The sequence below is a fragment of the Lactuca virosa genome, chromosome 3, assembly GCF_052849685.1.
Source record: "Lactuca virosa cultivar CGN04683 chromosome 3, Lactuca_virosa_CGN04683_v6, whole genome shotgun sequence".
Taxonomy (NCBI): Eukaryota; Viridiplantae; Streptophyta; class Magnoliopsida; order Asterales; family Asteraceae; genus Lactuca; species Lactuca virosa.
The window spans coordinates 24,215,479-24,287,567 of record NC_136428.1 but is presented as its reverse complement, the minus strand read 5'-3'; positions in this window follow the sequence as shown (position 1 = coordinate 24,287,567).

The window sequence follows — 72,089 nt, the reverse complement described above, 5'->3', positions numbered from 1 at the left end:
ATCTCGTGAGGTGTTTTGGCAACCTTCTTGGTAGGTACTAGATTAAGGATATGTGTGGCAATCTCTAAGGCATAACCCCAGAATGAGATTGGTAACGAAGCTCGACTCATCATGGAACGAACCATGTCTAACAAGGTTCGATTACGCCTGTCAGCCACACCATTAAGATGTGGTGTTCTGGGAGGTGTCAATTGTGAGACAATCCCACATTCCTTAAGATAGTCAAGGAACTCTGTACTAAGATACTCACCACCTCGATCGGATCGAAGCATCTTAATGTTCCTGCCCAAATGATTCTCCACTTCCTGTTTAAACTCTTTGAACTTTTCAAAGGTTTCTGAATTATGCTTGATTAAGTAGACATAACCATATCTACTGTAATCATCAGTAAAAGTCACATAGAAGCGGTTAGCATCCCTTGTGGCGGTTCTGAAGGGTCCACACACATCTGTATGTATGAGTTCCAACAAACCTTCACCCCTAGCACAAGTACCAGTGAAGGGTGACTTTGTCATTTTTCCAAGCAAACAAGACTCGCAACTATCGTCTGACTTTAAGTCAAATGACTCCAAGACTCCAGCCTTCTGGAGTTGGCCTATGCGCTTCTTGTTAACATGTCCAAGACGACAATGCCACAAGGATGCTTTATCCAAACTAGTGGAAGAATCGACGTGTAATACATTATTTCCTAAGTTGTCTACAACCGACACAGTTTCATATACACCATCAGAAGGTAATGCTTTAAAATAAAGAACATTATTATAAAAAACATTAATACCACCACATTCATTATCAAATGAAAAAGTAAACCCTTGTTTGTACAAACCGTGAAAGGAAATAATATTTCTCGCCATTTCAGACGAGTAACAACACTTATTCAAATCCAACACTAACCCACTACTTAGCAACAAATAATAAACTCCAATCTTGGTGACATGTGAAGCTTTACTATTACCCATGAACAAGTTTATCTTTCCGTGCTCCACATCCTCACTTCTTCTTAGGCCCTGCAAATCAGAACATATATGAATACCACAACCTGTATCAAGAACCCAAGAAGTAGAATGTGATGAGTTATTAGACAATATAGTGTAAATACCTGCATGGGTAGGTTTGACCTTCCTATCCTTAACATCTTGCATGTACTTGGGGCAGTGTTGTTTCCAGTGCCCCTTTTCCTGACAATAGAAGCATTGAGCTTCTTTTGGGTTGGAAGAAGGAGTGACAGAACCACCTTTGGTTCCACTTGAAAAGGAGCCATCAAGAGACTTTCCCTTGGTACCCTTCGAAGGGGTTTTCCTCTTCTTCCCTCTACTTTTCCTGATTGCCAGAACAGGGGCGGCGGTAGGAGTAGAAGTAGTAACAACCGATTTTCCCTTAAGACCAGTTTCAGCGGTCTTCAAGAGCCCTTGAAGTTTACTAAGTGTGACCTCCTCCTTGTTCATGTGATATGTCATTCAGAATTGATCATAACAAGTAGGTACGGAGTGCAATATGATATCAATAGCCAACTCCTCGGGGAAGTTCACATTCAACTTGAGCAAACGGTCCACATACCTTTGAATTTTCTGCATGTGGCCCATGATGGGTTCACCATCCTTCATTCGGGTTGTTTTCATGGAAGAGATGATTTCATACCTCTCATGACGAGCGCTTTGATGGTAGCGGTCCATCAGGTCAATGCGCATCTCAAAAGGGTAAAAGTCCTCATAGGACTTCTGGAGTTCAACTTTCATTGTGACCAACATGATACATGCCACCTTGGTAGCATCTCTCTCATGTGCCCTAAAGTCAGCGATCTCCTCTGGAGTAGCAGTAGACTCATCAATTTGATGGGTTTTGAGCATTCTAACACTCCTAAGTGTACATGCAACCCTAAATACCTTGGATCTATGTTTTCTCTATTATACATGCAAATATGATTATCCAAGGTATTATCCTAACTAGCATACCAAAACATTGATACTAGGATACTAAAATAGATAGAATACATACCTTGTTGTTGTTACTTGACTCCATGAAGCTTGAGAGCCTAGTGCCCCAAGTGTGAAACCTCAAATGGTTCACACAACATCATGAACTCTTGGAATAACCATGAGAAGAAGACATACATGTTCAAATCGGCTAGCCCTCAAAATATGTATCACTAGTACCAATTTCTTGAACTAAAGGGGTTCTTATATAGTGTGGCTATTAGGGTTACACCATGTAACTCATGACTTTTCCCATTCCTTATGCTCCATGGGTTTTAACCTCCATGGAGTATCCATGGATCACCACATGGGAACCCAACATAAAGGAATCTTGGATCATAAGCCCACATATATAAGAATGAATGATTTACACAATCAATCCCCATATATTTAATTAGTCTCTTTTTGATCACTAAATTAAGTCCAAATTAATTCTTGATCAATACTAATTAAATAACATGATTTCATATTAATATATTAGAACTTATAATATATTAATATGTCACAAAATGTCTTTTCCTCATAAACGGTCTATCCAAATGTTCCGATGCCATGCAACCCAAATGGACCATGCCGAGTCGGGTCAAGTACATACCAATTATAGTTATGGACTTAGACACTAATCCAACAGTCTCCCACTTGGATAAGTCTAAAACTATTATTGCGTATGACTTCAGGAACCAATTGGCAATCGTAGCTCTCAAAAGACGCTGTCGAACTCTGACCTTGTAGATGAACTCTGACCTTTGTCAATGACTTGTCCATTAGATAAGGGATCATATATTCCTCCATTCTAGATATCATATGGACTGAGACATGGATTATAATCATTCTCTCTGTCCATTTGTTGTTTCCCGATTTCCGATTTATGACGATTGACTAATTGAACAAATCAAATCAGTCCAGGCCCAGCCGAGCACTTACATTTGTCATCACCAAATCATCGAGGGGCCCACAGATATCGCTTTTATCCCGAAGGTAAAAGGAATGGATAAACTTTGACTCATATGGCTTGTTCTACTACTTGTTGAATCATACACAAAGGCACGTTTTATAACACCGAGTTACCGAATGCCTTTTCGTGCAATCAATGTACAACCAACTCATAGTAACAACTCATATCTCTAGGTTTGAAGAATATAAGATATTATCGTCTCATGATCACTCGTGATAAAATCCATGAAGTGATTCCAATGAGCGCGGGTTGAATCCAATACTCAGAACTTATGAGCACTCATGAGTGTTGTAGCCCCTTGTCCAACATCTTAGACCTCTACAAGCCAACCCATGACAGTCTTGATTCATATCTACTTCCAACATATGACCGACTGTGGATAGTTTGAATAGCTTAGTCAATCAGGAAGAACGACCTAGTTATTCTGGAAGTCAAAACATGCAAAATGAAACACAATAATAATAGAATCTAATATGGTATCAAAACCTATGAACATAAATAAAACATCTTTTATTTATCACCATATGATTACACATTATTCATTGTATACTGTTTCAGCTATCAACTTTATTCTTGAATTTAAAACAATAGTTGTCCCATGCTCCAAGCATGTACACTATGTTTTCTAAACACTAGTCATGCCATACACCAAGTATACATACTATGTTTGTCTATGATCTTCACTTTGTGAATTAGATCAATTGAACATAACTCCAATGATCCTCTTTCACAGTCCCAAATCCTTACTGCAAATGCAAGAATTCCAAATTCATGCCATTTACTGAAATCTGTTAGATTCTAAACTTATATGCATTGATCCTCCTGTAATGATTATGCACAGAGTCAGAAAGACTTGACAACAACCATTACAGAGCATTCCAAGGAGATCAACTCCTTGGAAACATCCTTCTTGCATTAAGTTTCCTAATCTTACACAGATTGAATAATTTCCAACTTCGAAACATTTCCATATTCCATATTCCATTTTGTCAAAACCATAATCACAAGACAAGGTTACTGACAAATCCACACTTATATGGATTAAACTTGTGCAATCTTAAATTCTTGCCATTTGGCAGCTCAAGGGCCTGTCATTGCTTCCAAATAGCTGTGCAACCAATTGAGAACTCTCAGAACTCCTATGCAAAGCCAACTTGAATAGGCACAGACATGTCGACACGATAGGTTATAAACCTCAAGTCGTGTGCTAGTGAAGAACTTCAGGTTTTATTCTTGATTAGTTCTTGAGACTTTCAAGACCTTTAAGACTCCCACTGTCCTCTTGACATATAAGACTTTCTTGTCAGATATTCAAGAGATAGTGTGGATTCTAATCAAGACAAACACTTCACACAATTGGCCTTAGTTGGTCTTTGTTTTATCCAAAACATCACAACTTACCAATTTCAAATGTACAAGAGTAGAAAACTTTTACTCTTACATTTGACAAGTGTTTTAAACCTTCTTTAAGACATGTCACTCAAGTTACAATCTTAGAGTATAACTCTAAGAATTGTTTTTGGAACGAAGTATAAATCATCTTCTTGATTTAACCACTTCAACAATTCATAGCTCCTCTTCTTAGCTACCAGAATGCACTTAGAGGATGAATTGTGATAAGGTCTCTTAATCATTAAGATGATTATATAACATGATACTAAAGTACTCTCCCATCTTTTCAGATTTGAGAAAATTTTATCTTTCTGCCTAAGTTGATTCTTCTTATTCGCTCTGCCATACATTGAAACCTTTTCCAATGTCTCAGAATTACACTTAAGCTTGTAAGTATAACCATATTTACTGAATTTTAGTAAATAATGACGAATAGTCTTAACGATTATTTGTGGTGGGCTTGATCAATGCACAAGAATGTGTACTCGATCATTTACTTGACTCACACATCCATGTGAACAAGTACTTAGTCTTAATTTTTCCAATGCTTGAAAGTTCTTATTCATCATGCTATACAACTTGCATGATTCCAAGTTTCTATCCAACTGAAACTTAGGTGATGAGAATCTTTCCTTATTTGGTAAATTTAGACACTACCACAAATGAAAGAATCAAATTCATATTTCCACTCTTGCTCTTAATGGAATCTTATAAGCAACAAAAGTTTTCACAAATGCCATTGTAAGGATATTTTAAAATAAATAAAATAAAAATAAAAAATTTCTTTTATTTTAAAACTTTGCGGAAAAACTATCCTTACAATGCAAAAGCACATGAAAACTTTGTTTTTATCTAATTCTATGCAATATATCATAACTCCTAAGATGTAGCTTAAGAATCCGATCTTCAAACTATGCGATAGAAATCCATCTACGCGATCAGATTCAGCATAATCTTTCTTTAAGTTTCTTCACTTTTTTCTTTGATTCTTAAAACATCAACATGTGACCCAGTCACATCATGTATCAAGAATCTCAGAATAGAAACTTAGTAGAGTTAGATAGTGGACTTTACCTGAAGTAGAGTCAAACTTATTGACTTTAACATCCTTAGGTAAATTTGGCAGCTTCGCAACTAATGCCCCTTTCTTTGGCAATGGACCCTTGATAATGGGACTATCTCAGACTTAGCCTTTCTCTTTACCATTTGGTCAACCGAGTTGACTATGGCCGATCCCTTTCCATTGGGAAGAGAGAGCTTTACTAGATATCCAATGTCATCATTGTCAATGTCCATAAAGTTTTAGGAAGTTGATCTTAGCAAATAGATAAGATCATTAAGGGTCTTGTCATAGTCTGTTTCATAGGAGTCCCAAAGGAACTCACTATGTGACTTAGAAAATAGTTGAGTCACCAACTTTCTCAAGACTTTGACACCCAACTCTCCCGGCTTGTCAATATCTGACTACATCTCCAAGATGTGATCACATATAGACCTTTGCTTGCCAATAGGGCTTGAGTGACCTTAAACTTTTCAGGAACTTGTGGGTTAGGGAGAATAATTGGAGGAGGTGAAAGAAGTATGATTTCCATGGGACATCATCTTCATTTAGGAAAGCTTGTTTCAAGAGATTTGGGAAGATCATCTTTTGGGAGATATTCAAGAGAGTTGATTTAAAGTCCTTAATATAACACCCAATATGAAATATTAAGGCTAGGACCCAACAACCTATTTATAACTGGAAGAGGGATGCCGTAATCCAAGTTATAAAATAGTTGAAGGTAGGTAAATGACGATTTACCAATTTCCACCATGAAAAACGAAATATAATTAAGTTTTAATTGGATTTGAAACTCCTAGATCTTTTGAGATACATTGAACTTTCAATGGCATGTTTGAATCTCGATTGTGCCCTCTCAAGTTTGTGACTGGGATGTCGAGGATCACAAACAAGGTGTGAATAACCATGCAAATTGACTTGGTACCCTTAACTTTATCACCTAATCGATGTGCCGGTTAACCACACACGCTCCACCGATCTATAATAGAGTCAAGTTACCCTTTGCCACTCTTACTAGTCCTTATTAGTGTGCCGGTTAACCACACACGCTCCACTAATGACTTGGTAAGGTACAAAGTGTAATTTCATAGGTTAGCACCTTTTTCACATTTTCCTAAGTAACTAAGATTGGGAATGTACAAGTGTTTAGTTACTTAGTATTTATCATTAATACTTTTAATGAAGGGAGAATTATAGTCCTTTCCTACCCGTTCGGCTAACGACCCTCCACCAGTCAAGGAAGCGGTGGGTGAGAGTGGACACCCATTAAACTGCCATTTTATAGGCAGTAACCTTATACCCCCCTTATAGACCGGCTTCGTGAATGAGGCCTACTAACGGTAAGATTGACTTTATCTTATACATATCTATATAATTAAAGTTATAATAATAGTATAAGGGTTTGAATTTTAACTTTTAAAATTCTAAGGGCTAACTTGGAATTAAAGTATTCATAAGAGAAAACTTTTCAAATTCCAAAACTTGAGGGCAAGTTTTGAAACTATTTAACCTTAATTAATTCCATAAGTTACAAAATAAAGAAAAGTTACATTCTTTTATTAGTTTAAAGTCTTCCATAACTTGTCCTCAAGTTATGGAACTTGAAGAGTTTTTTAATTAAAACTAATTTAAACACATAAGTTATGGAATTAATTAGTTTTGAATAGTTCTTTAAACTAATAAAAGAATGTAACTTTTCTTTATTTTGTAACTTATGGAAATAATTAAGGTTACACATTTTATTACTTACTGAAGTGACTCTTGAACCTCCATAACTTGAGGACAAGACTCTTCATTTTTGTAACCATTACCAACTTTTATGAGTTTTATGAAACTTAAATGTGACTTTTCATATAACTTGAGGACAAGTGACAAAAACACATTTTAGAATCAACTCTTAGATTAAAATGGATTGAAAACACATAATCAATTAACTTTTCTATTAATCTAAGCAACTCATAAGAACAAGATAATTTAATCAAACTTTTTCATGTAATTAGCCTAATCACTAAACTAATACAAAACATGAATCTATTGACAATTATCTTTGAAATTGGATTAGTATGAACATTACCACATCAAAAACAGGATTATAGGTTCAAAAACAGCTTATGGTAATGTTCCTAGTCCATTTCTAGCCAAAAAACTCGAAGATATGCTGTCAGGGGCTCCTACTCGTCGAGTGTATCAACCTACTCGTCGAGTAGGATGATTTTCTTCATGGACTCGGCGAGTTCATCAGTGGACTCGGCGAGTCCAGTGCCCAGAATGCCCGAAATTCGACTTTTTCAGCATTTTTCAGCAATTTGCATCAAGTATAATTGAAAACAAGCCTAGGCTCTGATACCACTGATGGGTTTTGAGCATTCTAACACTCCTAAGTGTACATGCAACCCTAAATACCTTGGATCTATGTTTTCTCTATTATACATGCAAATATGATTATCCAAGGTATTATCCTAACTAGCATACCAAAACATTGATACTAGGATACTAAAATACATAGAATACATACCTTGTTGTTGTTGCTTGACTCCATGAAGCTTGAGAGCCTAGTGCCCCAAGTGTGACACCTCAAATGGTTCACACAACATCATGAACTCTTGGAATAACCATGAGAAGAAGACATACATGTTCAAATCGGCTAGCCCTCAAAATATGTATCACTAGTACCAATTTCTTGAACTAAAGGGGTTCTTATATAGTGTGGCTATTAGGGTTACACCATGTAACTCATGAATTTTCCCATTCCTTATGCTCCATGGGTTTTAACCTCCATGGAGTATCCATGGATCACCACATGGGAACCCAACATAAAGGAATCTTGGATCATAAGCCCACATATATAAGAATGAATGATTTATACACTCAATCCCCATATATTTAATTAGTCTCTTTTTGATCACTAAATTAAGTCCAAATTAATTCTTGATCAATACTAATTAAATAACATGATTTCATATTAATATATTAGAACTTATAATATATTAATATGTCACAAAATGTCTTTTCCTCATAAACGGTCTATCCAAATGTTCCGATGCCATGCAACCCAAATGGACCATGCCGAGTCGGGTCAAGTACATACCAATTATAGTTATGGACTTAGACACTAATCCAACACAATTTCCTTCAGCTCCTTGTCGAAGACGTATTCCTCTTCCTCGTAACGGGTGACCGTCCTGATGTTCCTGATCCAATCATTAAATTTTGAACCATCAAAGATGACTCTCCCACAAAGGTTCATGAGAGAGAAGGAGCCGGTAGGGTTTGATCCAGAAGCAGCATTGTTGGAAGACATCTGAAAAGAAGAAAGACAAGTTTAGATTAGATATAGAATCCTTAATAAGACACCCAAATGTAATATTATGGCTAGGACCCAACACAATAGTTCATAACATGGAAGTGGGATGCCGTAATCCAAGCTATGAAATATTTGAAGGTAGGTGAATAATGATTCACCAATTTCCACCATGAAAAACGAAATGAATTATTAGGTTTTAATTGGATTGAAACTCCTAGATTCTTTTGAGATTCATTGAACTTCTCAATGACATGTTTAAATCTCGATTGTGCCCTCTCAAGTTTGTGACTGGGATGCCGAGGATCACAAACAAGGTGTGAATTGTTGGATTAGTGTCTAAGCCCGTAACTATATTTGGTAAGTACTTGACCCGGTTGTGCATGGTCCTTTTGGGTTGTCTTCACCATAACAACTTGACAGGTTGATTTATATAGAGAGAAGAGATATTATTATATTAATATGTTATAAGAATAATATATTAAAGGAATAATAATATTATTTAATTAATAGTAGTCATAAATTAATTAGGAATTAATTTGGTGACTAAAAGAGGTTAGTTGAATAAAGGGGCTTAAACTGTCAAATGTGTGATAGTTGTGTTTTTGGGCTATGAATCCTTATGGATATTAGGGTGGCCGAATTTTAGGGTTAGGATATCTTAAATTCGTCCAAGCCTCATATCTAGAAGGATCATTGGATTGCTTAGGGCCTAAGTTATTCAATTAGGGTTAAGGATGTAACCCTAGTAGCTCATAGTATAAATAGACCCTATGGGTGAGGGAAATCGGCCACTCTTGTAAGAACGAAACCCTAGAGCCGATTTTCTCATCTCTCCTCTCTCTCCAAATCATCCTCTTGCTAGTTGGTGTTTGTAAGCCATTAGAGGAGTGACAATTGTAACTCTATGCTCCAAGAACAAGAAGATTCAAGCAAGCAACTTAAGGTATTCTTCTAGATCTGATTTCATGTGTTATGTTTCAATTGTTATCTCTAGATCTAGCATTGTAAGCCTTGGAAACATTGCATGTTCAATTAGAGAAACCTAGATCCAAGCATTAGGGTTTGCATGTGCACATAGGAAAGTTCTTATGGCTCAAACCCATCATGAATAACCATGCAAATTAACTCGGTACCCTTAATCTTTATCACCTAATCGATGTTCCGGTTACCCACATGCGCTTCACCGATCTATGATAAATATTAAGTCACCCTTTGCCACTCTTACTAGTCCATGTTAGTGTGCCGGTTACCCACACACGCTCCACCAACGACTTGGTAAGGTACAAAGTGTAATTTCATGGGATAACACCAATTTCACATTTTCCTAAAGTAACTAAGATTGGGAATTTATAAAAGGTTTTAGTTACTTTATATATATTTCATTATACTTTTAATGAGAATTATAGTCCTTATCCTACCCGTTCGGCTAACGACCCTCCACTAGTCAATGAAGCGGTGGGTGAGAGCGGACACCCATTAAGCTGCCATTTTATAGGCAACAACCTTATACCCCCCTTATAGACCGACTTCGTGAATGAGGCCTACTAACGGTAAGACTGACTTGCTCTTATACATATATATATTATTAACTTATAATAGTATAAAGTATAAGGGTTGAATTTTAACTTTTAAAACTCTAGGGGTTTGGAATTAAAAGTTTTTCTAAAGTGACTTTACAAATTCCAAAACTTGAGGGCAAGTTTTGAAAATATTCAAAACCTTTCAACTTCATAACTTATGAGTTTAATGGTTTATTAAAATGAAGACTCTTCACTTTATGTAACCTATGGCTCTTTAATGACAATTTAAAGAAGTGACTTTTGGCAATCCATAACTTGAGGACAAATTATGGACTCCATCAATAGGCATTAAGATCAAGAATTACACTAACAAACAATTTGCAAATAATTCCTATGATCTACTAAAACTTATAAGTATGAACATTCATATCAACAATTTCAAGAATCATATAAACACATATAAAACTTAAAATTTTGATAATAACCATTGAAAATGGATTAGCATAGTCATTACACCATCAAAAACATGTTTTATAAATCCAAAACAGTTTAGGGTAATGATTCTAGTCCATTTCCAGCAGTAAAACTCGAAATTCTGCACACAGGGGCTTCTACTCGTCGAGTGCAAGAACCTACTCGACAAGTAGGATGCATTTTGTCATGGACTCGTCGAGTCACCCCATGGACTTGAATAGTTAACTGTTCAGATTGCAGAATTCTCGACTTTTTCAAGCAGTTTGCATCAAATACAAAGAAAACAAGCCTAGTCTCTGATACTACTGATGGGTTTTGAGAATTCTAACACTCCTAAGGTGTACATGCAACCCTAGAAACCTTGGATCTATGTTTTCTCTAATATTCATGCAAATAAGAATTTTCCAAGGTTTACATCCTAACTAGCATGGCATGGGGTACTTGTAATATAAAAACTAGTAGAATGACATACCTTTGTAGTTGCTTGGATTCCTTAAGACTTTGTGAGCCTAGCACCTCACATGTGATGCCTCAAATGTTTCACACAACACCACAACTCTTGGAATAACTTGAGAGAAGAACACTTTGATCACAAAATCGGCTAGCCCTCCTTGTCTTTTAATATTGGCCGATTTTGCTAGTTATGGAGCTCTGTATATAGTGTGCCACATGTAGGGTTACACCATGTAAACCCTAATGTGCATGACTTTTCATTTCCTCCATGATCCATGGGTTATAACCTCCATGTAAACACTAATCCAACACAATTTCCTTCAGCTCCTTGTCGAAGACGTATTCCTCTTCCTCGTATCGGGTGACCGTCCTGATGTTCCTGATCCAATCATTAAATTTTGAACCATCAAAGATGACTCTCCCAGAAAGGTTCATGAGAGAGAAGGAGACGGTAGGGTTTGATCCAGAAGCAGCATTGTTGGAAGACATCTGAAAAGAAGAAAGACAAGTTTAGATTAGATATAAAATCCTTAATAAGACACCCAAATGTAATATTATGGCTAGGACCCAACACAATAGTTCATAACATGGAAGTGGGATGCCGTAATCCAAGCTATGAAATATTTGAAGGTAGGTGAATAATGATTCACCAATTTCCACCATGAAAAACGAAATGAATTATTAGGTTTTAATTGGATTGAAACTCCTAGATTCTTTTGAGATTCATTGAACTTCTCAATGACATGTTTAAATCTCGATTGTGCCCTCTTAAGTTTGTGACTGGGATGCCGAGGATCACAAACAAGGTGTGAATTGTTGGATTAGTGTCTAAGCCCGTAACTATATTTGGTAAGTACTTGACCCGGTTGTGCATGGTCCTTTTGGGTTGTCTTCACCATAACAACTTGACAGGTTGATTTATATAGAGAGAAGAGATATTATTATATTAATATGTTATAAGAATAATATATTAAAGGAATAATAATATTATTTAATTAATAGTAGTCATAAATTAATTAGGAATTAATTTGGTGACTAAAAGAGGTTAGTTGAATAAAGGGGCTTAAAATGTCAAATGTGTGATAGTTGTGTTTTTGGGCTATGAATCCTTATGGATATTAGGGTGGCCGAATTTTAGGGTTAGGATATCTTAAATTCGTCCAAGCCTCATATCTAGAAGGATCATTGGATTGCTTAGGGCCTAAGTTATTCAATTAGGGTTAAGGATGTAACCCTAGTAGCTCATAGTATAAATAGACCCTATGGGTGAGGGAAATCGGCCACTCTTGTAAGAACGAAACCCTAGAGCCGATTTTCTCATCTCTCCTCTCTCTCCAAATCATCCTCTTGCTAGTTGGTGTTTGTAAGCCATTAGAGGAGTGACAATTGTGACTCTATGCTCCAAGAACAAGAAGATTCAAGCAAGCAACTTAAGGTATTCTTCTAGATCTGATTTCATGTGTTATGTTTCAATTGTTATCTCTAGATCTAGCATTGTAAGCCTTGGAAACATTGCATGTTCAATTAGAGAAACCTAGATCCAAGCATTAGGGTTTGCATGTGCACATAGGAAAGTTCTTATGGCTCAAACCCATCAGTGGTATCAGAGCCTTGATTGATTTCTATTGAATTGATGCTTTGGTTGATTGCTTTTTGCATGGAAAAATCATTTTTTGTGCCCCTAACTGATGAATTCGGCGAGTCCCATTGTGGACTCGGCGAGTAGCTCCAACTCGGCGAGTTCACAATGGAACTCGGCGAGTTCAAGCGTCAGTTAGAGTAGATTTCGGGATTTCTTGCTGTTTTGCTTGAGGATACTTGCCTTAATTGTTATGGGTCATTAAAATCCGAATTTTATCATATATTTGAGTATATCCTTGACCAAACAAAAGGATAATTACCATTTGATTGAATAATAATTTCCTTATATGATTATAATAAATTATTTGAATTAAATTGGTAAATTGTCTTGCAAGTAATATTAACTAGGTCAAATTTAGATAATCATTAAATTAATTAGTTGATTTATATTATTTGCTGTTTGATCCTTTATGTTTTGAAAAGTTCAAAACTTGCCCTCAAGTTTTGAAATTTAAGTTTTGTGATTATAAGTTTAATTTGAATAATTTAAATTTCAAACCCTAGAATTTTACAAGTTTTAAAATTCAACCCTATACTTATAATATTATAAGATTAATATATATATGTATAACTTAAATGCTAGTCTTACCGTTAGTAGGCCTCATTCACGAAGCCAATCTATAAGGGGGGTATAAGGTTATGGCCTATAAAATGGCCGTTTAATGGGTGTTCATTCTCACCCACCGCTTCCTTGATTGGTGGAGGGTCGTTAGCCGAACGGGTAGGATCGGGCAAACCTTTCGTCATTAAAAGTATAATGAATCTATATTAAGTAACTAAATGTTTTTACAAAATTCCCAATATTAGTTACTTTAGGCAAAAAGTGAATTGATGCAATTCCATGAAATTACACTTTGTACCCTTGCTAAGACGTTAATGGAGCGCGTGTGGTTAACCGGCACATTAATTGGGTTCTAAGCAAAGGTGACAAAGGGTGACTCATTGTTTGTTATAGTTCAATGGAGCGTGTGTGGTTTACCAGCACATTGAATAGGTAACTGTAACAATGAGGGCACCATGTATATTTGCATGGTTATTCACACCCACTTTGTGATCCTTGGCATCCCAGTCACAAACGAGAGGGGCATATCGAGATTTAAACATGCCATTGAAAAGTTCAATGTATATCAAAAGATCTAGGAGTTTTCAATACATTTAAAACCTAATTTCTTTTTCGTTTTTCATGGTGAAGAATTAGCGAATCGACATTCACTTGCCTTCAAATTATTTACTTATTAGATTACGGCATCCCTCTTCTAATTAGTAAATAATGTTGTTGGTTCCTAGCCCTAATTTTTCATTTGGGTGATTAATTTGGGAAATTCATTTCTAATCAAACTTTGTTCTTTTTCCATTTCAGATGTCGAACGCAAACAACAACACTTCTGGGTCAAACTCCTCTGGTTCATTCTCACTCATGAACTTGTGTGGGAAAGTGATCTTCGATGGGACCAATTTCAGTAATTGGATCCGCAACATTCGCATGGTCACTCGCTACGAGGACAAAGACTATGTCCTCGACGAGAAGCTTAAGGAGATTGACATTGAAACTGCTACTGCCGATGAGATCCCGGCCTACGAGGCCCACTAGCGTGATGCCACGAAAGTCCATTGCATCATGCTCGCGACTATTACTGTTGAACTTCAAAAGTCCTATGAGGACAAGTACCCCTACGAGATGCATCAGGATCAGCTGGAACGCTACCACCAGAGCGCCAGGCAAGAAAGGTATGAGATCATCACTTCGATGATCACTACCAAAATGAGAAATGGAGAGTCTCTTACTGCCCATCTGCAAAAGATGCAGAGATATGTTGATCGCCTGCTGAAGTTGAATGTGAACTTCGATGAAGAGCTAGCAATTGACATTATCCTTCACTCATTGCCTTCCTGCTATAGCCAGTTCCGCATGACCTATCACATGAATAAGGAAGAAGTATCTTTGAGCAAGCTTCAGGGCTTGTTGAGGACTGCTGAGAGCAACCTCAAGGATAAATCTGTTGCATCACCTCCCACTCCAGCTGCTGCCCCTGTCTTGGCAATAGGGCAAGGGAAGGGTAAGAAGAGGAAGGCCTCCTCAAGGAGCCACCACAAGGGAAAGTCTCAAGATGGCACCTCTTCTAGTGGAACCAAAGTTGGTTCTGCTAAACCCAACTCAAACCCCAAGGAGGCAGAGTGCCACCACTGCCACAAGATAGGGCATTGGAAGAGAAGCTGCCCAGAATATCTGCAGGCCATCAAGGATGGAAAGATCAAGCCATCTTTCGCAGGTATTTACACAATTAAATCTAATAGTTTGTCACATGCTACTTCTTGGGTTCTTGATACAGGATGTGGTTTTCATATATGTTCTGATTTGCAGGGACTAAGAAGAAATAGGGATGTGGAGCGTGGAAGGATGAATCTGATCATGGGAAACAGAAGATCGTCGCCTGTGACCAAGATTGGAGTTTATTCCTTAGTGCTTAGTAATGGTTTAGATTTAAATTTGAATAATTGTTGCTATTCGCCAGATATGGCTAGAAACATCATTTAATTTCATGGTTTATACAAACAAGGCTTTAGATATTCATTTGATAATGAAAAGGGTTCTATTTATGCTTATTTTAATAATGTTTTATATTTTGAAGCATTGCCTAGTAATGGAATATATGAAACTGTGATGGTTGTAGACAACTTAGGAAATGATGTATTATGTGTGGATTCTTCCAATAGTATGGACAAAGCATGCTTGTGGCATTGTCGCCTTGGCCATGTTAACAAGAAACGCATAGCCCAACTGCAAAAGGATGGAGTTTTGGAGTCATTCAACCTTAGGGACGATGACGTATGCAGATCTTGTTTACTTGGAAAGATGACCAAGTCACCCTTCACTGGCACTTGTGCGAGGGGTGAGGGTTTATTGGATCTCATACATACAGATGTATGTGGACCCTTTATATCCACCACAAGGGACGCAAATCGCTTCTATGTGACTTTCACAGATGATTATAGCAGATATGGGTATATCTACTTGATCAAGCACAAGTCAGAAACCTTTGAAAAGTTTAAAGAGTTTAAACAAGAAGTGGAGAATCAATTGGGCAGGAAAATCAAGATGCTTCGATCTGATCGAGGTGGAGAGTACCTAAGTCTTGAATTCCACGACTACCTCAAGGAATGTGGAATAGTTTCACAATTGACGCCATCTAGGACACCACAATTGAATGGTGTAGCTGAGAGGCGTAATCGAACCTTGCTAGACATGGTTCGTTCCATGATGAGTCGTGCTTCACTACCTATCTCATTCTGGGGGTATGCCTTAGAGACTGCCGCCCATATCCTTAACTTAGTACCTACGAAGAAGGTTGCCAAAACACCTCACGAGATATGGACAGGGAAGGCTGCCTCGTTAGCACATATCAAGGTTTGGGGTTGCGAGGTTTTCGTAAGACGGGAAACGCACGACAAGATCGAACCTCATAGTGAGCAATGTATTTTCATCGGCTACCCACAAAAATCTTTTAGATATCTCTTCTACAGACTGAGTGACAATGTTGTCTTCGTTGCGAGGAGAAGGGTTTTCCTAGAGCGAGAACTCATAAGCCAAGGAGACAGTGGGAGGCAGATCGATCTTGAAGAGCTTCAAGAATCGAGCGATGAAGGAACCTATAACACTGGCGCTCAACCCGAGGAGGAAACTCCAGTTGAACCGATTGACGAATCCTTACCTCTTAGACGTTCCGAAAGAGTTAGTGTTCCACCCCAGTTTTATGGTTTTCATATTACTATGGAAGGGGATACGTTCATTAGTGATAGTACACTAGTGAATATGGACGAACCTAACAGCTATAAAGAAGCCATGACAGGCCCAGAGTCTGCAAAGTGGAAAGAGGCTATGGATAGCGAGATCCAATCCATGTATGACAACCAAGTTTGGAATTTGGTTGACAATGTACCAGGTCGTAAGACGGTCGGGTGCAAGTGGATCTTCAAGAAGAAGACTGACGTGGATGGAAACGTGCACACTTATAAGGCGCGATTGGTTGCGAAGGGTTTCACTCAAACTCCTGGAGTTGACTACGATGAAACCTTCTCACCAGTTGCGAAGATAAAGTCTATCAGGGTGATGCTGGCCATTGCTGCATTTCATGACTATGAAATATGGCAAATGGATGTCAAAACCGCTTTCCTTAATGGGAAGTTGGCTGAGGATGTTTACATGGCTCAGCCAGAGGGTTTTGTCAATGCGAAGCATCCCAATAGAGTGTGTAAGCTTGAGAAGTCTATTTATGGACTTAAGCAAGCGTCTCGCAGATGGAATCTTTGTTTCGACGAGAAGGTCAAAGAGTTTGGTTTTCTGCGAAGCGAAGATGAGTCTTGTATATATGTCAAAGCCAGTGGGAGTGTAGTAAGCTTCCTCGTATTGTATGTCGATGACATACTACTCATAGGAAACGACATCCCGACACTGCAGGAGGTTAAGTCCTGGCTCGGGAAGTGCTTCGCTATGAAGGACCTCGGAGAGGCTTCCTATATTCTAGGAATAAGGATAGTAAGAGACAGAAGTAAGAGACTAATAGGACTTAGTCAGAACACTTACTTGGACAAGGTACTAAAACGTTTTAGTATGGAGAATTCAAAGAAAGGGGAGTTACCAATCCAAAGTAATGCCAAGTTGAGTAAGACTCAGAGTCCGAGTACTGAAGTCGAGATAGCAGAAATGAGCCGAGTACCTTACGCTTCCGCAGTCGGCTCGATCATGTACGCTATGACTTGCACTCGCCCTGATGTGGCCTTCGCTTTGAGCATGGTCAGCAGATATCAAGGGAACCCTGGCAGAGCGCATTGGATCGCAGTCAAGAACATTCTTAAGTACCTTCAGAGGACCAAGGAATGGTTTCTAGTCCTCGGTGGGAGTAATGACTTAAAGGTGCGAGGGTACAGCGACGCCAGTTTTCAGACCGACAGGGACAACTATCGTTCGCAGTCGGGCTGGGTCTTTACCCTCAATGGAGGAGCAGTAACTTGGAAGAGTTCCAAGCAGGAAACTGTAGCGGATTCAACGTGTGAATCAGAGTAAATTGCAGCAAGTGAAGCGTCAAAGGAGGCAATATGGTTGAAAAACTTCATTGGAGACCTTGGAGTTGTGCCAGCCGTAAAGGAGCCCATGGAGATTTTCTGTGATAATGAAGGAGCGGTTGCCTTGACCAAGGAACCAAGAGATCACGGTAGATCTCGACATATCGACAGAAAATATCACTTTATTCGACATCGGGTGGAAGAAGGACTCCTCGTAGTGAAGAGGGTATCGTCAGAAGATAAGCCAGCAGATCCGCTTACGAAGGGACTGAGCAGGGTTAAACATTTGCAGCACGCTAGGAGCATTGGGCTGAAGGACGATATTAGTTTAGATTAGATAGTTTGGAAACATGTAATAGATAAGTTGTTATTAACATTTGATGATTAAATAAAGGAGTATTATTTATTAGTAATGTTACTGTCTTATGCTAATATTTTACCTATTGTTTCATTTTGCATGTTTTGACTTCCTGAATAATTAAGTTATTTGATAATAATCGAATTATTCGAATGGTCCACAGTCGTTCATATGTTGGAAGTAGATATGAATGAAGACTGTCATGAATTGGTGTGTAGATTGTCTAAAGTGTATTAGACATAGCCGGAATCACTTCATGGAATTTATCACGAGTGATCGCAAGATGGTAATATCATATGGTCTTAAAACCTAGATATATGGTTTATTGTTTGTTAATTGGTTATGCATTGATAATGCGCAAACGCATCAGTAACTTGATGTTATAAAACGTATTGTTGTGTGTGATTTGATTAGTGGATAGTAGATGCATATAAGTCAAAGTTTATCTGTTCCTTTTATCCTAAGAGGGTAAAAGCGATATCAGGGCCCCTCGATGATTTGATTTGACTTATGTGCCGGGCCCAGTCAGGACTGAATTGATGTGTTCAATTAAGTTCTATGTCAAATGAATCTGAGATCGAGAAACCAATTGCAGGACAATAAGTATGACCATGTTCCATGTAATTGTCCGCACGATATCTAGAAGAGAGGATTATACGATCCCTTATCTGAAGGACAGGATATTGATAAGATCAGAGTTTGACAGCGTCTTTGAGAGCTACGATTGCTAATCGGATTGTGTTTGCATTTATAGTTACTAGACTTATCCAAGTGGGAGACTGTTGGATTAGTGTCTAAGCCCGTAACTATATTTGGTAAGTACTTGACCCGGTTGTGCATGGTCCTTTTGGGTTGCCTTCACCATAGCAAGTTGACAGGTTGATTTATATAGAGAGAAGATATTATTATATTAATATGTTATAAGAATAATATATTAAAGGAATAATAATATTATTTAATTAATATTGGTCATAAATTAATTAGGAATTAATTTGGTGACTAAAAGAGGTTAATTGAATAAAGGGGCTTAAACTGTCAAATGTGTGATAGTTGTGTTTTTGGGCTATGAATCCTTATGGATATTAGGGTGGCCGAATTTTAGGGTTAGGATATCTTAAATTCGTCCAAACCTCATATCTAGAAGGATCATTGGATTGCTTAGGGCCTAAGTTATTCAATTAGGGTTAAGGATGTAACCCTAGTAGCTCATAGTATAAATAGACCCTATGGGTGAGGGAAATCGGCCACTCTTGTAAGAAAGAAACCCTAGAGCCGATTTTCTCATCTCTCCTCTCTCTCCAAATCATCCTCTTGCTAGTTGGTGTTTGTAAGCCATTAGAGGAGTGACAATTGTGACTCTATGCTCCAAGAACAAGAAGATTCAAGCAAGCAACTTAAGGTATTCTTCTAGATCTGATTTCATGTGTTATGTTTCAATTGTTATCTCTAGATCTAGCATTATAAGCCTTGGAAACATTGCATGTTCAATTAGAGAAACCTAGATCCAAGCATTAGGGTTTGCATGTGCACATAGGAAAGTTCTTATGGCTCAAACCCATCAGTGGTATCAGAGCCTTGATTGATTTCTATTGAATTGATGCTTTGGTTGATTGCTTTTTGCATGGAAAAATCATTTTTTGTGCCCCTAACTGATGAATTCGGCGAGTCCCATTGTGGACTCGGCGAGTAGCTCCAACTCGGCGAGTTCACAATGGAACTCGGCGAGTTCAAGCGTCAGTTAGAGTAGATTTCGGGATTTCTTGCTGTTTTGCTTGAGGATACTTGCCTTAATTGTTATGGGTCATTAAAATCCGAATTTTATCATATATTTGAGTATATCCTTGACCAAACAAAAGGATAATTACCATTTGATTGAATAATAATTTCCTTATATGATTATAATAAATTATTTGAATTAAATTGGTAAATTGTCTTGCAAGTAATATTAACTAGGTCAAATTTAGATAATCATTAAATTAATTAGTTGATTTATATTATTTGCTGTTTGATCCTTTATGTTTTGAAAAGTTCAAAACTTGCCCTCAAGTTTTGAAATTTAAGTTTTGTGATTATAAGTTTAATTTGAATAATTTAAATTTCAAACCCTAGAATTTTACAAGTTTTAAAATTCAACCCTATACTTATAATATTATAAGATTAATATATATATGTATAACTTAAATGCTAGTCTTACCGTTAGTAGGCCTCATTCACGAAGCCAATCTATAAGGGGGGTATAAGGTTATGGCCTATAAAATGGCCGTTTAATGGGTGTTCATTCTCACCCACCGCTTCCTTGATTGGTGGAGGGTCGTTAGCCGAACGGGTAGGATCGGGCAAACCTTTCGTCATTAAAAGTATAATGAATCTATATTAAGTAACTAAATGTTTTTACAAAATTCCCAATATTAGTTACTTTAGGCAAAAAGTGAATTGATGCAATTCCATGAAATTACACTTTGTACCCTTGCTAAGACGTTAATGGAGCGCGTGTGGTTAACCGGCACATTAATTGGGTTCTAAGCAAAGGTGACAAAGGGTGACTCATTGTTTGTTATAGTTCAATGGAGCGTGTGTGGTTTACCAGCACATTGAATAGGTAACTGTAACAATGAGGGCACCATGTATATTTGCATGGTTATTCACACCCACTTTGTGATCCTTGGCATCCCTGTCACAAACGAGAGGGGCATATCGAGATTTAAACATGCAACCCAAATGGACCATGCCGAGTCGGGTCAAGTACATACCAATTATAGTTATGGACTTAGACACTAATCCAACACAATTTCCTTCAGCTCCTTGTCGAAGACGTATTCCTCTTCCTCGTAACGGGTGACCGTCCTGATGTTCCTGATCCAATCATTAAATTTTGAACCATCAAAGATGACTCTCCCACAAAGGTTCATGAGAGAGAAGGAGCCGGTAGGGTTTGATCCAGAAGCAGCATTGTTGGAAGACATCTGAAAAGAAGAAAGACAAGTTTAGATTAGATATAGAATCCTTAATAAGACACCCAAATGTAATATTATGGCTAGGACCCAACACAATAGTTCATAACATGGAAGTGGGATGCCGTAATCCAAGCTATGAAATATTTGAAGGTAGGTGAATAATGATTCACCAATTTCCACCATGAAAAACGAAATGAATTATTAGGTTTTAATTGGATTAAAACTCCTAGATTCTTTTGAGATTCATTGAACTTCTCAATGACATGTTTAAATCTCGATTGTGCCCTCTCAAGTTTGTGACTGGGATGCCGAGGATCACAAACAAGGTGTGAATTGTTGGATTAGTGTCTAAGCCCGTAACTATATTTGGTAAGTACTTGACCCGGTTGTGCATGGTCCTTTTGGGTTGTCTTCACCATAACAACTTGACAGGTTGATTTATATAGAGAGAAGAGATATTATTATATTAATATGTTATAAGAATAATATATTAAAGGAATAATAATATTATTTAATTAATAGTAGTCATAAATTAATTAGGAATTAATTTGGTGACTAAAAGAGGTTAGTTGAATAAAGGGGCTTAAACTGTCAAATGTGTGATAGTTGTGTTTTTGGGCTATGAATCCTTATGGATATTAGGGTGGCCGAATTTTAGGGTTAGGATATCTTAAATTCGTCCAAGCCTCATATCTAGAAGGATCATTGGATTGCTTAGGGCCTAAGTTATTCAATTAGGGTTAAGGATGTAACCCTAGTAGCTCATAGTATAAATAGACCCTATGGGTGAGGGAAATCGGCCACTCTTGTAAGAACGAAACCCTAGAGCCGATTTTCTCATCTCTCCTCTCTCTCCAAATCATCCTCTTGCTAGTTGGTGTTTGTAAGCCATTAGAGGAGTGACAATTGTAACTCTATGCTCCAAGAACAAGAAGATTCAAGCAAGCAACTTAAGGTATTCTTCTAGATCTGATTTCATGTGTTATGTTTCAATTGTTATCTCTAGATCTAGCATTGTAAGCCTTGGAAACATTGCATGTTCAATTAGAGAAACCTAGATCCAAGCATTAGGGTTTGCATGTGCACATAGGAAAGTTCTTATGGCTCAAACCCATCATGAATAACCATGCAAATTAACTCGGTACCCTTAATCTTTATCACCTAATCGATGTGCCGGTTACCCACATGCGCTTCACCGATCTATGATAAATATTAAGTCACCCTTTGCCACTCTTACTAGTCCATGTTAGTGTGCCGGTTACCCACACACGCTCCACCAACGACTTGGTAAGGTACAAAGTGTAATTTCATGGGATAACACCAATTTCACATTTTCCTAAAGTAACTAAGATTGGGAATTTATAAAAGGTTTTAGTTACTTTATATATATTTCATTATACTTTTAATGAGAATTATTGTCCTTATCCTACCCGTTCGGCTAACGACCCTCCACTAGTCAATGAAGCGGTGGGTGAGAGCGGACACCCATTAAGCTGCCATTTTATAGGCAACAACCTTATACCCCCCTTATAGACCGACTTCGTGAATGAGGCCTACTAACGGTAAGACTGACTTGCTCTTATACATATATATATTATTAACTTATAATAGTATAAAGTATAAGGGTTGAATTTTAACTTTTAAAACTCTAGGGGTTTGGAATTAAAAGTTTTTCTAAAGTGACTTTACAAATTCCAAAACTTGAGGGCAAGTTTTGAAAATATTCAAAACCTTTCAACTTCATAACTTATGAGTTTAATGGTTTATTAAAATGAAGACTCTTCACTTTATGTAACCTATGGCTCTTTAATGACAATTTAAAGAAGTGACTTTTGGCAATCCATAACTTGAGGACAAATTATGGACTCCATCAATAGGCATTAAGATCAAGAATTACACTAACAAACAATTTGCAAATAATTCCTATGATCTACTAAAACTTATAAGTATGAACATTCATATCAACAATTTCAAGAATCATATAAACACATATAAAACTTAAAATTTTGATAATAACCATTGAAAATGGATTAGCATAGTCATTACACCATCAAAAACATGTTTTATAAATCCAAAACAGTTTAGGGTAATGATTCTAGTCCATTTCCAGCAGTAAAACTCGAAATTCTGCACACAGGGGCTTCTACTCGTCGAGTGCAAGAACCTACTCGACAAGTAGGATGCATTTTGTCATGGACTCGTCGAGTCACCCCATGGACTTGAATAGTTAACTGTTCAGATTGCAGAATTCTCGACTTTTTCAAGCAGTTTGCATCAAATACAAAGAAAACAAGCCTAGTCTCTGATACTACTGATGGGTTTTGAGAATTCTAACACTCCTAAGGTGTACATGCAACCCTAGAAACCTTGGATCTATGTTTTCTCTAATATTCATGCAAATAAGAATTTTCCAAGGTTTACATCCTAACTAGCATGGCATGGGGTACTTGTAATATAAAAACTAGTAGAATGACATACCTTTGTAGTTGCTTGGATTCCTTAAGACTTTGTGAGCCTAGCACCTCACATGTGATGCCTCAAATGTTTCACACAACACCACAACTCTTGGAATAACTTGAGAGAAGAACACTTTGATCACAAAATCGGCTAGCCCTCCTTGTCTTTTAATATTGGCCGATTTTGCTAGTTATGGAGCTCTGTATATAGTGTGCCACATGTAGGGTTACACCATGTAAACCCTAATGTGCATGACTTTTCATTTCCTCCATGATCCATGGGTTATAACCTCCATGGAGCACCTAATGGGTCCTAGCCCAATCTAGTGAATCATGAACCATAAGCTCACTACATAAGAATGAATGATTTACAAATCAATCCCCATATATTTAATTAGTCTCCTTTTGATCACAAAATTAATTCCAAATTAATTCTTGATCAATACTAATTAAATAATATGATTTCATATTAATATATTAGAACTTATAATATATTAACAAATCGTAGGTGTCCTTTTTCTCATTTTGTCTATCCAACAATTGAGATGAAGATGCAACCCAAATGGACCATGCCAAGCTGGGTCAAGTACATACTAAATATAGTTATGGACTTAGACACCTTATCCAACATGAACATCCTTCTTGTATAAAAGTTTCTAATCTACATAAATCTTTAATATCCAACTCCCATTATGGAAACATTTCCGTATTTGCCATATGACAACACATTCTAAATAGAATCTTATTTATTCATAACAATGTCAATATGGTCCATCCATTACCATACTTCCAACTGCCCACAAGTGACTAATCCTTGGCAAACCTTAGATCCTCCTTGACAGTTGTTTAATTTATAATTAGTCATATCCGGTTCTAGTCCTTTTTCCATCTTAATGCCCTAGGCATTTGGAAAATTTAGAATGGTCGAATATTACAGCATATGCAATCGATCCTATACCCGAAGCATATGGGACACGACTCATAATGTCTTACATAAAGACATGATACTTTACCAGTCTTTTTCCATAATATTTCTATTTCTATTTGCCATGTTCTCACAATTCGAACTATGAAGAGGGATGTCATAATCATAATCGAATTTGAGAACGCAACTAATATTTCCATATATAGAATTATCTTATGTTGAATCTTTTCAACATAACATTCATATATATCTTTTGACTAAATTTGATTAAAATTTCTCGATCTAAGCTTTTAGATTTGAAATGAAGTATAATATTCTCTCCCTTAATTATAGCAAAACAACTTTTCAAACCCCTACAACTTTGCGAATTGAAACTTTTATTTCTATAATTAATATTGCTAACTTGCAATACTTATAATAATCATGCTCCCACTAACATGATAATTATATCCATACCAGCATAACACTTATGCTCCCACTAGCCTTGACATGTATTCAGAGATCAGATAAACTTCTAGAAAACAATACTTATTGAATTTCTTAACCAAAGTTCATGTTTCTGATATGAGATGCTTTGATAAGCCGTTATCTAAGCTTCTCAAACTCATACATCTTTCCTTAGATAGCTCACATGTGTGTCTAAGCTATTTCAGAACCTACAACAGTAAGTCCCGAATGTTCAGACTTATTGCCATTTCTTACAATTCGAACTATAAAGAGGGATGCCGTAATCATAACCGAATTTGAGAACGCAATTTACACAATCGCTATCTCTTAAAATCTCTCTTAGTGAAAGCGTTTCCTCACAACCATTTTCATGAAATGGAGAGAAACCTTATGACACTTAGATTTTATGGCGTATTTGTTCCTATCCATGTGATTTTGTCATAACCATAATCATAAGACAATGTTTGTGACAAATGCAAACTCATATGGACTGAACTTGTTAATTCTTAATTTCCTGCCTTCAAGGGTCCTACCATTGCTTCCAAGTTATTGAGCAGCTCATCCCTACATATCAATGTACTTTCCATTGATCAAGGTGCTTTGCCTTTATGCATTCAATTGAGAACTCATAGAACTCACATGCATAGTTAACTCAACTGGAATGGCACAGAAAACAAGAATATGTCAACTAGTGATTGATCAATTCTTGAAGCTTTTCAAGATCATTAAGACTCCCACTGACCTCTTGACATATAAGATTCCCTTGTCAAGAAACATTTCTTGACAAACAAATACTCAAGAGTTAGTACGGATTCTTACCAAGACAACACTTCTTACAATTGGTCTTAGTCGGTCTTTGTCTTATCCAAGACATCACAACTTACCAATTTTAAATGTGCATGAATAATAAAACCTTTCCAACTCCATACTTGATGAGTGTTTTAAACTTACTGAAGACGTGTCACTCAGTATCACAATCTTGGAGTACGATTCTAAGACTTGATTTTGGAACGAAGTATGATTCACCTTTTGATTTAACCACTTCAACAATTCCTGATTCCTCTTCTTAGACATACTAGTGCATTAAGATTTACTTAGAGGATCAATTGTGATATGGTTTCACAATCAATGAGACGATCATAAAACATGATACTAAAGTACTCTCCTATCCTTTAAGATAGGAGGAACTTTTATCTTTCTGCCCAATTGATTCTTCTTATTCGTTCTGCCATTCATTGAAACTTTTCAATGATTCATAATTACACTTAATCATGTAAGCATAACCACATTCACTAGACTTTTAGTAAATCACGACGAATAATCTTATTGTTATTTATGGTGGACTTGACCAGTGCACAACATTGCGTACCATATCTCCTAGTCTTTCAGTTGACTTACATACTTATGTGAACAAGGAATTAGTCTTAATTTTCTCAGTACCAAGATTTCTATACATCACATGACTAAAATCATATGATTCCAAGTTTCTGTCCAATTGAAACTTGGGCGATGGGAATCTTTCCTTACTCTAGAAAATCACGACACTACCATAAATAACATAACTAAGAATCACATCCACTTAGTATTGCTCAATTTTCACAAATGACATTGCAAGGAGATATAAATAAGACAAAACTCAAAATTTATTTTATTTATAAAAAGGTGTGGAAAACTTGTCCTTACAACGCAAATTCAAATGAAAACTATGCTATTACATATTCCTAAGCAATCTATCATAACTCTAAGTAGCAGCTCAAAAATCCGATCCTCGAATCATGCGATCGAAATCCATTTCTTCGAGATCAGACTCAACTCACTTCTTCCTTTAAGCTTCCTTTCTTTTCTTCGATCCTACAATACATCAAAATGCAATCTTATCACATCATGTATTAAGAATCTAAAATAGAAAACTTAATAGAGTTAGATAGTGGATTTTACCCGAAGCAGAGTCATACATCTTGACTCTCCCATCTTCGCGATATCTCAGGCAGATCTGGCAGCTTCGCAACCAATGCCCCTTCTCTTGGCAGTAGAAACAAACAGACTCTTTCGGAATAGCACATGGGACAATCTTAGATTCAACCTTTCTCTTTACCATCCGGTAAAACGGTTTGACCTTGGTCGATCCCTTTCCATTGGGAAGAGAAGACCTTTCTGGACTTCCAATGTTTCCATTGTCAATATTCATGGAAGTTTGGGAGTTTGATCTACCGGAAAAATTTGCTTGACCAGTGCGCCAAATCATTGTTGATTCAGCAGCAATAAGCAAATAAGTCAAATCAATGAGGGTCACGTCGTGGTCCATCATATAGTATTCTCTAATGAACTCACCATATGAGCCAGGAAGTGATTGAAGAACCCAGTCAACAGCCAACTGCCTTGAGACTTCGACACCTAACTTTCGTAATTTGTCAAAATGCAGCTTCATGTCCAAGACGTGAGCACATACAGACTTTCCATCTTCATGTCTTTTTGACAATAGGGATTGAGTGATCTTGAACTTTTCAAGTCTTCGAACTTGTGGGCCAGCGAGAATAATTGGAGGATGTGGAGGAAGTGAAGTTACACTTAACCATAAACAAGGGATTGATCTTTCACCTTGATCGTTGCGTGGACTTCCACTATTATGAGGAAAACCTTCTCCAAAGGATTTTGGAAGACCATAGTTGTCATAACCAGACATCTACAAGAGGAGAAAATTCAAGTTAGTTGATTGAGTCCTTAATAAAACACCCAAATGAGATATTAAGGCTAGGACCCAACACAATATTCTACAATTCGGAAGAGGGATGCTGTAATCCAGTTGCAGAACATTTGAAGGTAGGTAAATGACGATTTACCAATTTCCACCATGAAAAACAAAAAAAAAATTAAGTTTTAAATGAATTGAAACTCCTAGATCCTTTTGAGATTCATTGAACTTTTCAATGGCATGTTTAATCTCGATTATGCCCTTCAAGTTTGTGACTGGGATACCGAGGATCACAAACGAGGTGTGGATAACCATGCAAATTAGCTTGGTACTCTCGAAGATGTCTATCACCTAATCAATGTGTTGGTTAACCACATACGCTCCATTGATCTATGATAATCTACGAGCTACCCATTGCCATCCTTCATTGGTCCCATATTAGTGTGCCGGTTAACCACACACGCTCCACTGACGACCAACAAGGTGCAATGTGCAATTTCATGGATTAGCATCAACTCCACATTTTTCTTAAAGTAACTAAGATTTGGGAATTTATAAAAGTGTTTAGTTACTTTGTATTTCATTATACTTATAATGGAAGGTTGTGTCCTATCCTACCCATTCGGCTAATGACCCTCCACTAGTGAAGGGTGCGGTGGGTAAGAGTGGATACCCAATGGCGGTCATTTTACAGGCCGCTTCCTTAAACACCCCTTATAGACCAGCTTCGTGAATGAGGCTTACTAACGGTAAGACTGACTCTTTACTTATACATATAATATATTAGACTTTTAATTTTATATAGTATAACGGTGTATTTTACACTTTTAAAATACTAGATGGTCTAATCTAATAAATTACACTTTTAATTTTATCAAATATAAACCATTACATTATGGATTTATTAATTCTCTTTTAATTATACACTTAATTAATTTAATAAAACCATAAGGGTCCAATTTGAACTATTCAAATTACTATGGTTTTAGAATTCAATATTTCAAAATTAAAACTTTTAATTAAATTTTAAATTCCAAAACTTGAGGACAAGTTTTGAAACCTTTCAAAACATTAGGGTTTAACTATTTAAATTTCAAAAACTAAAACTTTTAAGTTCAAATTTAAACTATAAAACCTAAAGGGTGTAATTTAAAACTTTTTCAAAATTACTAGATTAAATATTTGAATCATAATAATCCTATATTATCCATATTTAACCAAATCCATTAACTTTGATAAGGATAAACATACCAAACATGAAAAAATTGATTTTAGGCAAGACAAAAGAGTTTTGGTAATTATCCTCATCAAAAACTGCTCAAAAAATTGAAAATCCCGGCAACAGCACCCTGGACTCGCCGAGTCCACTGATGGACTCGCCGAGTTCATGCAACTCGTCGAGTCCACTGATGGACTCGCCGAGTTCATGCAACTCGTCGAGTCCACTGATGGACTCGTCGAGTCGGCTTCGCAGACAACAAAAATTTGACTTTTTGATCCTTTGGCAGTTCACTTTTGCATCTATTCAACTAGAAAAACGACCTAGGCTCTGATACCACTGTTGGGTTATGTGCATTACATCAATCCTATGATATACATGCAACCCTAATTGCTTTGATCTAGGATTTTTACTATGAACACAACAACATCGAATACTAAAGCAATGATCCTAAGAACTAGCACACAACAATCAAATTGACATACAAACTAGGGTTTAGATCTTACCTTTCTTGTTATGTAGTAATAACAAGTCTTCCTTGATTATCCTTGACCTTTGAAAGCTTAGTGCCTCAAATGTGGCACCTCTAATGGAGTCACAAACACCACCAGCAACAAGATGACTTAGGGGAGGGAGGAGGAGGCACAAAATTTGTCCAAGGGCTCTCTTAGAAGGTTACGGACAAATTTGGTGTGCCTTTAGGGTTCTTTTTATAGTTAGGCTTCTAGGGTTATCAACTAGGAAACCCTAATTCAGTTGCTTAGTCCTTAAGCAGCCCAGAGATCCTTCCAGAAGGCCCTTTGGACGATTTCTATATGGACTCCCATATAGAATTCGTCCATTGCTTCCTTATGGATCCTAAGCCCAACTTTGTAACTATCTTATAGTTACAGTATCAGTCCCCTTAATTTAATTAATCTCTTTTGACCACAAAATCAATTCTTGATCAATATTAATTAAACAATATGATTTCTCTTTTAATATATTATTCAGATAATATATTAATAAATCATAATTAATCATCTTTCTCCATAATTCATCCTATCAGTTGCTATGGTGAAGGCAACCCAAAAGGACCATGCTCATAATTGGGTCAAGTACATACCAAAATAGTTATGGGCTTAGACACCTAATCCAACAATTACACTAAGAGATTAAAGGAGATGTAGATCACTAGTGTAAATGAATGTAAGGTCAGTTTATGCTTGCGTTTCTGTATTGACAATGACATCCCAAAGTTTTAATATAAACAAAATACATTTCTTCGGAAATTCTTTGATAACATATTTATCATGTTTTACTGGGAACAAATTCCGCAATATTATTCTTTAAAAAGGATACACTGATTTTCAAATAAGCATAAATAAAATTTTTAAAATGACCGTGAATTTGGGGATGTCACATTGTGGGTCGAAGACACTATAACGCCCGTGCTTCTGGGCTAAGCATTAAAGATGATGCAATAGTCTAGGTCAACTATTGTAACGTGTTTTGAAGTAATAAGAATGAATTATGTGAATTTATGTGTCTTATAAATACTTATGGGGATATAATAAATTAAGGGTAAAAATAAGCGTCGAAAGTAAAATGTTAGATAAACCCGATATCTATGAAGAAAGTTGTAGTGGTCGTAACAAAGATTCCGGAGATATAAAGAACGCTGAAATCCGAGTTATAACGAAGAAGTTATGGCAATTTCGAAGTTTCGTGACAGAATCGGCATGACGCTGTGTGACGTAAAAAGTGAGCTTATGATAATGTGCTTTTTAGACTTAGCGATCTAAATGAAAGTCGTAGTATACGTTAAACCGAGAGCGTGCATAAAAAGAATGTCCAAATCTGACTTCGTATGAGAAATTATGAATTTTCTAAGATTTGACATAACAGTGTGCAGCCCGAAACTCAAATTATAGATCGAGCGATTTTTAGCCGACACAACCTAAACGAGAATCGAAGATCTCGTCAATAGTAGTTCAACGGTAAAAAGACAGACAAAAAGGGACGTCGGATGAAGAAGTTATGAATTTTTAACGGACTTTTACTGTCCCGGCCTCTTAAAAATATAACTTTTAAAAATAACGTCAAAATTAGTCAACAGAGTCTAAAAGAAAGTTGTAGAGAACGGTCTCACCTACGCGTGTATATAAAGAACGTCGAAAACGGAGCCCGTATGCGAAAGTTACGAATTTTTGAAGTTTGAAAAATAAAATTTAGAGGAGTACGCCCAGCGTACTCGTGTACATGGTCCGAAGTCGGCCACGTCCCCCAACTCCTTTGCACGATAGACGCGTGTATATAGCTGTGATGAGTCCGAGGCTCGGAATCCGTTCAGGCGCCATAATCCCCCCTACGCCCAGCGTACGTGAGTACGCCCAACGAAGAGCTGAACGAAGTAGTACGCCCCGCGTACTAAAAAGTTACGCCCAGCGTAACGAGAGGCTTCGGCCACCTATAAAAAGGGTGCGAGGCTGCCCGATTTCCTTTGCCATTTTCAACTCTCTTTCACCTTCTACTTTCTTTTAAGCTAAACTAAAACCCCAAAAACTAGGGTACCATCCTAGCATCAGAAGTAAGCCCCGAAGAGCCCGAAGTCTCCGAGAAAAAAAGAGTTTTTCGAGTCGAAACTCGGCCCGTGTAAAGCCTGGTTATTGAGCAAACCTCCCGGTTTCATCGAAAAAGATTGTTTTAAGGAACGAAGTGTTGTCTAATCATCATCTTATCAAGTGAGTGTATAGTCACTTTCATCTTACACATAGATATGAAGTATTTTATATAAAATACGTGCTGTGTGTATATATATTGTTTGTTTATTTGAGATGGATGTTGAATGAATGTTTTATACATGTTTAGAACGATTTAAACTGTATAGGTATTTTTATCTACAAATATGTTGGGTAAAACATGGGTAGATGAAATAGTTGATGTGTGATGAAATAAAAATGATGAGAGGCCTCGAAGTTGTTGATGTTCCAGTCATCTAGCGGAGTATAGATGACGACCATGGACCTCTCTAGACAGTCCAGTGGAACGCTAGCAGACTCGCAATCTGTAGGTGTTTGTGAACGATGTGTTCACCGGTGTACTCCATGCCCCTCATGGTTGCCTTACGGACATATATGGCTGAGGAATCCCCTTAGCAGTATTGTCCATCCCGATGATAATCCTTAGGCTAGGTCCCTTATGATAGGTGTTTAGGGACGTAAAGTGAGGATAACGGGAACGGGTAATCAGGGTTATTGTTGGTTGATAAATTAATAAATTTATTGTTGGTTAATGAAATTAATAAATTTATTTATTGTGGGTTGAAAACCCTATGTGCTCACCCGGCTTCCAAGCCTGACCCACTCAGCTTTCTGTATTACAGATAGTGGAACAAGAGCATAGTTGGATGATGACGAGGGATTTTGGATTATAGGCCAGTAGATGTAAATAAATGTTGTAAGGCCTATATCGTACTGTTTATGCTTTTGGTCTATATCGGAACATGACATCCCGAGGTTTTGTAATATAATGAAAATACATTTCTTTAAGAAATGTTTTGATAAATTTTATCATATTTTGTTTTGGGAACAAATTCCGCATCACTTTTATTTGAAAGATTACTCTGATTTTTATTATAAAAGCATAAACGAAATCGGTCTTTTCTGGCTGTGAAAATGGGGATGTCACAGTCGGTATCAAAGCATTACTTTAACCGAACTAGGAATTTGTAGGATTTCTAGACTTAAACTTAGAATGCTAAGTGATGATCGTGAGATGAGTGTCTACCATATTTTAGACACGCGCACTAGTATACTTTAGGAAAGATGCCTAAAATGCTTTTATGTGCTAAATGCTATATGTTTTCCGTATATGTTATTATTTGTTCGGATCTATGGTCAGTTGCCGATCAGATCTGGAAACCTTATGTGTTCAGGATTCTAAGCGTATGACTACGATATTAGAACTAGCATGTAAACGTTTCGGAGTGATAAAGAGAATTTAAATATCTATCGTGAATAAAGATCTAAATTCGCCTAATTTTGTGTATAGATCAAAATGGCAAGAACCCGAAGTGGAGCTGGAAACGCAAATAGGAATCAGCAACCTCAACCCCAAGTGATTAAGCAGGTGCCGATAGTAGAAGCTACACCAGAACCAATCAAAATGGCTGGAGTACAAGCCATGATTCGGGCAATGATGGTTGAACAAAGGGAAGAAATGAGACAACTATTGCTGAACAACAGGAGTGAACCTTCAATGCATGTTGAACAACCTGAACTAAATGACGGACAATCAGAGGAATGAAATTACAACTGTACTGTCAGTCATACGGAACCCACAATGGCAGAAAGGAATGACCCGGAGAGGGAAATCAACAGAGATGGGAGTATGTATAAAAATTTCTTGGGCGCCAAACCACCAAGTCTTGCCGGAAGCCCAAAACCTGTAGAGATTATGGATAGATCTCCGAAATGGAGATGGTATTTGAAAGCTGCAACTGTAGCGACAAGCAGAAAACTGTTTTTGCGGTCAGACAACTGAAGACCGGAGTTTTAAGTTGGTGGAAGCTATTGGCAGATACGATGCCACATGGAGAAGCCCTGAAAATGTCTTGGGAAACGTTCTTGGAGCAGTTGAAGATGCAATACTGCTTAGAGATAGATCTGATAGATCTAAACAATGAATTTCGTAACTTGAAGAAAGGGAAAATAAGGATTGACGACTATGCTACTGCATTTACCGAAAAGATGAAGTTATTTCCATACTTAGTGTCAACTGAACTCTCAAAAATTGAGAGGTTCGCAAACGGACTGCCAGCCGACTTTGGCCCAACGGTCAAGATAGCAACTACTCTGAATACAGCAGTCCGAGCAGCTAAAAATGTGGAGACCCAGTTAAAAGAAAGGGGTTAGGAGAGAGCAGAGGTTGGTGAGAAAAGGAAGTTTGATGGACCTTCGAGATCCAACAAGAAAAGTAAATTCTCGAAGTCTGGTTCGAGAGGAAGAGGAGGCAAAGCAAAATGGTGTGACAAGTGTAAGAAGAAACATGTTGGGATATGTGGCGAGGAGGTCACTTGTTTTAAATGTGGAAAGCCTGGGCACTATGCCAAGGAATGCACCATTATTAAGAATGTTTGTTATGGGTGCAACGAAGAGGGGCGCATATTGAGGGACTGCCCGAAGAAGAAAGAGACAGCAAGGCCCAATCTCCCACTAAAGCTGAAGGCGAGAGCCTTCCAAATGACACTGAAAGCCGCAAAAGATGCAGCGGATGTCGCTTCAGGCACCTTTCTTGTAAATGGATTGCCTGCCAATTTATTGTTTGATTCCGGAGCGAATTACCCCTTTATATCACATAAATTTGGTGAAAGACTAGCATTGCCTATAGAAAAACTTGATGATGCCCTAATTATAGAAGTTGCTAGTGGCAAATTCATACCTGTTAGCAATTGCATTAAGAATATCGTCGTTGACTTGAACAGAAACGAATTCCACGAGGAGCTATTACCCATTGAGTTGAATGGTTTCGACATCGTACTGGGGATGGATTGGCTTAGCACCAATGATGTCGAGATACTATGCAAGAAAAAGATAGTAAGGGTAAACCCGCCTGGAAAAGAGTCATTTATGGTGTACAGAGATAAGCACATAGTAAATTTTGGAATCATTTCCCTAATGAAAGCCAGAAAATGTTTATCTAAAGGATGTACCTCATACTTGGCATTCGTGATCGATGCTAAGAAAGAGAAAAAGGATATGCAAAGTATACCAGTGGTGTGTGACTATCTGGAAGTCGTTCCCGAAAATATTCCTGGATTTCCCCCTAATAGACAAATAGAGTTTCGAATAGACTTGTTACCAGGAACAACACCGATAGCAAAAGCACCATACCGGTTAGCACCAACGGAGATGAAGGAGCTCATGACGCAACTTCAGGAGTTGTTGGACAACGGTTTCATTAGACCTAGTTCATCACCCTGGGGAGCTCCGGTGTTATTCGTAAAGAAGAAAAATGGAAGCATGAGGATGTGCATAGACTATAGAGAGCTGGACAAGGCAACAATAAAGAACAAGTACCCATTGCCAAGGATTGATGACCTGTTCGATCAGCTGCAAGGTTTGAGCTATTTCTCAAAGATCGATCTTAGGTCAGGATATCATCAGCTAAAGGTGAGAGAGTAGGATATTAAGAAGACTGCATCCAGAACAAGATATGGACACTATGAGTTCTTAGTTATGTCGTTTGGACTAACCAATGCTCCAACAACATTCATGGATTTTATGAATAGGGTTTATAAACCATTCCTCGATAAATCCGTGATAGTGTTCATAGATGATATTTTGATTTATTCAAAAAGCAAGCAGGAGCATGACAAGCATCTGCGAGAAGTATTAGAAGTTCTGAAAAAAGAAGAGAAGTTGTATGCAAAGTTCTCCAAATATGATTTTTGGATTCAAGAAGTCTAATTTTTGGGTCATGTGGTTAACCAAGAAGGGATCATGGTTGACCCAGCTAAGATTGAAGCTATAATAAAGTGGGAACAACCAAAAAGTCCCACGGAGATCCGAAGCTTTCTAGGATTATCCGGATATTACGGAAGATTTATCCAAGGCTTTTCTTCGATAGCTGCTCCATTGACAACTTTGACCCATAAAGGGGCTACTTATACTTGGAATGAGAAGCACGAGGAAGCATTCTAGAAGTTAAAGAAAAAGTTGTATGAAGCACCGATTCTTTCTTTACCTGATGGAGTTGAAGACTTCACAGTTTATAGCGATGCATCTGGAGTTGGATTAGGTTGTGTTCTGACCCAAAGGGATAAGGTGATAGCATATGCATCGAGACAATTGAAAGAACATTAAAAGAACTACCCCACTCATGATTTAGAGTTGGCAGCGGTAGTTTTTGCCCTAAAGATATGGAGGCATTATCTTTATGGCACAAAATGCAAACTTTTCACTGATCATAAGAGTCTTCAATATATCTTTAATCAAAAGGAATTGAACATGAGACAACAACGCTGGCTAGAGTTGCTTAAGGATTACGATTGTGAAATACTTTACCACCCTGGTAAAGCAAATGTTGTAGCTGATGCTTTAAGCCGAAAAGTGAGCCTTGAAAAGAAAAGGCCATGGGAATTAAGAATCGAAGTTGTCTCAATGATTGTAGAAAGTATCAAGAAAGCTCAGGAAGAAGCTTTAGAGAAAAATGACCGAAAGGAAGAACGTTTGGGCAAAATGTTAGTGTTCGATATAAACGGTCAAGGACTGAAGGTATTCCAAGATAGGATTTGGGTACCTAAGATGGGAGGAATAAGAGATCTTCTGATGGAAGAAGCTCACAAGACCATGTACTCGATTCATCCTGGCAGCACGAAAATGTATAGGGATTTGAAACCCTACTACTGGTGGCCGACGATGAAGCTCAATGTTGCAAAGTATGTGGCCGAGTGTGTGACATGTGCGAGGGTTAAGGCACAACATCAGAAACCGTATGGGAGTTTTGAACCTTTACCTGTACCCATGGGTAAATGGGAAGACATCACCATGGATTTTGTGACTAAACTGCCCAGAACGAAGAGCTGTCACGACATGATTTAGGTGGTCGTTGATCGGTTTACTAAAAGTGCACACTTCATAGCAGCCACTGAAAAATGGTCTATGGATAAGTTTGCAAATGCTTACGTGAAGGAGATAGTAAGACTTCACGGTGTTCCTTTAACGATTGTATCAGATCGTGATAGTCGTTTCACGTCAAGGTTTTGGAGAAGTCTACAAGAGGAATTGGGTACGAAGTTGTGTCTAAGTACAACCTACCATCCGCAAAACGATGGTCAGAGCGAACGAACGATTCAAACATTGGAGTATATGCTAAGAGCATGTACCCTGAAATTCCAAGGTAACTGGGATGAACATTTACCTCCGGTAGAATTTTCCTACAATAATAGTTTCCACTCGAGCATCAAGATGGCACCTTATCAAGCTTTCTATGGACAAAAGCGTCGAACGCCGTCATGTTGGATTGAAGCTGGGGAAAAGCAGTTTATGGGACCCGGGATAGTTCATCAGACTGCTGAAAAGCTGAAAGTGATTAGGGAAAGGATGTTAGCATCTCAGGATCGTCAAAAGAGCTATGCCGACAAAAAGCGACAACCGATGACATTCGAAGTTGGAGATTCGGTTTTACTTAAAGTCTCACCATGGAAGGGACTTATAAGATTTGGTAAAAGTGGAAAGTTGAGTCAAAGGTTTATTGGACCATTTAAAGTTCTTCGGAGAATTGGGAACCAAGCTTACAAGCTAGAACTACCAGAAGAACTAGATGGTATTCATAACACATTCCACGTGTGTTATTTGAGGAAATTCATAGGAGAAGTTCCCGACATAATTCCAATTTTTGAGTTACGGATGGATGAAAACAAGAGGCTAATTGAAGAACCAGAGGCAATCGTTGACCGTAAGACTATGAAGTTGCGACGCAAGATGGTTGATTTAGTGCTTGTGCGATGGAAACATACGAATGGGCCAAATCTCACCTGGGAAACGGAGAGTGACATGATGAGTCGCTATCCACATTTGTTTGCTGATGTATGATTTCGGGGACAGAATCATCCTAAGGGGGAGAGAATTGTAACGCTCGTGTTTCTGGGCTAAGTTTTAAAGATGATGTAATAGTCTAGGTCAACTATTGTAACGTGTTTTGAAGTAATAAGAATGAATTATGTGAATTTATGTGCCTTATATTTACTTATAATGATATAATAAATTAAGGATAAAAATAACCGCCGAAAGTAAAATGTTAGATAAACCTGATATCTATGAAGAAAGTTGTAGTGGTCGTAACAAGGATTCCGGATATATAAAGACGTCGAAATCCGAGTTATAACGAACAAGTTATGACTTGTCGAAGTTTTTGCGATAGAACCGGCACGACGCTGTGTGACGTAAAAAGTGAGCTTATGATAATGTGCTTTTTAGACTTAGAAATTTAAATGAAAGTCTTAGTATACGTTAAACCGAGAGTGTGCATAAAAAGAATGTCCAAATCTGACTTCGTATGAGGAAGTTATGAATTTTCTAAGATTTAGCATAGCAGTGTGCAGCCCGGAATTCAAATTATAGATCGAGCGATTTTTAGCCGATACAACCTAAACGATAATCGAAGATCTCATAAATAGTAGTTCAACGGTAAAAGACAGACAAAAACGGACGTCGGATGAAGAAGTTATGAATTTTTAACGGACTTTTCATGTCCCGACCTCTTAAAAATATAACTTTAAAAATAAAGTCAAAATTAGCCGACGGAGTATAAACGAAAGTTCTAGAGCACGGTCTCACCTACGCGTGGATATAAAGAATGTCGAAAATGGAGCCCGTATGCGAGAGTTATGAATTTTTGAAGGTTGAAAAACAAAATTTAGGGGAGTACGCCCAGCGTACTCGTGTACATGGGCCGAAGTCGGCCACGTCCCCCTACTCCTTCGCATGATGGACGCGTGCATATAGATGTGATGAGTCCGAGGCTCGAAATCCAATCAGGCGCCACGATCCCCCCTACGCCCAGCGTACGCGAGTACGCCCAGCGAAGAGCTGAACGAAGTAGTACGCCCCGCGTACTAAAAAGTTACGCCCAGCGTAACGAGAGGCTTCGGCCACCTATAAAAAGGGTGCGAGCCTGTCCAATTTCCTTTGCCATTTTCAACTCTCTTTCAACTTCTACTTTTTTTAAGCTACACTAAAACCCCCCAAACCTAGGGTACCATCCTAGCATCAGAAGAAAGCCCCGGAGAGCCCGAAGTCTCCGAGAAAAAAAGAGTTTTTCGAGTCGAAACTCTGCCCGCGTGAAGCCCGGTTATTGAGCAAACCTCCCGGTTTCATCGAAAAAGATTGTTTTAAGGAACGAAGTGTTGTCTAATCATCATCTTATCAAGTGAGTGTATAGTCACTTTCATCTTACACATAGATATGAAGTATTTTATATAAAATACGTGCTGTGTGTATATATATTGTTTGTTTATTTGAGATGGATGTTGAATGAATGTTTTATACATGTTTAGAACGATTTAAACTGTATATGTATTTTTATCTACAAATATGTTGGGTAAAACATGGGTAGATGAAATAGTTGATGTGTGATGAAATAAAAATGATGAGAGGCCTCGAAGTTGTTGATGTTCCAGTCATCTAGCGGAGTATAGTTGACGACCACGGACCTTTCTAGACAGTCCAGTGGAACGCTAGCAGACTCGCAGTCTGTGTAGGTGTTTGTGAACGATGTGTTCACCGGTGTACTCCATCCCCCTCATGGTTGCCTTATGGACATATATGGCTGAGGAACCCCTTTAGCAGTATTGTCCATCCCGATGATAATCCTTAGGCTAGGTCCCTTATGATAGGTGTTTAGGGACGTAAAGTGAGGATAACGGGAATGGATAATCAGGGTTATTGTTGGTTGATAAATTAATAAATTTATTGTTGGTTGATGAAATTAATAAATTTATTTATTGTGGGTTGAAAACCCTATGTGCTCACCAGGCTCCCAAGCATGACCTACTCAGCTTTCTGTAATACAGGTAGTGGAACAAGAGCATAGTTGGATGATGACGAGGGATTTTGGATTATAGGCCAGTAGATGTAAATAAATGTTGTAAGACCTATATCGTACTGTTTATGCTTTTGGTCTATATCGGAACATGACATCCCGAGGTTTTGTAATATAATGAAAATACATTTCTTTAAGAAATGCTTTGATAAATTTTATCATATTTTGTTTTGGGAACAAATTCCGCATCACTTTTATTTGAAAGATTACTCTGATTTTTATTATAAAAGCATAAACGAAATCGGTCTTTTCTGGCCGTGAAAATAAGGATGTCACAAACACCAATGTGGGCCTACTGGATTATGTATCGTGGTATATTGGCTTATTGTTATGTTGGTTATGTGATCTGTATGATTGCCTGCGTACACTGGGAATGTCTTAGATTGGTAGATATGTATGATTACATGTACTTGTTGGTTATTGATTATATGACGACATGTTATGGTTTGTTTGGTTGAGGTGGTACTATTTTGTGCTGAAGGCCAAGATACCCGGGGCGGTTTGGATAGACGGAAGACCCAATAGGCGGTCCATTCAGGCCGAAGGGCCAGAGAGCGGTCCATATAGGTTGTAGGCCCCGCGAGGCGGTCCAGTCAGGTTGAAGGCTCAGATATGCATGTTGTTATCTGTATGGTTGTGTGTGATACTTCAGGGAACACACTAAGCTTTGGCTTACAATTTGATTGTTATGGTTTCATGTACTTAAGAGGACAGGGACAAGGCAAATGCTTGATCGTGCACATCCTTCGAATTTTATGAGATTTTATTTGGGATACTTTGATTTATGATTTAACATTTGGGAACTATGTTTTGTAAATATTTAGGGTTATTGGTTTGGTTTTAAAAATGAAAAATTTACCTTTATTTTTGGGATGTTACATTAAAACTTTATATTAACTAGTTTCATGTTGGTATTTTTTATAGTTATATAAAATTTGCCGAAAAAAGGAACAAAAAGGGTACTAATTTGATGAGATTTTGTTCGTTTTAGATGATATTTGAAAGATTCAGTTTATATGGATATATTGATATATGGATATGGATGTTTTTAAAAACATGTATTACATTTCAACATATAGAAATGATGTTGCATATGCATATAGTGTATAAGGTATACAAATAAAGGCAAATTTTAGTCTTTTTGTCGGGGGTCTGGGAAATCAATGAACCAACCCTATGGTCAACAATTATGGTGACCATATTACACCGAGATGTTGTTCAAAAATATGATGAGTTGCCACCTTATCACTACAAATCACATTAGTACCATAGCTGAAGGTTGTATACATATTAGTTAATATATTTTAATAAAATATTTTATAATGCATTTGTCTAGTTTGTTGATTAAACATGTGTAATATCCATAAAATAAAAAGTGCATATGAACAACATTATATAAAATCAACATATAAATGAAATGACACATAGGAAAAATATTGTTATACAAAAAGATCATAAAAGAATTATGTAAAAAACGGTAAACCGTACAATATGAATGGTTTATATCAACACATTTCAATGCTTATGTGGGAGATCAATCATAGAATAGTAGTAATATTTTTGGGTGTACAACCCTCGACATCTTGAGTGAAATTCCACTTCTTAACCGATAAGCTCCGATTATGGGTGCAAAATTATGTATATAACTATACAAATTAATAAATAAAAAAATAGCGTACAATCATTAAAAAAATTAATCTTTAATACTCCATAGATTTAAATAAAAAAAATAGTCAAATAATTAATAAAGTTTTAAATGTTAAATATAATAAAGGAAGTAAAATTAAGCATCGTTAAACAAATGATGTTAATGGTACATGTTTTGTATTATTTACTTATAAACAATAATTAGTCAGTTTCTTAAAGACGGATCGTTAATATTTGCACCCAAAAAACTATTAGGAAAGATTCTTGTAAGCTGGATATTAATTGATGATGAATTTCATAAATAGAGAGCAAAGATGATATCAAATTCATATTTATGTTCTAAAATGCTATTTTCAATTGTTATTATCATTTTCAAATATAATGATGTTAAAGAAATAAATTAATCAGAATTGTTTCCTTATTTTCTGCTTCCAAATTAATTGCATATGTATTACCCATATCGATCTTAGGATTCTATAGAGGGCATGATCTATATAGTTTAGTCATTTTCTTGTTTAGCTCGTATTGTATCTGTATATAAACAATATTTGTTGTAATGCAAAGAATCAAGTTTTCCATTTCTTCCTATGGTATCAGAGCATTGATCCATCCTAGTTTTCAAATTCTCTCCAATCTCTTCTTCCTATAGAAACCTGTAAAATTTGTTTTTTGTCATGACTATCAACGACCAGCATCCTATCATTCAAATCATATCAGACTCTTTTGTCTCTCTTGTTACCTTTCCAAACCCACTAAAACTTGCCCCTTCTACTTACAATGGCTGGAAAACTCAAATCAAAGCTCTCCTTCGTGGTCTCGATCTCTATAATTTTGTTGATGGGACACATGTAACGACCCAAATTTTCTAACATCTAATCTAAGGGCTATATCGGAGTTTTATCTAACAATTACAAAATTCTACTCTAATTAAAACATTTACATCCCATGATAAATCACTGGTTTACAATAAAATCTTACATATAAATTGGAACAACAAGGAAATACATAAATACCATCCCACTATCTAAGTTTTGTCCTTATGCTCATGTCTTCTCTTATGGTACCACAATTGTTGCTACCTGAACCTATCAAACATAAATCTCTACAACATCATACATAATGTATCTGGTGAGTTATTCTTTCTATCTTTTCTTATCTTTCATCTTTCTTCTATTTCTCATACTCTATCATCTAACTCTTCTCTTAATAGCATACCCTACTATTTTTTCTTCTTTTATCTATCTCTTTTGTCTTTCTTATCTAATCTTTCTCTCTACTATTTCTCATATCCTTTATCTCTTTCTCTATCATCTACTATCTTTCTCATACTCTTCTCTTAGTCTCTTCTCAGGCTCTTCTCATACTCTGCTCATACTCTATATATGTATCTAACTATGTCTCTTCTCTACTATGACTTTTCTTTACTCTATATTTTCTCTACTCTTTCTCTACTCTACTTTTTCTCTTCTTTATTTTCATCTCTAATCCCTCAACATTTTTTTCTCATTTAGACCTAATGGTCACATCGCATACTCTATTCTTCTTTATCTTATAGGGAAACAACATCCCACTACATTATCGGGTATTCTCATCCGATCTTACTCCTCACTCTTAAGATACCTCTTGGATCCTTAATCTTTCTTGTTCTCTTGAATCCCTCAAGGATTCCTTACACTTTATCCCTCACGGATTATCTCTAAGCTCTTACACATAACTCATTTATCTTGTTTCTCTTAAGGAACCTTTTGCTATCTTATATAATCATATACAATATGGGTTCTCGTACAAACCATCTATCTACATCCCTAAAGGGATCATCATCTCTTTCCCCATATGGACATAATCTTATTCCTGATGGAATCATACTCTATGTCCTCGAATGAACCATACTCTTGTTCTCGTAGGAACCATGGTCTTGTTCCCAAAGGGACCATACTCTTATTCCCAAAGGAATCATACTCTTGTCCGGGTAGGAACCTCCATCTCCTATTCCCGATGGAATCATACTCTTATCCCCGTAGGAACCATAATATTGTTCCTGAAGGAACCATGATCTCTATTCCCGAAGGAATCTCTATCACTTGTCCCCGAAGGAACCTCTGTCTCTTTTCCCCGAAGGACCATCTTATTCTACATCTCTATCTTCGTTATGTGACTCATCACATAACACTTTTCCCATGGACAATCTATCTCTTTATCTCATCAAGATATCATCTAATATTTATCTTCTAGTACTTAATTAATTACGTACTTAATCTCTATCTATTTCTAATAACATATTGGTATTCTACACAATACCAATAATGTCTAAACATACATACTTGCTCTTATGATTATATTGCATATAATCATCTTCTATCAGTTTCTACTATCTCTTGGGTATTAACAAATACCCTTCTCATCTCTAGCCATGCATAGGATTATATTTCATATAATCCTATTCCTTCTTTATCTATTCTTACTATCTCTTGAGTATTAACAAATACCCTTCTCATCTCTAGCCATGCATAGGATTATATTTCATATAATCCTATTCCTTCTTTATCTATTCTTATGGCTATTACTCATAATACTCATATTCCTTCCTTGTACATATACACATACTTTGGTTATACATACATGCTCGGGTACATGGTCTTACATGTATAACTACAAGCACTTAATCTTACATAGGGTTATAGTCTATATAACCCTATCTTTCCTTTCTCTTTGTCATGCTTAGATACATGACTATAACTTACATAACATACATACATATATACACAGAATGTATAAAATAACTTAAAGAGAGAGTGAGTGAGAGTAATAACTCACCTTATCAGTTAGTGAAGACTAACTGTCCCACTTTGGCTCCTTACTTTAAATGATGCATCTTGATCCATCTTTTTTTTTCTCTTAGGCCTATTTATGCATACACGCAAGTATCTTAATACTTGTTTTAGCATATTAAGGGCTAAGTGACTCTTAAGGTCAAAATGACTACTTAATGGATCAGAACTCTATCTTTTCATTCTCTACTCTTAATCCAATCTAATTAATGAATTAGTAATCCTATACTACCTTATTCAACATAATATAACATCTAATGCATCAATTAAACATAATCACTAGTTAGGGTTTCAAACCCGAACTCTCATTAGATTGATCCCACTCATGGGGTCACATATAAAGCTTGTTTGAGGCATCTAAACACCTTCATTAACACTACTAACAATCTTTCTTACTATAATATAACATAACTAGATCAACTCATCAAAAACACCATTATAGCCCCACTAGCTTAAAAATGGAGAAGATGATTACCTCTAGAACATTACACATTCAATCTAAGCCATAAACACCTTAGACTGCCTCTTGTCCCTTCTTCCTTCTCTAAATCATCGAAGCCTTGCTTGGGAGGGGTTGGGGTGTTAAATGATGAGAATGAAGGGCTTAACATCCTTTACTCAGGTGCATAACCATGTCGTGATGGTCGAGTAACCGCGCTACGGTGACCACTTGAATCGCGGTCAAGGGCAACCTAGTGTGCGTCACCGTGCTGTTGGGAACATATTGTCGCAACACGACAAAGATCATTGCTATTTATTTCTCTATTAGATGAACTCATTTGAATCCTTTATAATTCTCACCACGTCATGGTGATCTATTTACCGCACCATGGTGACTGCTTGACATCAACCCTTTGGGCTGATTCCATTCCATCTTTAGGATATTTTTGTCTAAACTTCTATCCTTCATAACTTCTTCATTTGTTACCCGTTTTCGATGTTCTTTACATCCACGCCAAGGTGGGAATAAACTCTACACTTGTGTTAAGTCATCTCTCACTGACTTAATATGGTTCGTAATCTATTAAGTCACAAAGTTGGCTCAATAAGCATAAAATACCCATTTTACCCTTTTGACCAAAAATGCATCTTCTCATCCATTATATCTCTTGAACTTGCTCCTCTAACATCTTCTTAGTGACTTAAACTCTTACTGTCCATTTTCATGAAGTCACAACTTCATAATCTTATCTCTTTATCATAAATGACAATTTTGCTCTTTTGGTCAATATTTGACTAAAAGTCAACTTTCTCTAAATTTTAGGTTCTTATAACACACCCTTCACCCCCACCTACTCCCACTGTCAATAATATTGACACTCCAAACCCTACACACGACTTGTTGTATCGACAAGACAAATTACTTTTTGGAACCCTTGTTGGTACTCTCTCTACAAATCTTATTCCCCTCATTACTCAAGAAAAAACATCACATGATGATTGGATCATGTTATCCTCTACACATGCCATCCCCTCGATAATATATCAAACAAATTAAATCCTGCCTTCACCAATAATCTAAATCTCCCTCCCACTCCATCACTAAGTACATGAAAAGCATCAAGATGTCCATTGATGATCTTTCCCTTATTGGCAGACTGGTTGACGACGAATACATCATTTACACGATCCTATAGGGGCTTGACTATACACTCTACAAACATGTGATTCTTGTTGTCTATGCTCGAGACAACCCAATTCCTTTTGTTGAACTCCATTAAAAGCTCATTAATCATGAACTCGCCCTCCCAAAACACCCTACACAACCCACCCGTAACAACCTTCATCATCCCGTTACAACCCACACAACAACGAACCGTACCAACTACCAAAATTGTCCGACGTCACGTCATAATGGGCTACACCATCCTCCACCCATATTTCTCAACCCTTTCGACAGTCCATGGCCATTGTCAATCATGTAGAAGCAAAGGTCACTACCTTTCCAATGCCCAACCTTCAAACAAATGTTTCCCAACATTTCCTTTCCTTCTAATCCCCACTCTAATCAACCTCCCTATCCCAACCCCGCTACTTGTGCTCCTCAAGCCTACACTGCTACCGCCCAAATTTCGTCATCATTATCATGGTTGTTAGATAATGGTGCATCACACCATGTTACTAATGACATTCAAAACCTTGCTTTGCATGCCCTATATGGCGGTACAAAAGAATTGGTAATTACTGATGGTTCGTCCCTTCCTATCTCTAACATTGGCTCTCTCACTCTCTCTACCCGTTCTAAAAATCTCCATCTGTTGCTCTCTCTCAAATCTCTAATGTGTACCCTCTAATTCTCGTAAAATTTTGTCAATTTATCAATTTTGCACCGATGATAATGTTCTAATGGAATTTCATCCTACATGTTTCTTTGTGAAGGATCATTCTACGAAGAACACATTCCTCCAAGGTCCAATTAAAATGGCATTTATGAATGGTTTCTTTCTGTTCCTACTTTCAATTCTAGCATCAAGGCTTCACACCATGATTAGCATCATTGATTAGGACACCCATCTCTTTCCGTTATTAAAACCTTACACACCGATTTTCCCTTACAAATTTCTAGTTTTTCTTATTCCTCATGTAACTCATTCAATATCAATAAAAGTCACAAATTTCCATTTTATATACCTACTTTAAACTCAAATACTCATCTTGAACTTATTTTCTTAGATGTGTGGACCTCTCCCGTACTTTCTTATGATGCACAAAAATATTATGTCATATTTTTCGACCATTTCACAAAATATATTTTGAATTATTGTAACTTCATGATTTTTACCCCATAATTTTTTCTTTTTATTTAATACTTTTTACCAGAAAATGCAACAGAAGTCTTTTATAAAGTTCATACTTTAAAAAAACCACACGTTACCGTATTTTAAATAACAATCCAATTAAAAGCGTTTAAGTTGAAGAAAACCATCATTGAACAAAAGTAACAACCAAAACATGTCCAAGTGGTATCGTCTAAATATAAAAACAAACTACCCAAAGATAAAAGCACCCGAAATCACCAATCCATGCTCCTAAGCTACCTGTACCGAGCCAAAGGCACAAAGTACAAGAACAAGTGTCAGCCCATGCTGAGTGAGTTAATAAAATTTGCACATAGTCGTACGGAAAACGTACAATTCCCAAATGGGTCAACAATTAAGTTTATGACGTAGCAACATTAAGCAACAAATACACCTTACTCACATATATATTACACATAGCAACAAATTTGTCACGTACCACCAAAAGTATAACATATCACCAAAAGCAACATATATCTTCAAAAGCAATATATATCACCAAAAGCATCGCATATCTCCAAAACATAACATATCACCTAAAGCATCACATATCACCAAAAGTATATTGCCAAAAGCATATCTCTAAAAGCATCACATATCACCAAAAACATCACATATCACTAAAAGCATTCTATTATAGGCATAAATCTCTACATACATCCTATCACAAGGAAATTACCCAGTTCACTACTTGTGTGCCAGCATTGTTTAATGATCTAAGTGGCTCATGACTTCCACCATAATCACCAACCCCAGACACCCCTTTCGCTACTCCAACTATGCGAAACAAAAGTATTCTGCGATATCGTTCAGGATTTGGTACCAATTGTGTCGTACATCCATAACACCTCCCAATCTAATGTGATGTTTATACTAGTCCTTCTCAGTAGGACCACACCACTCCACTACACGAACACTGTAGTGAAAATGTATGTGTACCATGTGTTAGTGGGATCTTCTAGATAAACCAGGTGACTTACACCAAAATGGATTAAGCTCTTTCTTATAGGTCCTCTTTAAATCTATTATGTCACCAAAGGTATCTGAATAGGGTTTAAGGCAAGTGTCAAAAACTACTCAACCCACTACACAAACGCCCCACAAAATTCAAAAAGTCAACATATTAAGCATGCAATTTCATACAATCAATTAATATCATCATATTAACCAAATTCATCAACAATCCACCAAAGCATAAATAACTATCATCATTTCAATCAAATTTATGCTAACATACCATAAACATCATAATCATCATAATGGACTCAAATACCAATTTAGACCCTAATCATGACAACTAGCAAACAAGCATGTCAAATTAACATATCATATTCAAATACAAGACAATGGATAATTTAGACATAAAGTGAACAAATGATCCGCATATGAAATGTACTTTTCGACTTATGTATATTTAATGAGTAAAACTACTAACTCACATTAGCCTTGACGAATACTTTAATTAATTAAAGTTTTGAGATCCCTTGAAGATGTCAAGACATCACACAATCACATATATCATCAAGTTAATAAGTGCATGCAAAGTCTATTAGTTTAGTTCATCATATTTTAATTTTATATTTTATTTTTTTTATAATTCTAGTCATAACCATTTTTCAGTGTTTTGATCATAAACCCAAACCTACAACTCCAAACAATATGATTCAAGACTTTCTAGACACTAGACTTGATTTCGTACAACTTTGTTCTTGTGGTGATTTTCTCTAAAACGGAAAAGAATGGCCTCTACATGCCTCGCAAGACAGGTAAACATTGTTGTACAGATTTCCATCTTTTAGCAAAAATCACCATATGCTTTAAGACTTTAGACAAAGGATTAAGCCACTAATTTATACAAAAAATAGGCTTGAATGAAGGTAGTAAGACATAAATTGAGTGCCTAGAAGAAAGATCAAAGAGGTGACCAAACATAATTGAAAGTAGGATGCTATAATCGCACCAAACACATAACTCTACACCCACAAACCAAGACTTCTTTGAGTTCCAATTCAAGACACATACTAGGATGGCTATTGAGAGAACTTTAGGAACGAATTATGTGACATATAAAGATGATATTTCATCCCTTTGATTATGGTTTTAGGGCAGAAAAATACTTGACGTAACGACCAAGATTTTCAAGACTTTTCAAACTAGATGCTAACATCTTTTAGTAAGCATTACCACCACTTAGCAAAGCATATAACTAGGATTTTAAGGAATGTTTTAAGAAACTTTATGAAGGTTCAAACATAGCCTTTTAATTCATAAAATTTACCCAAAATGAATCACATGAATTAAACTGAAAGAACACAAAATTTTGTCACCAAATAGAGACAACTGATTCCATAATTCTATCCAATTATTAAACACCATTAACAACATATAAAGGAGTGTTTTAGAAGGATTTTGACAGCAATAACTAGCCAAGAACACACCTATTGTGGCTAAAAATTGCACATATGAGGAATCACAATAATTGAAATGAAAAGAAGAAGGTTATGTAAACCAAGAGAAGGAAAATCAAAGACTTACAAAGAGGAAGGATCGATTACTAGCCTCAATTGGAACCATAATTGATGCTCTTAATCCCTCTCCTGTCAACCAACACTCCACAAAAACCAAACGATTGAGCCCGCTTCTGATACGCACGCTGCCTTGCTCCCTTCGTTTCGAGATCGTTCTTTTTTGCTCCCTTCCTTTCACTCCTCCTACCCTAACCCTAGATGACATAAAATTGTAGGTTTCTTTTTAGTAAAATTTTAACCCCTCTATATCATTCATACACTTTTTAATGAATTATATTTGTCTTATTTTTCCATAAAACCAATTAATTTAAGTTATTTCCTTTTAACTATTGTATAACTCTTCTAGATTTTAAATAACATCATTTTTATTAAATTTATTTCATTATCTAACTTAAAATCGAAATAATCTTATTAAAATAAATATTCGACTAACGGAAGTTAACATCGCTGATGGAAGAAAATTCGAGTCGTTACACTTATCCCTTAAAACAAAAGTCCGACACTTATGCCACTTTTCAACGTTTTTGTTCACTTGTTGAAAAATATTTCGATCGCCCTATTGTTCAACTATCCTCTGAAAATGGTGGTGAATACCTCAAACTCACATCATATTTTCTCTCAATGGTATCTCTCACCTCACGCGCCATAACCAATGGATATGTCGAACGTCGTCATTGACACATTACAGAAACCGATCTTGCTTTACTCTCTCATGCCAACATGACACTCAAAAATTAGTCTTTTGCATTCACCACGTATGTTTATCTCATCAATCGACTGCCCACTCCTACCCTATAAAATATATCCCCAATCTCAAACTTTTCAAAAAACCACCTAATTGCACAAAATTACGAAGCTTTGGTTCCTTGTGTTATCCATGGCTACGTCCTTATACATCTCACAAACATGATCCTCGCTCCAAACCTTGTGTATTCATTGGTTATTCAGCTACCCAAAGCGCTTACCACACCATTGATCCAACTACAAAGAAGTTCTACACTTCTCATCATGTAAAATTCATCAAAAATAATTTTCCTTATACCACTCTCACAAATTCATCATGTTTATCGTTAGCCATATCTACTGACGACTGGTGTCATTTTTTAATACCACTTCCCCACCTCCACCAGTCCATCCTCTTCACAACCTCCAGAAACTAACCCAAATTCCTCACCTCCATTACCCAAACAAGCACCACCAAAAACTATTCAACTGTACCAGAACCACAAACAAAATCTACCATAATCCCATGTCCCTCACATGAACCACCAGAAACCACCCAACATTCCCCGCCTCCCTCTCTCCAACCCTCCCCCTCCATCTAACAAAATTACTACACGACTACAAAATAACATTCATAAACTCAGCCTCAAATACAACAACCCTCAATCCATAACCTCACTTGTTATGTCAAGTGAGCCTAACAAACCTCAGACTCTTTCCCATGCCCTAAAACATCATCAATAACATAAATCCATGACAAATGAATACAATTCTCTCATTCAGAATAACACTCGGTCACAGGTTCCTCCCGATTCCTCTCAAAACATTGTTGGTTGTAAATAGGTTTACCGAATCAAATATAATATGAATGGCTCAGTAGAGTGGTTCAAGGATCGCCTTGTTGCTAAAGGTTTTCATCAAAGGCCCGACATCAATCACTCTGATACATTCAACCCCGTAGTTAAACCCACTACCTTATGACTGCTCCTTTTTATTGTCGTCTCACATAGTTGGACTCTCCGTCAACTAGATATTAATAATTCCTTTCTACAAGACACTCTTACCGAAGATGTATATATGTCTTAACCACTCAGGTTCATTGATCCTAAACTGCTGAATCATGTTTGCAAGCTTAGAAAGGCCATATATAGCCTTTGACAAGCCTGTCGAGCTTGGTACAATGAGCTCAAAGTTGTAACACCCTATTTCTGATGGTGTTTTTTCAGAATTTAATTGGGGGGTTTTATAGTCCAAAAGAAAGTAGATGGATGGGGCAAAGCAGGAATCCATTAATCAAATTTGCTGAAAATCTAAAAATATGTAATTTATCGCATGGGACGTAGGACGCCCTTTAAAAGGCGCGACATGCCTCCGAAACATGGGTCGATCACGTTTTTACGGTTTTTGGGGTATTTGCCATTAGCCCATGCATTTTGTCATTTCTCAGCCTCCATCAACCACTTGATTAATCCTTGAGTGATGTATTCTTGCAATATTGATCTTTGACGCTTTTAAACTAAAGAAATCACCCCTCATCAATCTTACGTACATTGGTATGTCTTAAAGATTCAACCTTTATTGTTTTTCATCTTTTGATCTATGAATATTTGGGGTTTTTGGGCTTAAAGGGTTGTTTTGGTCCCTTTAATGGTTTGATCTATAGAGTTTGGACAACTCCATGATCTAAGTGCAACAATATACTTCAGATCTGAGGTTCAAGTGTAGTAGAGAGTACATGCAAGAACTCTCTTTACTCCATTTTTGAAGAAAAATGCAATATTGGACATTTTGAAGATTAGGGTTTTAGATATAGCTTGTTTGAGATGTATTAATGAATAAAGTTGGAAACTTTATGCATTTAGACATCAAGGAGGATCCATATCTGAAAGTTAGAGGTTTCGACTTAATGGTTTAAGTCTAAATATAGGGTTGGACAGGGTAAGATACAACATATCTTTTTGTGGGCGTGACGTGCCTTTGGGGCTTTTTGGATGCGTTTGATTTTGAGTTGGATCCTGACTATTTTGTCATCTAGTGGTAATGGTTTAACAACCCAAAATTTAGAGAGATTTGACTTTAGGTGAATAAATGATCAAAAGGGTAATTTAGTTATTTAGAGGAATTTCATGAATTGAGAAGGTGTAACTTCATGAAATTGTTTAAGATAAGTTTAAGTCACTTTTATAAGATGAGATAAGTGAGTTCAAGAGAATAAATTCAAGATATGGTGTATTTAGGCCATAAATAGTATAAGAAATGACTTAATAGAGATGTAGAATCCATCCATACCTTCGTGTTGATATAAAGATAATTGAAAACAGGTTTAAAACAAAGAAAATATTAGTATTAGAAGATTGGAAGAAAACTGTACCAAAGCTGGAATGGAATCAACTAAGGAGCTGATGGTGTGCAGCTACCACGACACAGTAAGGTATTTTCCGTGGTGGTTCGTAAAACGGTAAAATGGACGAAAGTTTTTTCAAAAGTCGAGGGAAATGTACTTTGCACCGTGATGTGGTATATCGGTATTGAGGCGTGGTAGAAAAAGTAGGATGCTATATGAGAAAGGAACCGCGACTTGGTAATTAGGAGATCGCAACATAATATCGCGCACCACGATGCGGTAAGCATTTTGCTATGACGTGATTTCGTAGTTCAAGAACATATTTAAATATGTTAAGGGATCATTCTCGAACCATTTCTTCCCCAATTTGTTTGAGAGCTAAAGTGGGGCGATTTTAGTGCCAAAATGATGACAAGATAAGCTAGAGATAGTGGATTGCAAGGATTAACATCATCTTCCTTTAAAGGTAAATATTTCACCCTTAAATGAAGCTTTGAGATTTAATGGTGAAAATGTTAGATTAACTTGAATGGTTGAATTTATCAATCTATGTCTTGATTATGATGTTAATGATAGTGTTTAGAAGCTTTAATCAATCTTTGTATGTGATTTCCATGGTTAAATCCATATATGGAAAGTTAAGGTTTGAAGCCCTTGGTAATGATAGGGGTGAATTGATGCAATAGAGGTTAGAGTGTAAGGAATTAGGTAGTATAGGATGCTTAATTCACTAGGTAAATTAGATTTAGATGTAGAAGATAATATGTTAGAATTATGATCAATTAAGTGACCATTTTAATATAGAGAGTGATTAAGCTCTTAATAGGCCAAGACAAGTTCTAAGGGGCGTAATATGTTGTATGAATATACCTTGACCAAGAAGATGGAACAAGATGCATCAATTGAAGATTGGAATCTAAGGGTAGTTAGTCTTCACTAACTAACAAGGTAAGTTATAATTCACTTTCTCACTAGATGATGTATGCTTATTTACATGTGTTTATGTTATTATGTATGAATAATTAAATGCTAGTGGTATTTTGTTAAATACCCATAATTCATTAAATGAAGATAATGCATGGTTATATGGATTATAACCTTCTGGATGATTATATATGTATGAGTAGATGTTAGTGCTGTTGTGTTAAATACCCATAATATATTATATGAAAGATAGAGTATGAAAGTATGATTAGATGTAAATGGTATTATGTTGAATACCCATAATATGCTATATGAATATGCATAATGATTATATGTTTATAATCATATGAATAAGTATGTATATATGTTTAGATAATAATGGTATTATGTTAAATACCTACAAGCCAATACATTAAGCTTGAGTATATATGTGTGGTTAGATATTGATGGTGTTGTGTTAAGTATCCATCATATATTAGATGAAGATAAAGTATAGATGTACGGCTAGATGCTAATGGTATTGTGTTAAATACATATACGTTAGTAGATGAAGGTTTAGATTAAGTGCTTATTAAATTAAGTACTAGATGGATAGTAGAAGATATCTTAACAAGATGATGAGATAGAATGTTAGGTGACATGTGATATGTAAGACTACCATAACATTCACATGTAAGATTATGAGAAAAGTAAAAAGATGCTTCCTTTGGGAAGGAGATTATGATTCCTTTGGGAATGAGATCATGATTCTTTCGGAAATAAGATTATGATTCCTCCGGGAATGAGATTATGATTCCTTCGGGAATGTGATTATTGTTCCTACGGGAAAGAAAGAATAGAGCGTGAGAAAAGAAGATTAGACTGCTAGAGTATGAAAGAAAAAAAAAGAATAAAAGTAGAGTATGATTGCATTAAAATAGAGTATGACATAACTCACCAAACTTGTGATCTGATGTTGTACATTTTTTCATGTGTTGGAGGTTCATGTGGTATCTGTTGTACGATCGGAGGTAGGCGCATCAAGGACTTGGACTAGAAGTAGATTTTACTTTGATATTTCCTTATTGCTTTAATTTAGAGTTAGGATTTATTGTAAACCCGATTATACCCTGGGATGTAAAATATTTTTGAGATTTAGAATTCCGTAATTTGGGTCATTACACGCGGGGGGGGGGGGGGGTGGGAGTGGATGGCGCGGCGTTCCTATTGGTTATAGAGTTGACTTTTTGACCAGTTTGACTTATGGTCAAACTTTGGTGAAATTGAGTGTTTGTCTAAGGAATGGTCTCGGTTGTTATTAAGTAGTTTATGTTAGGTGTTTATGTGTTGGGATTGCTGGTGAGCTTCTTCTGTTTAGCTTAGGTGTTTTCACTATACTTTATATTATAGTATGGATCATATGTATGCTAGGATGTTGGTATGTTGTAGCGAGTTGTTAGGCAGGTAGTCTTGTTTTGATAGTTGCCTGTTGTTGTTGGTTTGTTTGTTGTCTGCTATATATATATATATATATATATATATATATATATATATATATATATATATATATATATATATATATATATATATATATATATATATATATATATATATATATATATATTGACATATCATAGGCTAGCGGAGGGCGGTCCAACTTTGTGCTGAATGCCAAGATACTCGGAGCAGACCAACACGCTGAAGGCCACTACTTGCATGCATTGTATGTATACTGTTGTGTGTGGTATTTATTGGATTAGGTGTTTAAGCTCATAACTATAATTGGTATGTACTTGACCCGAGAGTAGCATGGTCCATTTGGGTTGCATATCATGAGGACAATTTGTTAGGATGGATTTTTGAGAAGAGGTTATGTATGGTTTATTAATATATTATAAGTTCTTATATATTAATATGAAATCATATGATTTAATTAGTATTGATCAAGAATTAGTTTGGAATTAATTTAGTGATCAAAAGAGACTAATTAAATAAATAGGGACTAATTGTGTAAATTAGTTATATTTATATGTTGGGCTTATGATCCATGTTGGACTAAGTTTATGTATGGATACATAAAGAGTTGGGCCACATGAACCACGGATCGTAAACCCATGGGTATGGATTAGGGTTAACCCATGACCCTTGGAATCCCACATATAAATATGTGACTCCATAGCCAAAATCGTAGACTACTAGTTCTTGGAGTTCATGGACGATTTTGGGTTCAAGATTCTCTCTCAAAATGTCATCCTTTGTCCTAGATGTGCTGTGAACCATTTGAGGCATTCATACTATTGGTGATAAGTTCTTAAAGGCCAAATACATCAAGGGCAACAAGCTACAAGAAAAGGTATGTCATCTAACTTGTATTATTACCCAAGTATCAAAGTTTTGTATGCCAGTTAGGGTAATATCTTGGAAAGATCAAGTTTGCATGTATAATAGAGAAAACATAGATCCAAGGTATTTAGGGTTGCATGTACACCTTAGGAGTGTTAGAATGCTCAAAACCCATCAGTATTTTAGGGAACTCATTAAGTTTTGTGGTTACAAGTGTGGATTAAATGTTTTTCAGGCACTTTATCAGACTTACAAGTGTGGATTAAATGTTTACATGCACTTTATCAGATCGTGAGAAGCTGAAGGTGCGACTGTACACACATCATCAGTATAATGATTTGAGATTATGTGATGCTCTTCTTTTTAACATTAATTTTGGATTATGGTTTATGAACAAGTGGTTTTACCTTGAATATGTCCTGATGAAATCGATTGTATAGTTCTATTTTAAAATGAAAAATTTACTCTGAAACATTCCTACTAAGTTATGGTTTTCGCCCCACCATATCTGATTCGTCTTTATTTTTTCTTCAAAATAGAGCTGTCTTACTCTTCGTCCTCGTTTATGTCAATGAAATAATTGTTACCAGACCATCTCCCACTTATCTTAATACTTTCATCTCCATTCTTTCCAAATGATTCTCTCTAAAAGATGTTGGTCCTTTATCGTACTTTTTGGGTGTTGAAGTTGTCCCTATGCCTTCTGGTCTATTCCTAAACCAAACAAAATACATCAATGACATTCTTACTCGCTATAATATGCTCAGTTCTAATCCACTTGGGACACCCATGGTGCGCTCTCCCATGCTCTCCCTCACTAGTAGGCAAGCCTTGCCCCCCACCAAATACCAAGCCGTTGTTGGTATAAGTAACCTCAATGGTATAAGTAACCATTGTTGGACCGCTCTCAAATGCTTATTACGTTACCTCAATGGTATAAGTAACCATTGTCTCATGTTATACCATGACTCCCCCATATAGTTACATGCATTCACATATGTTGATTGGGCATGCGACTAAGATCATTTTCGTAGTATAACAGGCTACATCATCTACCTTGGACGAAATCCAATTGCATGGAGCTCTAAACTCCAACAAACCTTAGCTTGTTCTTCCACAAAAGCTGAGTTTTAAGCAGTTGCTGCTACTCCAGCTGAGATATTATGTCTTATCTCCCTCATGTTTGAGATATGATACACCTCCTCATAAGTACCTACTATATATTGTAACAATTTAGGCGCCACACACTACTTTGCAAATCCAATTTTCACTCTTGCATGAAGCACTTAGCCCTTGATTTCCATTTTGTACGTGAATGTGTTGCTAACCGCACATTACATATCACTCACATATCTAGTGACGATCAACTTGCAGCTGCTCTTACAAAACCCTTGCCAAATAACGTCTCTATACCTTGCTACTCAAGATCAGACTCCTCCCCAGATTGTCCGTCTTACGGGGGTATGTTAAGAAAATAAATTAATCAGAATCCTTTTCTTATTTTCTCCTTCCAGATTAATTGAATATATATTACCCAAATCAATTTGAGGAATTCTATAGAGGGTATGATTTGTATACTTTAGTCATTTCCTTCTTCAGCTCGTATTGTATTTGTATATAAACCACATTAGTTGTAATACATAGAATTAAGTTTTCCACTACTTTATAAATGTTACATACAATTTAAAGTAATATGATTTTTATAAACTTAAAACAATTTTTGAATTTTTTTTCAAAAGTCTTTTCCAAATTTTTTAGAATATCAATTTTATTGAACAAAAAAAAGCTGAATTTGGCCAAATACAAGAGAGTACAAAAATACAAAAACAATGTAAAAAACAAGTGGAACAAGATAAGATTATGGCAACACTAAAATGGATGGTAAAGCATTGGAAATAGATATATCAAACTCGTTTTTAACTAGTGACCCAATTCCACAGGCTGACAAAGTTTGATTAAAATGACTTCAAAAGTAAAATCTGAGATTTATATTTTCTTTCTACAGGCTACCAACATGTAGATTCACTACAATTGTAGAGTACGTATTGTATGTATTATAGATGTATAATGAACACAAGGAAATTTATTTTCATTATAGCTAATTCCCTTATCATTAGAGTTTGGATAGTAATATTTTGTAAAGAGGTTGTTATGTTGAATAAATATGCGACATATACTGTTGGTCTACGACATGTGTTCGAACTATAGTTGGCGATACAAAGTCTTTCCTTGTTGAAATTAGGCTCCATCGGGGTTCAAAACTTAACCTTTATATCTTTGCACTTATTATCGATGGGTGTCTTGCGAGGTATAAAGAGAGGTACCATGGTGTATGCTTTCTGCAAACGATATTATGATCAATAAGGATGGGAGTGTTGAGGATGATGTCACTCACTATATAAAGGTAGGGGTGGATAAAGTAGAGAGCAGCCACTGAAGGTTTGTGTGACAAGAAGGTCTCCTTAAAACTTAAGGGAAAATTCTACAAAGTGGTTGTAAGGTCGACAATGTTGTATAGATCTGAATGTTACGTGAAAAAAAGGATCATGAGAGGAAGTTGGAGGTCGTGTAAATGAGGATGTTGCAATGGACTTATGGTAGAACTGTAACGTCCCCAAAATCATATCCAAAAATTTTGTTTTAAAATCATTAGTCGACCATAAGCAAGTCATACATAAATCCTTATATGAAATCAAGTATCATTTCAAACATATTTATTTTATCAGGGTAAAACATCCCAGGCTAAAAACCAATGGTGTGTGCCATGCGATCATATCGAGCTCTTCCCTCCGCTACCGGAAGTACCTGAAACCAAAACTGCAAACCGTAAGCACGAAGCTTAGTGAGTTCCCCAACCTACCACCTACCACATACCACATACGCATAACCACATACACATAACCACATATTGGGCCCCCGCCCGCTGCATCGGGCCTTGCCCGGCATCGAGCCCCGCTCGGTATACAGATCTGTCTCTCTTAGGCCCTGCCTGTCTCTAGGCCTCGCCCGCTATACACATACAATCATATAAACATGCTAACACATAAGCAAACATACTCTACTGTATTCCTATCCTAAGGCCTCGCCTAACTTGGGCCTTGCCCATGTCCTGCTACTGATGAGCCATGGAACCCCATACACACTCTTGCTGATAGTTAGATACGGGCCCCCGCCCACACTCACTTCTCTCCTATCTCAGGCCCCGCCCCAACTCTGCTACTAATGAGATACGGAACCCCGTTCATACTCAGCTAGTGATGAGATGCGGGACCTCGCCCACACTTACCTCCCTACCAGGCACATACAAGTATCACACAGACAACAAGTATAAATAACATACTAACATTCCTCGGCCTTGCCCCGGCATCGGACCTTGGTCCGGAATAACATACATATAAACTTTCCTCAGCCTCGCCCGACATCGGACCGTGGTCCGGAAACATACTATCATACAATGCCTAGGGCTAACCCCCAGGTCTTCCTACCATACGTAAACTAAATGGGCCGGCATTGTGGCCGTAGACCCATGCACACAGTGAGGAGACTCACCTCGCACTGCTGAACCATGCTGAAAACTCCTCTGGCTGCTAACTGGAACTTCCCGAACTGCTGACTCTTCGGCTCCCCGAGCTATCAATACCAAAATATCACTTAGTTCAATTCAATAACCCTTCATAGGGTAGAATGACCATTCTACCCCTAGGCCAACTTGGTCCATAACTAAGGCCCAAACCATAATGAAAAAGGCCCAACACTAGGTGAGCTTCCCAAGCCCACTAGGGGCCCACTAATGGCCCAATTTGCTACATTGGGCCCAATCCCTTAATGGGCCTTATCCTAAGCCCAAAATATATTCCTTGGCCCATATTATTTAACTTATGATGGCCCATTAAAGCCCGAAGTCCAAAGCATGACCCAATCCGAGGCCCAATAACACGAAACCCAAACTGACAGAGTACGCGGGGCGTACTCCTATGTACGCTAAGCGTACTAGCCAATGGTGTGTACGCTGGGCGTACCTGCATGTACGCTCAACGTACTCCCCCTGTTAAGTCACTTTCCCATTAAGTGCTTAATACTCTACTCCAGAAGCTACAAACACAGATCTAAGTCCTTTTCCATGTTTTAATCCATAAAGTCACTGACTTGGTGACTTTACTTGGTCCAAACAAGCCCAAACTCCTAAAAATGATATTCCACTTCCATAAAGAGAGCTAGATCTCATGCATGAACCCATAAAGACATTCAAGATGGAGACTTTACTGCTTATGGGACCCTTTTAGCTCTGAGGGTGGCAATCCTAAGCTCACAAACAAGATTTCATCATAAAAGGTCCATTCTTGGGACCAAAATGACTCTAAAACCACACTACACTAGATCTAAGCATTCTTAAGTAAAGTTATGAACTTTATACCTCAAAAGAGTTCCAATTGGTGATGCTATTCCAGATCTATGAGCTCCAACTCCCCAAGTTCTTCCTTGCCAACTTCTTCTTTTCTTCTTCCAAGCTTACACCACCAAAATGAGCTTCTTGAAGTCAAAATCACCCAATGATGTAGAGATGAGGCGGTCTAGGGTTTCTATGAGGTTGGGGAGGCTGATAAGGAGGCTAGGGTTTGAGCCATTATGTTCTTTATATAGTGGCTCACCCTAAAAGTTAGGGTTTCTGGACACTGGACGTACGTTGGGCGTACGCCAAAAACACCCGCGACCCTATGACCTTATACGTTGGGCGTAACCCAGCCTTACGCGGGGCGTACTCGCGCGCTTACCACCTTGTATGCATGGTCCCTCCTTGCCATTTATTTCCATTAAGGGACATTTCTGCCAATAACTTCAAAGTGTCATAACTCCTTCATTCCAAGTCCGTTTTCGACGAACTTTATATCCACGAAAAGGTGGCGAGAATCCCTACGCTTCTAGCAACACACCCCGGCCCAAAACCTATCGAATAAAAAACTCAAGACAAATAAAAGACCAAAACGCCCCTAGCCTTGGCCTCTGAAATCCATAAACAAACATTTTCAGAACAGGGTGTTACAAGAACCATCTTGGATTGAGTTCCAAACTAAAAAATTAGAAACTCAGTAGGAGTAGTGTCTATCAACGAGAATTAAGGGAAGGAAGACTGTGGTGGTTCAGACATGTCTGTATGAGACAACCTACTATTTTGCTTAGGAGAGTGGAGACAATTATTATAGGCAGTGAGATGCTGAGAAGTCGCCCACAAAGAAAGTGCATATATATCATGATGTTAGACCTGAAGGAGTTTGGTATTTAAAATGATGTGACCTCAAATATGAAGACATTAAGGCATATGATCACGATAGTCGAGTAGAATATGAATATACCTTTGAGTTTATTATTAATATTTGCTTATATTATATGTGCCTTTAGACCATCTAGGTTGACATTTGTTTGAGCCTGTATTTTTATGACTCAGTCTTATGCTTCAGACCTTCTAGTGTAACATTTGTTTGAGTTTGTATTTCTATGAGTCAATCATATGCTTCAAACCTTCTAGTCTAACATTTGTTTGAGCCTCTATTTCTATGACTCAATCATATGCTTCCTTTCTTCTTATATATTGGATTTAACGGTTGTTGTTGTTATGAGTGTTATGCCAAATGTCTTACCCTTAACCTTCCTCATTAGGCTGGAGGGAGTGGTGCCACCGAAACCGCACTCCCTCCACCGCCACATAAGCGTCACGTCATTTTTTACCACACAAGTGTGGGTTCTTGCCACACCAAGGGAGTGGTGCCACACTTTTATTTTCTTTTTCTTTTTTTAGTTATTTTAATTAAAACTTCTTTTTTAATAAAAAACATACTTTTTCATTACTTGAAAATTAAAAAAACATTACATTGAAAATTCAAAAAACATTACATTGCATTACAAAAAAAAAAAAAAAAAAACAAAACAAAACAAAAAACACACACATGACATTAAAATAATCCTAGAAACTAAAAAAAACACAAATAAATTAACTAAAGTACATAAAGTCGTTCTCCGAGAACTCGTCTTCGGAGTCATCCGGTGGATCCAAATTAAGGGTAATGTTTTGAACCCCGTAAATGTGTTCCACCAAGTCATTGCGAAAATTGTGAACTGTTTCAGTGCAACGTATCTCTACTCTCCTGTTCATATACTCTTCGCCACCAATTTCTATTGGTTGTGTCTCTGGTATGGTTTCTTCCTCGTCAAACGCACATATCGTTGTTGGTTTCCTCGCCTAAATTAACTGCTGGTTTTTTCAATATGAACCACCGTTTCTTCAGAGCTCCAAAAGCACGCTTAACATCCTTCCTAGCTCTTTCTTGAGCTCTCTTGAATTTTTTTCGTCTAGAACCATGTGGACACGTAAACGATTTAACAAACACAACATACTAAGGATAGATTCCATCGACCAGATAATAGCCATACTTATATGGCGTTCCACGCACTTCAAAAGAAGAATCTGGTGCAGATCCATCGTATATGCTGTTAAATATAGGTGAACGATTAAGAACGTTGATGTCGTTAATCGAACCAGGAGAACCAAAAAAAACATGCCAAATCCATAGATCTTGTGATGCAACTGCTTCAAGTATGACCGTTGGGTGACCATGATCACCTCGGGTATATTGTCCATGATATGACGTAGGGCAATTTTCCCATGCCCAATGGAGACAATCTAAGCTTCCTAGCATTCCAGGAAACCCATGCACACTAGCATGATGAGCTTGCAATTGCAAGATGTCATTACGTGTAGGCTTACGTAAATATTTAGGACTATAAAAATGAATCACAGTTTTGCAGAAATAGTGGAGACTGTCTCGTGCGGTCCTAGCAGACATCCTAAAACTTTCGTCTAACGCATTAGGCGAAATGCCATATGCTAACTGCGAAGTGCGCCCGTGCATTTTTGTAAGGGAGTGAAACCGGGTGTACCTCTAGCATCGTAGCCTTGTTGCAAAAAAACTGCACTCCCTCATTACATCTTCAACTATACGTTCGTATAAACCTTTGAACATTCTGAAGTGTCTACGAAAATAATACCATTGATAAGTGGCATTCTCTTGAAAATAGTCTTGTACCAAACGCAGGTTGACTTCTTCACGATTCTGAAAATATATATTCGTGTTCTCCGTTGAGAAGTTGCAGCTGCGTTATTGCATAAAATATCGTATGTTTGTTCCGCCATTTGAGCACACGCAACAGCGGCATCAAAAATAGTCTGAAATTCTTCAGAAGATGACATTTTTGAGAGAGATTGGTGATTTTTTTTAAAAAAAATTTGAGAGAGAAGGGTTTGTATTGTTTGAAAAAAAATGAAATGTATGTGTATATATAGGAAAGAAAGACAAAAAAGAAAAAAAATTAATGCACAAAGAGGACCGTTCAACGGTCAAAGATTCAACAACCAATCACGAGTCGCCGTCCTCTCGATCGGTAGTGCGGCCAAAAACGCAGCCCGAGGGCGGTGTTTGCGGTCCAAATGGCTATACTGCGGTTCCAAACCGCGTGCCACTCCCATCAGCTTTACTATCTTTTTTGTTTATATATTTTTTCCCTTAATCTTTAACCGATAACCATTTCCTTTTGAATTTATTTAATTTTTTTTGGAACGACAGTAGTATTATAAACCTCTAACTTTTTCGTTTATATAATTTTTCCCTTAATCTTTAACCAATAATCATTTCCTTTTGAATTATTTAATTATTCATTTAGTTTTTTTATAGAGAAAATTGCAAATTTAACCAAATACACAAATTACTTTGTGGAAAATAGTACAAAAAAACCAAAATTGCATTTTTAGCCACTAAAATCGCAGATGGGTATAATCCATCTGCGATTTCGCCATGCCATCTACGAACGTACAAGTGGCTAAAGCACAGACGTGCTTTAGCCATTTGTACGTTCGCAGTTGGTTTTTTTTTTCGCTGTATATATACCTTTTTTTCAGCCTAAAATTGCAGATGGGTTATGTCCATCTGCGATTTCCTCTCCTTTTGAACTGCGATTTTGTGATTTTTTTTTGTTTTTTTTTTTTTTGTTTTTTTTTTGTTTTTTTTTACTATAAAATTGATAGGTTTAACTAGAAAACAACCTTATTATATATAATCTTTTTCAATAAATTATCATTTTTGTTGTTATTTTTTTGGAAAATTTGTTTAAAACATCTCTAAGGAAATCGTCTATGATATCATCGATAATAGCTCTAAGGAAATCGTAGAGAGAGAGAGGGAGAGAGAGTTTTTCCAAGAAAGAGAGTGAAAAATGAAGAAAAAAAAACGTTTTTATACTAGATCCCACGAAATCGCGGATGGACTTCACAAAATCACAGATGGACTTTTCCATCTGCGAACGTACAAGTGCCTAAAGTACATCTGTGCTTTAGGCACTTGTACGTTCGCAGATGGAAAGACAAAATCTCAGATGGGTTTAATCCATCTGCGATTTTAAGGGCTATTTTTGTAATTTAGGTTTTTTTGGCTATTAATTTATTTGACTAAATTTGTAATTTTCTTTTTTTTATATGCTTAATGGTGGGCTGATGTTTTATTTGTAGGTGATCTTAGGAGGCAAGGCATATTTTTGTTTTATTATTATTATTTTTTTTTTTGTTGTATGTCTTATTTAGAAATAGTTGTAATTATCTACCATCTTACCTCATTTTTATTATTCTTATGGGAATCGGGATATCTTGTTGTATTTATTTATTTATTTATTTAGAAACTAGAGTGCTTGTTAACCTGGCATATTCATAAGACACTATATTTTAACTTTTCAATTTTTATATACTAAAAAAAGTTCATTTTTTATTCAATAAATAATATGTATATTTGCAAACTTAATGAAAAAGGTAGGTGAATACTAGAAAAGGGAATTAGGATAAAAAAGCTGGGTCTGGTTGTGATGTCATGGGGGCGTGAGTAGCGAGTGTTCCATCGGCAGGCAACAAGGTTGGCTAGACTAAAACCGGCACAGAATTTCTGTTTCCTTTTTTATTCACGTTTCATTTTCCCCTCCACTGTCACCGATAATTACCTTACACTGCCACTGCTTCTGCCCCCCTACCCCCCACCATCACATGCCCTCTTTAAGCTAAAAATAATTATAATCTAATTGTTATTAGTAAAAATATAATCATAAATTTATGATTGAATTGGTGAATATTCGTTTCCTTAATTATTTTGTTTTCTACAAATTAATATATACTACATAAGTATAATACAAATAATGTAATTGGGAGATTAATTAGCAAGTTCTTTTTTGTTTAAATGATAAAGCTTGCAAATGTATCAAGAGTTTATATATAAAAAATGACAAATACGATCATATAAGTAAACTATATTTTACAAAATAGCCAAAAAAATTAACTTCCTAAAAAATGAACATCAATATGAAATTGGTGTATATTATTGAACTATTATATTATTTGGTCCCAAATTATCTTCGTATTTAAGTATTTTTTTTAGATTTTATTTCATCAATTTAAACTCATTTGCCACATTATTTTCACGGATTACATAATGTATGTATTGCTTCAACTGTGGTACCACTTCTTGAAGGAATCGTGTACAACAAGCCTGAAGGCGACTCTATCAACCCTAACAACAAAATAATTTAAAATTTATTAAAAAAATATGATTTCCAAAACATCTAATTATCTTTAGTTTTTTTAATATTATTTGATGAATACCATATGAAAAAATAATTTTCATTGTGAATTGTTGGTTATTTTAGAAAGAAAAAAAATAATAAAATGATACTCTTTGAAGCTTTTTCTTAATATATATATATATATATATATATATATATATATATATATATATATAAATGTTAATTGTAAATTTTAAAACGAAAAATGATATAAAAGTGGTACAAAACGGTGTGACATACTGTGGATCCCACATTAGCACGTGGGAAGTGGTAGGTTGGTGTACATTGAGGAACCTTTTACCTATTTCATGGTCCCCACAGCTCAGTACATGTCCTACACTGTTGCCACGTGGTACGACGTGGGCCATACTGAGTAGTCAATTGTCCATTTCATCCTCACTTCTTTTGTCTCTGATTTGGGTCGACATGGACCACCAAGGACTCATTGTATGCCACCAAACATTTTTATACCTTGCCCAACCGACGTCGTTTCATTTCACAACTAAGCTTCCTACACGTGTAGAGTATAAGAGCAGATGACCCCAGTCGATAGACAAAGGTACATTTTGATAATTGATATTTTTATTAATCTCATGTAAACCCTTTTTAAATAAATAAATCAAATTAACGTTTATCAATTCATATGTAGGACAATATGATAACCAGACGAGTTTTCAACAAAAAAAAAAATTAATTAAAAATGTCAAAGAGAAAATAAAAATATTAAGTTTTTTTTTTTCAAACATCAGCAAAAAATTAGGGTTCACCTGAAAATAGACACAGTTTTGCATGCAAAATTACTACTGGACCTCCAAAATGTCAAAACAATATCGTTTTAAAATTTAAAAAGATATTAATTTGCAGGTTTGATCTGAAAAATTACCGTTTGACATGCGCAAATGCCAAAAACGATGTTGTTTGGGGAAAAAAAATACCCTTCACCTGAAAAATGGAACTACAAAATTGTTCATTTCTTTTTAACAAAAATCATGATTTTTTGTCAACTAAATATATTTTTTTTTGAAGTTTATCTGTATACTTAATCTTCAAACATTATTTAAAAAATAAAAAATAGTTTTCTATTTGCTAAAATGAAGTCTTATAGGTCGAGAGAGATTTATATTATGAAACCCTATCGTTTTAGGAATTTCGCAGGCTAGACGCTATTTCAAAGTCCAACAGGAAAATTTGCTTTTAATTTATATTTTTCAAAAAACGAAATCGTTTTAACATTTCGACTGCAAAATTTATAGATATTTTTAGAAAAACTTTAATTTTGGAGAACAATATAATATTTTTATTAAATTTATCATTTTCTCTTTATAAGAGGGGTTTGAAATCGCTAATAAATATTTTTGATTGTTGATTAAATAAAGCTTACCTGGTGACAATCTCAAACAGTGGGATCTCGCTCTTTCACATACAACGTTTGATTACAATCATACCACATACAATACCCCATTTGAGATTGTGTATGACAAGAATCCGGTCACCCCGCTTGACTTAGCTCATATAACTATTGTTGATCAGTTTAGTGTTGAAGGTGACGAGCAATCAAGTCAAATTAAAGAGCTTCACCAACAAGTTCGAATGCGGATTGAAAATCATAATAAACAATATGTCGATCGTGCCACTAAATATCGCAAATGGGTTGTTTATCATAAAGGTGATCTTGTGTGGATTCATTTGAGGAATGAGAAGTTTCCTAATAGTAGCTTTAGTAAGCTCTAACCAAGAGTTGGTGGTCCTTTTCATGTTTTGAATAAAATCAACGACAATGCTTACAAGATCGAGTTATTGGATCGTTACAATGTGTTAGCTACGTTCAACGTTGTAGACTTGTCACCTTTCGTGGATGATTATTATGATGAAACAGACTAGTTGACGAGTCTTTTTTAAGAGGGGGAGGATGATGTAGGTGGTACAAGTGTTAATGAATGATTTGATGATGTCAACACTAAAGGAATAGAAATGTGGTGACATCAACAACAAACTAGCCGAAGTGATACGACAACTCGGATTTGGACGAAATTCACACACAACATGTAAAATGGATCGATTAAGAAAAGTTATCGCTATGCCATGACTTGTAGGGTTTTGTTGGTTATCCGAGATAGTTTAGGGACTCGAAACTGCATTTTCTATTTTTCTTTTTATTTTCAAAGCTTTATTTTTTTTTTAGATTTGATTTATATAATTTATTTGGAAACTTATCCTAATCATTTATGATCTTTCAGGATTAAGAAATAAAGCTTATCTTCTGCTCCTTATAAATATTTTATTTCCTTTGTTTATGGGAATGTTGGATCATAAGATAATTAGCAAACAAATAACAAAACAAAGTTTCACAAAGTCTTAATCAGAAACTAATTATGATTAAGGTTTTTCACTTAGAAATAAAGAGTTATTTGCACAAAGCGGCGTGTTTACATTGCACTATCAATAACTTATATACTTGGAGAAATAATAGATATAAGGAAATCCCTACAAAAGAAGTATTTATACAAAATGCAATCCTAATCACTAAGACTTCAGATCAAAAGCTTCGTGTACAAGAAACCTTCACGTTGGCGTTGACTGGATTTGCAAGGTATGATAACGTTGTATTAATGATTAGCATGATGTCAGTTTGACACTCATAAGATTCTAAGGTTTGATTTTATAATCTCACCCAATCCGATGATGTCAAAAACTTTAAGAATAACTACCAAAAACTTCATGGCCCTGAGCCATAACTTAATATGATTCACTTAGAATTTTAGGCTTGATCCACTTGTAAATATCTTGTAGCAGTTCCTCCCTTGACTTATTTAGCTCAAAAGATAGTAACAAGCAGAAACAATCAACAACTTCTTCTTTTATACAGAACAACCTTAGATAGAATAGATGATCTGTTGGTGCATTTGATGTAACATCCGAATCCCGAGGTATGAAATTTTAATTATGTATGAAAAACTTGGCAGGCCACTACGTGGTGATGATATCACCACGACATGGCAATATGGTTTATAGCCGTGCGTTTTAAATGGGTGCCACGCCATGTCACTAAGTGGCCACCCCGTGGCGACCATTTTGGGCCAAACCCTAATTTCTGGACTTTAAGCCCTATTTAAAGGAAGTTAAGGCTAGGGTTTCCCGCACCCTCAACCTCCATCACCCTCAAACGACTCCTTTTGCAAACCGTAATCCTTTTAGAAGCTTTTGTGCTCATTTTGCAAGTTCTTTGTGGTTTCAAGGAAGAAGAAGAAGAGTTAGTGCATTAATTCAACAAGCAAACCTATCCTTCACTTGTGTGCATCTTCTGGACCCCTTGTAAGTCCTCACGTCTCCATATTTTATGCATCTCTCCTTAGATCTAGTTTTTGTATCATATTATGGTCCCTTGGTGTAGTTTGTGTCGGTTAAAGAAATAAAGTTTGCAACTTTATCTTTTCTCTATGTCCTAAGAGCATTATATCTTATAGATCTAGGATTTGGTGGTGATTTGGAGACTTTGCTTGAAGTTTAGGTTTTATTGCATCTTTTGACCTAAATATGGGAAAGGACGTGCATAGGGTATGCATGTCCATAAAGGTTGCATTATTAGGGGTCATTAGGGTCCCTAAAGTGCTTCTGGAAGTTGTGGATTGAAGATTTCATGGATTAAGTGCTTAATGGTCTAGTTACATGCATTAAGTTGCCTTTTAGACTTTAGAAGTTAGATCTAGACTTAAAGGGATGTCTTAAGGGATAAAGTTGGAAACTTTATCCAGTAAGACCTTGGAAAGGACCATATGTGAGCTTTGGAGCTTTTGAAATCATAATAAAATGGATTAAGCTCGTTTGAGCTGCTCAGACCAGTCCCCACGACATTGCCTTAGGATGTCACGATGTGGCGACTGGGGAATCATCGCCTGCACTTTACATTTTTATAATTCATTAGTCTAAATATTTTTTATTTTAAAAATACACGAAGTCAGAATGATAAACAAATCTCTTTTACTTGTATAGGTTTACAAGGGTAAAACATGTTGCATTTCACTTTTATAATTCATTAGTCTAAACATAGTGTTGATTATACAACCATACATAGTCAAAACATGTAAAGCTCACCAACATCATTGTTGATGTATTTGATTTCTAACGTAAGTATCTTCTAGAACTTAGGAGCTAGAAGACACACCATGTGTGTGATGTATTTATGCATTTCTTTGTTTAAATGTTTGGCCATTCTGTTAGGCCTTTTGTTTTATTTTGACTTACGTTTGCAGAACTTGTTCTAGTAGTTATCATCTGTTAGATTGACAACAATGGAATTCCTTGTACCATATTTATCGAAGAATGTAATGTTATCATAAATCCTTGTACTATTCAATATGTGTTGTTAACTGTGATCCAACGTTTTACGTCGCAACCCTGGTGTTTCTGCCGACGCTCGGGATGTGACAAAGTAGTTTACTCTTGCTTGGTGGATACTTATAGAGAAACTCTATTTTGAGTCTTTTTACATCTTCATCAACTTCCATCCCCCGGGGAGAAATCATAGTCTTCAAAGGTTGTAGTTTTTTCTTTCTATGGGTACGTTAATATTCCAAGCTTTACAAAATGATTATTGGTGGGTTAAAAAGAGTTTTAAGTTTATTCTATTTTTAAAGCTTTCGATGACATTTTTAACGTTTTTGGGAAAACAATTTTGAATAAAACCTAACATTTAATACCCACCATTGCCAACGGTAAGTTTAATTGATTGAGATCCCTTGTCATAGTTGCAGGCGTAGTAGAACTTTGAGATGTGATTAGCAAAAAAAAAATGGGTCTGATGTGAGAGCGTATTTCAAGATGTGATTGAAGAAAGTCAATGAAAACCTTAAGTCATTGATGCTTGAACTTTGGGGGAATGTTATACGAAGCGTATACATTCATGGCATTGATGATGATTGGAGTGTTTGGATTTGACTTTGCATTGACAACATTTGAGGATGTAGCATATGTGAACAGAGGATTTAGGGTTTTCTAAGAAACTAGGGTTTATGAGAGATATTTGAAAAAAATATATTAAAGGATTGGATATATATATATATATATATATATATATATATATATATAGGAGGGATGAGGAACAATTTTTAAGTTGAGTGACATTGTGTGATAATGATATTAGAAAATGTAGTCGAGATTCTCGAAACCCAATGTTAATCATTACTTTCTGTAACACCCTCGATCTATAATATCTAGTCTATAAGAATTACCAAAATTTTATTTAGAATTGCGGAAAAATACTCAAATTTAAAACTTTTTACATCCCAGACTGAATCAATTACGTATAATATAATCTATCTATATAAAATGAACAATACAACAACAACATCCTACTATTTAAAACTTGATCTTGTGCTTTTGTCTTCTCCTCTGGTACCACGGCTGCTAAAACCTGAACCTGCAAAACATAAATCTCTACTACATCAAACACTAGATCTGGTGAGTTATTCTCATATCTTTTATTAACTCTCTTTCTTTTAGTTCATATTCGTCCTCATAGTTACTTTTCCAACTCATGTCATACTCTGTTAAAACTCATCTATCTTCTGAATAATGTACTCCATCACATTTCATCTATGATAAATCTTATATTCTCTATCACATCTCATCTCTAATGAATCTCATATACTCGGTTTTATCTTGTCCTTACCCAATCTCATCTTGGTATATCTCATGTCTACTCGATATCGTATACTCTTTAATACCTGATCTTTGCTCAATATCATATACTCTGTTATATCTCGTCTTTTTTCAGTCTCAGTTAGTCTGCATATTTAAATATATCTCATATACTCTATTCATCTCATCTAGTATATCTCATCTCAACTTAGTCTCATAGGCTCTGTATATCTCATCTCATACTCAATCTCATATACTCTATATACACCTCATCTCATGCTCAATATCGTATACTCCATATAACTCATCTCATGCTCAGTCTCATATACTCTATATATCCATCTCATACTCAATCTCATACACTCTGTATGTCTCATCTCAATTATATCTTGTATACTCACTCTACATATAGATCATCTCATACTTAATCTCATACATTTTTTATTCATCTCAATTAGATCTTGTATACTCTATATATATCTCATCTCATAGACTTTGTATGTCTTATCTCGGTTAGATATCGTATACTCTCTCTCTCTCTCTATATATATATATATATATATATATATATATATATATATATATATATATATATATATATATATATCATCTCATACTTAATATCATGTACTATGTATGTATCGTCTCAACTCTAACTCGTGTTCTCATATCTCAACCTCATTCCCAAAGGAAATATAATCATATCTTAATCTCATTCCCGAAGGATATATACTCATGTCTCATTCTCATTCTCGAAGGAAATATACTCGTGTCTCAATCTCATTCCTGGAGGAAAGATACTCATATATCAATCTCATTCCCGAAGGAAATATAATCATGTCTCAATCTCATTCCCGAAGGAATATACTTATATCTCAATCTCGTTCCTGAAGGAAATATAATCATGTCTCAATTTCATTCCCGAAGGAATATACTCATGTCTCAATCTCATTCCCAAAGGAAAGATACTCATATCTCAATCTCATTCCCGAAGGAAAGATACTAATATCTCAATCTCATTCCCGAAGGAAATATACTCATGTTCCCAAAGGATTATCAATCTTGATTCCCAAAGGATATATGCTCAAATTCACGAAGGAATATCAATCTCGTTACCCGAAGGAAATATACTCGTGTTCCCAAAGTAATATCAATCTCGTTTCTCGAAGGAATATCGATCTCGTTTCCCGAAGGATATATACTCGTCACGTGCTCTGGTGCA